Here is a 54,919-nt window from a genome sequence, read left to right as displayed (position 1 = left end):
GTGGCTTGGATGCGGACCCATTCACTTAAAGGGGTTGTCCGAGCTGAACCCGGACATCCCTCCATTTTCCCCCCGGCAGCCCCCCTGACTTGAGCATCAGAGCAGTTCATTTTTTGGAGATCCGGTGACGTACCGGGGCTCTCCATGGGGCTGACAGGAACCCTGGTCACGTCACCGGCACTGATGGCCGGGATTTAGCGCTGCTCTAGCCAGTAAAACGGCTAGGGCAGCGCTAAAGCCCGCCCATCAGAGCCGGTGCGTCACCGAACACACTGCCGGGCAGAAGTTTCCGCCCGGCAGTGTGTTATTGAAAACAAAAGAACCTGTGCCCTGCACGATCTAGCGCATTGGAGCATGAGATGCTAGCCTCAGGGGGGCTGCCTGGGTGAAAATAAGGGTTTGGGGCCGCAAAAGATGCGGACAGCACCCCGTGTGCTTTCCACATCCGTTGCTCCGTTCTGTGGTCTCTAAAAAAAAAAATATAACCTGCCCTATTCTTGTCCGTTTTGCTGACAAGAATAGGCAGTTATATCATTGGCTGTCCGCGCCATTCCGCAAATTGCGGAACGCACACGGACGCCATCCGTGTTTTGCGGATCTGCAATTTGCAGACCGCAAAACACACAACGGTCGTGTGCGTGAATCCTTAAAGGGTTTCTACCACCTGATTTTGACCTAATTAGCTCTCAGACACTAGCGATCTGCCTAACAATGCTATTCTCAGACCTTTGTGTGGATCCGTTTAACACAAAAACAAACTTTTATTGATATGCTAATGAGCCTCTAGGTGCTATGGGGGCGTCTTTTCAGCACCTAGAGGCTCGGTCTACTCACACTGTATGCCGCCCTGCTCGTCCGTCAAGCCTGCCCATCTCCTCTAGAATGCCATCCTCCGTCTTATTTATCGGCCGAATTATCGCACCTGCGCCGCGTGCGTCTGTATTTGGCGCAGGCGCAGTGACTGTCTGAACGCTCCCTGCGCAGGCATCTCCACTGCGCCTGCGCCATCTGTTCCTCGGAGCACTCTGACGTAATCGGCGCAGGCGCAGTGGAAATCTCTGTGCAGGGAGCGGTCAGACATTCACTGCGCCTGCGCCGAATACAGACACGCACGGCGCAGGCGCGAGAATTCGTCCGCTGGCTGAGATGGAGGATGGCATTCTAGAGGAGATGGGTGGGCTTGACGGACGAGCGGGGCGGAATACAGTGTGAGTAGACCGAGCCTCTAGGTGCTGAAAAGACACCCCCATAGCACCTAGAGGCTCATTAGCATATCAATAAATGTTTGTTTTTTAGTGAAACGGATCCACACAAAGGTCTGAAAATAGCATTGTTAGGTAGATCAGACACTAGCAGATCGCTAGTGTCTGAAAGCCAATTAGCTCAGAATCAGGTGGTAGAAACCCTTTAACCTGTGATATATATAAGTGATGCCAGCACCACCTAGGGGTGAATAGATGTAATGACCCTAAAACAGCCTGTTATAAGGAATTTACAGTTTACACAGCAATACATTGACATGACATATACAGAAGTTTGAAGTGCCCACGACCATCACTGAGTGGGACACTGCAAAAAATAAATACACAGATGACACTAGGTTAACCATAGGAGACAGTAGTGAGGTGCAGAAGTGGTAATGCCACTCTGGGGCGTTACACATGGAGTCACATTGGTCTTATATAATAGGTCTGTACTTTCTTACTGATGTCCTTTACGCGGTAAGTGTCTGCTGTGTAACCTCCGCAGCTGGTTTTATTATCCTGACTCTGTGAAAAATGATTGTCCTTTGCCCTGGTGAATATAAAACAGAATTCTATTAACTTTCTTAGCAGGGAGGTAAATGAGGGGAACATGCCAATGACTCCTGCATTTCTCGCTCCACATTCTGCTTTGGAAGATAAATAGTTCCTGCAATTACAGGAGTTAAAGGAAAACTCTGGCTTTTTTTTTCGCTCTTGTGTATATATTGCAAATGTCTGCTTTAGTTGATGTGCCATATATGATTAGTTCACCATCTTGCCTCCTTCCTCCTTACTGACAAGGCTTCTCCAACACAGCCTCACATACGGCCTTGCAGTTATACTTCCTATTATGCCTCTGGATTTAGAGACAAAGGAGGGCAGAGTCTCTACTGCACTAGCTCTGCCCTGAGTCCAGTCTACGTGCAGTAGGAGATTAGGCTTAGTGCCACAGAACTTTTGCCCCTTACTCTTTCTGAGAGTCTCAAGAGTATTTCTGTAAAATAGTGCTTCATACTTCAGAGTTTGCTGTGTATTCTTTGACATACAGCAGTGCTGTGTGCTGATAGTCCAGTGTATTCCTATGAAATACAGCAGTGCTATCTGCTGAGAGTTCAGTATGTTACAATGGGAAGCAGCAGTAGTGTGTGCTGAGAGTCCAGTATGTTACAATGGGAAGCAGGAGTGCTGTGTGCTGAGAGTCCAGTGTATTCATTTGGGAAGCAGCAGTACTGTGTGCTGACAGTCTAGTGCAGGGATGGCCAATCTGTGGCTCTCCAGCTGTTGCAAAACTACAACTCCCAGGATGCCCAGACTGCCTACAGTTATCAGCCTACAGCAGGGCATGGTGGGAATCATAGTTTTACAACAGCTGGAGAGCCGCAGGTTGACCATCCCTGGTCTAGTGTATTGCTATTAGATGCACTAGACTAGTGCTGTATGCTGAGAGTCCAGTGTGTTCTCATGAGAAGCATCAGTATTGTGTGCTGAGAGTCCAGTATTTTCATATGAGAAGCAACAGTGCTGTATGCTGAGTATCCAGTGTATTCTCATGAGAAGCAGCAGTACTGTGTGCCGAGAGACCAGTGTATTCCTATGGGAAGCAGCAGTACTCTGTGCTGAGAGCCCAGTGTATTCTCATGAGACGCAGCAGTGCTATATGCTGAAAGTCCAGTGTATTCCCAAGTGAAGCAGCAGTACTATGCGCTGAGAGTCCAGTGTATTACTATGGGAAGCAGCAGTGCTGTATTCTGAGAGTCTAGTGTATTGCTATGAGATGCACTAGTGCTGTATGCTGAGAGTCCAGTGTATTACTATGGGTAGCAGCAGTACTTTGTGCTGAGAGTCCAGTGTATTCCTATGGGAAGCAGCAGTACTCTGTGCTGAGAGTCCAGTGTATTCCTATGGGAAGCAGCAGTACTCTGTGCTGAGAGTCCAGTGTATTCTCATGAGACGCAGCAGTGCTGTATGCTGAGAGTCCAGTGTATTCTCAAGAGAAGCAGCAGTACTATGCGCTGAGAGTCCAGTGTATTACTATGGGAAGCAGCAGTGCTGTATGCTGAGAGTCTAGTGTATTGCTATGAGATGCACTAGTGCTGTATGCTGAGAGTCCAGTGTATTACTATGGGTAGCAGCAGTACTTTGTGCTGAGAGTCCAGTGTATTACTATGGGAAGCAACAGTACTGTGTGCTGAGAGTCCAGTGTATTACTATGGGAAGCAGCAGTGCTGTATACTGAGAGTCTAGTGTATTGCTATGAGATGCACCAGTACTGTATTCTGAGAGTCCAGTGTATTGCTATGGGAAGAAGCAGTACTTTGTGCTGAGAGTCCAGTGTATTAGTATGTGAAGCAACAGTACTGTGTGCTGAGAGTCTAGTGTATTGCTATGAGATGTACTAGTGCTGTATGCTGAGAGTCCAGTGTATTCCTATGGGAAGCAGCAGTACTGTGTGCAGAGAATCAGATATTCCTATGTGATAAAGCATTTCTGTCTGCTGAGGGTCCAAAAAACAATGTTATAAGTTGTATAACTGCAGTTAATAATTGAATGGACTCACTTACAATATCACTGCACTCCTGGCCTCTCTGTGTAGAAATAAAATTGTCAGCAGCAGGGACGTACAGAGGAACAAGGAGGATGGAGGTGGGTGGGGTGGATAAGTGATTGCTGCCATGAAGGATTTGATAGATGATGATATAACCATGTAGATCACAGAAAGTCATCCACACAGGGGAGACTGACACCATGTCTTCACAGGAGAGCATGACTTGGACCAGCAGTCAGGCAGGAATCTCCTAATACAGCTCAGCTTCCCATCATGGAAGGGTTCAAAATGAATGGATGTAAATGAGCTGGGATGAAACAAACTACATCGAATACTGCTGCTGGGTGACTAATACAGGTCCTTCTAAAAAAATTAGCATATTGTGATAAAGTTCATTATTTTCTGTAATGTACTGATAAACATTAGACTTTCATATATTTTAGATTCATTACACACAACTGAAGTAGTTCAAGCCTTTTATTGTTTTAATATTGATGATTTTGGCATACAGCTCATGAAAACCCAAAATTTCTATCTAAAAAAATTAGCATATCATGAAAAGGTTCTCTAAACGAGCTATTAACCTAATCATCTGAATCAACTAATTAACTCTAAACACCTGCAAAAGATTCCTGAGGCTTTTAAAAACTCCCAGCCTGGTTCATTACTCCAAACCGCAATCATGGGTAAGACTGCCGACCTGACTGCTGTCCAGAAGGCCATCATTGACACCCTCAAGCAAGAGGGTAAGACACAGAAAGAAATGTCTGAACGAATAGGCTGTTCCCAAAGTGCTGTATCAAGGCACCTCAGTGGGAAGTCTGTGGGAAGGAAAAAGTGTGGCAGAAAACGCTGCACAACGAGAAGAGGTGACCGGACCCTGAGGAAGATTGTGGAGAAGGACCGATTCCAGACCTTGGGGGACCTGCGGAAGCAGTGGACTGAGTCTGGAGTAGAAACATCCAGAGCCACCGTGTACAGGCGTGTGCAGGAAATGGGCTACAGGTGCCGCATTCCCCAGGTCAAGCCACTTTTGAACCAGAAACAGCGGCAGAAGCGCCAGACCTGGGCTACAGAGAAGCAGCACTGGACTGTTGCTCAGTGGTCCAAAGTACTTTTTTCGGATGAAAGCAAATTTTGCATGTCATTCGGAAATCAAGGTGCCAGAGTCTGGAGGAAGACTGGGGAGAGGGAAATGCCAAAATGCCTGAAGTCCAGTGTCAAGTACCCACAGTCAGTGATGGTCTGGGGTGCCATGTCAGCTGCTGGTGTTGGTCCACTGTGTTTTATCAAGGGCAGGGTCAATGCAGCTAGCTATCAGGAGATTTTGGAGCACTTCATGCTTCCATCTGCTGAAAAGCTTTATGGAGATGAAGATTTCATTTTTCAGCACGACCTGGCACCTGCTCACAGTGCCAAAACCACTGGTAAATGGTTTACTGACCATGGTATTACTGGGCTCAATTGGCCTGCCAACTCTCCTGACCTGAACCCCATAGAGAGTCTGTGGGATATTGGGAAGAGAAAGTTGAGAGACGCAAGACCCAACACTCTGGATGAGCTTAAGGCCGCTATCGAAGCCTCCTGGGCCTCCATAACACCTCAGCAGTGCCACAGGCTGATTGCCTCCATGCCACGCCGCATTGAAGCAGTCATTTCTGCAAAAGGATTCCCGACCAAGTATTGAGGGCATAACTGAACATAATTATTTGAAGGTTGACTTTTTTTGTATTAAAAACACTTTTCTTTTATTAGTCGGATGAAATATGCTAATTTTTTTAGATAGGAAATTTGGGTTTTCATGAGCTGTATGCCAAAATCATCAATATTAAAACAATAAAAGGCTTGAACTACTTCAGTTGTGTGTAATGAATCTAAAATATATGAAAGTCTAATGTTTATCAGTACATTACAGTAAATAATGAACTTTATCACAATATGCTAATTTTTTGAGAAGGACCTGTATAGTCCTTGCTTCCGCAATTTCACCAATTTTTATAGACTTACATTCTTTGAGCGAAGGGCCCCTATGCTGGAGTGCAAGACCCTTATCCAAAACCTCTGGAAAGGCGGAAGGGGCCATTAAAAAATATAGGGGGTCATTTACAAACAGATATACGCCACTTTTGCGGCCGGCAGGGGCTTATCAAGACTAGCGTATAAAATGCGGGTCTTAATAAATGTGCCCCATAATCTTTCTAGATGACACTTCTTGTTCTATAGACATCAGCAGTCACCTCCCCCTCCCTGCACAATGACCTCTGCAAAGATCACAGAGCATGCCTACAACATTCTAACATAGAAGTCAACGAGCCGACTCCAGACTACAGATTTGTATGTCTAGGTGGCTACTGTAAAGCATAATTTTGAATGTTGTTAACAGAAGCTCAGATAAAAACAGCCTATAAAAAATAATATCAGGAATATTATTATGTATCCACAACAGTATCCCAATATATCCCTTGCAAATCTGCTACACACAGCTTTAAGATGTCCTCGGGGACGCAGCTATAGGGGGTTGCAGAAGTAGCAGCCTCCCCTGTGCCCTAGTGCCACAAGCTCACTATTCACCTGATAGAGATTGAGAAGTGTCAATTTGACCCCCATCCGGCTTGTATATGTCACTATTCGTTTTTTTAGGAATAGCGTAATCTTTTGTGCTTGTATAATGTGCAGCCTATGGCGACGCATGACACTGTATGCCTAAACAATGACATACATCTTACTGCGAACAGACCCTAATCTGATACAACTGTCACAAAGGGCTCATGCACAAGACCATTGCCTGTTTTGCTGTGCGCAAATAGCGAATCCGCAAAACGCGGATACCAGCCGTGTACGCTCCGCATTTTTCGCCTATAATAGAACAGTCTTATCCTTGTCCGTAATGCAGACAAGAATAGGATATTTTCCATATTTTTGCGGGTGACGCGGAACGGACAAATGGATGCGGACAGCACACGGGTCCTGTCATTCGAAAAAGGGAAGGAGGGGCTAGGAGAGAGGAGGAGCAAGTGCAGTGAGCCCCTGAGGACCCAATGCCAAGGATGGGAGTGGTAGTGGCCCCGATGAGGTGTTTTGTCATGGTGTACTCCCTCAGGCCATTGCTCCCTGGAGTTTGATGCAGTGGAAAGGTGGTTTGATGAATCAGGCCAGAAGTAAAAGTATAAAAGTCTTTACTAAGTGCAAAATATAGCAGTAGTTTCTATCCCCAGATGAGGAGGTATGGTGGCTGGCAAAGTGGCAGTTAATGGCACCTTTCATGTTCTTTTTAGCAGGTAACTCTCTTTTGAACTTCTCGATAACAGTTGAGTACTGACACTTGTGGATGTAGGTGTCCACTGTGTAGTGCAGGCTGAGTCTGGACTAGATGTGATCTAGCTGATGGGTGTCTGAACTGTAGCCCCTCACCTGCAGCAGGGTCTGTATGAAGCTGATTGCTGGCGACTGCTGGTTATGGTCGCTTTTCTGATATCTGGAGTTTTGGTATCCTTGCAGTATTTCTGGAGTGGGGGTCTCACAGAAGAACTTGATCAAGGCAGGTCCCAATACCCTTCATGCAGGAGCAATTGGACACGCTTCCGTACTCCACACTGTCCTAGCTAGAACCTCTCTTCCTGGCATGACCAGCCCATTCCTTCCAAGAAGGGAGGAACAGGGTAGTTAACTCTATCCCAGCCAACCATACCATGTCATGCTGGGTGTACCTATATAACATAACAATAGCAACAAACCAAACATTTGCAGATGCCCCATGTCTGGGGTACTGCGCATGAGTGCACAGAATGGCTTGGGTCCACCCTCTGTGCACTTAAAGGGGATATCCCATAATTAACGTAAAAAAAAATGAAAATCAGACATCATACAGTGCATGACAATCTTTTTCTAACAAAGCCAGAACCAGCCCTGCACCTCACACGGATCCAGAGATCTCTCCAGTCATTGCTCCAATTGCTCTGCTAGATTTTTTTCAAGCTGGCAGCTCAGGGGCTGTGTCCTTTCTCAGGAGAGGTGTCCTTTTTCCTGCAGCTGGTGGCAGTTGAAGGATAGAACTGAGCATGTGCGACCACCTTGATGAGCGGGACAGAGAAATAAGGAAAAGAGAAAACTGCAAGTGGTGTTCTATAGATAGAATAGCTCCGTGGCTATACTCATTTTTTTTAGTTACATGCAATTACAAAACTATTCAGGTACTGGTGCAGGTGCAGAATATTTTTCGTGGGACGACCCCTTGAACTGCTCATTTGCATATGGATTAGAGGTCCGTTTCCTCCAGAATGAAGCAACAGATAGCTAAATAAAAGCTATCATTACGTTCAGCTGAGCTAGTCCTACAAGGCGGCGGTCCTGGTTTAACCAGTGAATTTCCTGGTGACGGTTCCCTTTAAACATCTGGACTTTTGGTAGTAAATAGAGCTTTGTGATTGTATAAGACTGGTTATTTCTATACTTTTCTCTATATGGGTGAGAATGAGTGAGGAACTTTGACCTGGTGGCCAGCCAGGCATACACAGGAGAAGGGAGGGTTCAGCATTAATTAGCTGACGTTCTTCTGGAAGCTGTTAACTTCTCAAGGTCTAGCAGGAGTTCAGTATTCAACGGCTCCCTCCCTGCTCCGGGGCCTCCATGTGTCAACATCGTCCACCCCACCAGAGAAAATGCTGAGACTGCTGAGCACAGATGACTATGAGGTGGGCACCAGGATCAAAGGTGTCAGCGCCCGTGCCATCTTCACCTTGGCCTTGGGGGCTGTTGGATTTCTTCTCTTGGGATTCATCATAGGTAAAGTAGAGGAGAGCGACAAAGTCCTACAAAACTGAGGGTAGAATAATAATACGTATGTGCGCACTCACATGTAGGAGAGCTGAGTTTGTTAGTTGTTGCAGAGCAGAGTTTGCAATATCTACTCTCGTTGATCCAGGGACTTATTCTCATTGTCTGATTGGAGTCGGGAAGGAATTTTTTATTCCCCTAAAGTGGGGAAATTTGGCTTTTTTTGCTTTCCTCTGGATCAACTTGCAGGAGGACAGGTTGAACAGGATGGAGAGATGTCATTTGTTGGCCTTATGTACTATGTTACAGAATGGGTCAAAAGCTAGGAATCGCCTTAGGCATCTGCCAGTAACGCCGTTTAGATATGGCATCAGTTTTGGGACCTTCAAACTCTTGCAAAACTGTAACTCCCAGTATGCCTTGACACCGCAGGGTGGGAGTTATAGTTTTGACAGCTGGAGAGCCGTAGCCTAGTTACTAAACCACGTTGAGGCCTCTTTCACACGGGCGTGTGCGCCCCGTTGCCATATTGCGGACCGCATTTGAGGATCCGCAATACACAGGTGCCGTTCCGTGGGCATTCTGCATCACTGATGCGGACCCATTCACTTCAATAGGTCCGGAGATGCGGAACGGAACCCTACGGAAGCACTACAGAGTGCTTCCGTGGGGTTTCGTCCCATACTTCCGTTCCGCAAAAACATAGAACATGTCCTATCTTTTTGCGATCCGCTGCGGCTGCCCCACGGACTGTGCTCATGCATTGCATTTTGCGGACCGCAGCACGACCACGGGGCGCACACGCCCGTGGGAAAGAGACCTAACCCTTCACCATCTTGAATCCAGCTTTACAAATTTCAACGCCAAGGGTACATGCACACGTTCAGGATTCATGTGCGGAGAATCCGCAAGTGTTCGCAGGCAAATCTGTGCGGTCAATCCGCATCAATTAGTGCAGATTTCCATGCGGATTTGGCGCGGATTTTCCGCATGCGGATCTTACTAAGTGAATGAAGAAAATCCGGTCAGGAAAAATAAAATAAATTGACATGCTGCGGGTCAAAATCCGTGCGGAAAAAAAATCTGCATCGCGTGCATTTAGAATTTTCAAATGCTCATAGAATACAGTGTACATGACCTACGGTGCGGATTTTCCGCACGCAATCCTGATCGCGTGCATTTAGCCTAAGGCTAGAAGTTTTCGAAGCCAAGTTGAGATGTGGAAGGGATATTTATGGCATCACAATAGAATATACTGTAAGTAGGGATGAGCAAACTTCTGTTTTCAAGTTTGGCGTACAAGGTTCGGGTTATCTAAGAATTCCGTTGTGGAATCCATAACCCGAACCTTGCACACCGAACTTGAAAACAGAAGTTCACACAACACTGACCGTAAGTATAGAATAAGCGAAGGTCTCGCCTCTAGGACCTGCTCCTATCTCAAGAACGGGGCCCCATTGTGAACGGAGAGCGCACCAAGCATGTGTAGCGTCCTCTCCGCTCACTGCTATGTGGCTTCCGAAAATAGCCAAGCCAGGGCTCTGCTATTTTTGGAAGTCCCACAGCGGTGGGCGATTTGCTCTGTATTCACATTGGGGCCCGTCCTTGAGATAGGAGCAGGTCCTAGAGGTGGGACCGTCATCTTTCGGATAATTAATATGCCATAACCCTCTAAGCACAGGTACTGCTCCCCTATTTATCAAATCCTCTCTCAGATTTGGCTTAAAAAAACGCATAAAAAAAACAAAAAACCTTCTAAAAACCTGGACGTGTGAATATAGCCTTAGGCCCTTTCACACAAGCGATACCAGCGTGTCCGGATCTGTTCATGAAAAAACGGATAGTTTTGCACGTAAGTTCAGTCAGTTTTGTCTCCGATTGCGTTCAGTGGTTCAGTTTTTTTTTCACATGGAGGCTATCGGTTGTGAAGAAAGAAAAAAAAAACGGAAGAAAAACCATCGACATCTTCTAGCAACCATCTGTGACAAACGCTTTGCGTCCGGATGCAATCCATTTTTCATGGGAGCCCCATTCACTTCTAGGGAGCCAGGGCTGCGTGAATATAGAACATGCTGCGATTTTTCACGTAACGCAGAGACGATTCGTGAAAAACAACGCTCATGTGCACAGACCCATAGAAATGAATGGGTCAGGATTCAGTGCCGGGGCAATGCGTTCACTTCACACATCGCGCCGGCGCGGAAAACTGGCTTGTGTGAAAGGGGCCTTAGGGCTCACACGTCCGTTTGGCATCCACAGAGGTCTGAGCTCAGGACATGACTAAGTATATTTTTTTTTTCGCTGCGTTTAGGCCTCATACGCACAAACGTATCCATTTTGCGGTCCGCAAATCGTGTGCCGTCCACGTTATTTTTGCAGACCCATTGACTTCAACGGCTGCGTGGTCCGCGTTTTTGCCAACATGTTCTATCTTTCTGCGGAACGGACATACGGATACGGATGCAGAAAGATGATCCGTGTGCTCTCAGCAGCCATACATCCGTTTTTGCGGAAAGATGGAACATGTCCTATGCTTGGCTGCAAACTACAGACCACAGGCCCATTGAAGTTAATGACTGGTTTCACACGAGCGGGTGTCACGCTCCGGACTCGCAGCGCAGCTCCCGTTCTGAACTTCCAGCACTGCCGGGTTTCGCATGTAACCCGTAGAGGTCTGGAATATACTGCATAGGGGCTCATGCACATGAACGTACTTTATTTCCGCGTCCGTTCCGTTTCCATATGTCCGTATTTCCGTTCCGTTCAAAGATAGAACATGTCCTATTATTGTCCGCATAACGGACAAGGATAGTACTGTTCTATTAGGGGCCAGATGTTCCGTTCCGCAAAAAACGGAATGCACACGGATGTCATTTGTATTTTTTGCGGGTCCATTTTTTGCGGACCGCAAAACACTGAAAAAGCCATACGGTCCTGTGCAATTGGCCTAATAGAACAATACTATCCTTGTCCGTAATGCGGACAATAATAGGACATGTTCGTTTTTTTTGCTTGTTTTTTGCGGAACGGAAATACGGACATATGGGAAAGGACACGGAAAGAAAATACGTTCATGTGCATGAGCCCCTATGCAGTATATTCCAGACCTCTACGGGTTACATGTGAGCCCGGCAGTGCTGGAAGTTCAGAACGGGAGCTGCGCTGCGAGTCCGGAGCGTGACACTCGCTCGTGTGAAACCAGCCATTGGGTCCATAAAAAATGCCGATGCAACATGTATGGTATCGTATGCGGCCCACAAAACGGATACGGTCGTGTGCATGAGGCCTCATTGTGTCCACCCAAAAAAAAAATACAATATATATTTTTTTTTAACAAACTTTAAAATGGATCAGTAAAAAATGTACAACACTTACCCTGGGTTCACACCTGAGCGTTTTACAGCGCGTTCAAACGCGCTGTAAAACGCTCAAGACATGAAAACCAATGCTTCCCTATGGGAATGGTTCACACCTGGGCGTTTTACAGCGCGTACGAACGCGCTGTAAAAGGCCCGACGCTCAAACAAGTACTTGAGCTTCTTTGGGGCGTTTTGACGCGCGTTTGTGGCCATAGGACACTGCAGTCAATGACACAAACGCGCGTCAAACGCGCGTTTACTATTACAAAAACGCGCGTCAGAAACGCGCGTTAAAAACGCGCGTTTAACGCGCGTTTGGGAAACGCTCAGGTGTGAACCCAGCGATATGGCAACCCATGGTTTTCCAGGACCCAGTGATTAAAATTGGTGTGTTCGGTCCACGAAACGGCCCACGGGGAAAAAAAGAACGTCTGAAAAAAAACATTGAATTAAGTGGATCCATGTGCTGTCCATGAATGTGAATCACGGACGTGTGAATAAGCCCTTAGTATGCTGTGATAGGGGCTGAGGTGCAATACCACACCCATGGACAACGGGGGCGCTGTCTCTGAAAAAATGATGGCACTGTGTTACTAATTTGCATTCCTATATGTGGAAATCCCCATTTTCATCTCCACACCTGCTGAATTAAAGGGGCCGCCCTGTGGCAACCAATTTTTCTATTGCTGCTATGCTATAAGAAATAAAAAAAATCTGCAAATACTCTTGATTAGCAATACTCAGTCGTTTAGTGTATGCAGCTCCTATGCAGACCTATGCGTCTCTATGGTTCAATGCCCCCTCTTTCAGTACCTGTAGGTTACCAAGCAGAGATGGCGGAAGGAAAGGCCTCTGCGTCATGTCACACCGGGTTTACGTGTAGTTTGTAACCATAAAGACACAGGTCTGCATAAGAGCTGTATACACAGAACGGTGGGAGAGATGTACGTTAAACTATTTGCGAAGTTGCTCCATGTTACATTTTAGATGCACTGGAGCAACATGAAAACAGATTGCCGAAATATTCATACCCTTTGGTTAGGAGCTCGGCATCTGGGGATGAAAGGGTTAAATCTGACCTTCGGTAATTGGAGGGGGCAGAATAACATTGTGCTGATTTTCACTGCTGATACCATTAGGTTATGCCTTTCCTCCTGCACTGGTGTGAAGGATTCCAGGATAGAATGGGGGAGGGGTGCTGGGCATCACGGGGGCGCACCAACAAGTCTCCCTGTCTTGGCCATAGAATGTGTATATATAGGTGTAAGGCCTCATGCACACGACCGTTGTTCTGGTCCGCACCTGACCCGCAGTTCTTGCGGCTCGGGTGCGGACCCATTCACTTCAACGGGGCCACAAAAGATGCGGACAGCACTCCGTGTGCTGTCCTCATCCGTTGCTCCGTTCCGTGGCCCCGCGGAGCCGTAAAAAACGGAACGGTCGTGTGCATGAGACCTTAGGCAGTAAACTAAATCCTGCATGGTCTACAGATGGCTGGCAATGAAAGTATTTCCCAATACTATGCACACTGTTGAGTCAAAATTATGCAGGTGGAGGAGACGAGTTGTGCTGCCCAAATACTATATACCGTCAGTTGAGTCGAACATGCGCAGAGGGGGTAGGAGAGCTGAACCGCCCCATTTCCATGCACTCTCAGTTGAATTGGAGGAGGGTATTTGTGCTGTCCTATTAGGCCTTATGTACACGACCGTTCCGTTTTTTGCGGTCCGCAAACTGCGGATACGCAAAACACGGAAGCCACCCGTGTGCCTTCCGCAATTTGCGTAACGGAATAGGCGGCCCATTGTAGAAATGCCTATTCTTGTCCGCAAAACGGACAAGAATAGGACATGTTGTTTTTTTTTGTTTTTTTTTTTGCGGGGCCACGGAACGGAGCAACATCTTTTGCAAAAACTGCGGCTCGGATGCGGACCTGAACAACGGTCGTGTACATGAGGTCTTATGCGTTCTCAGTTGACTCGAGCATATGGAGGGGAGTTGGACCGCTCCATTACTATGCACTCTGTTAAGTCATCAAAATGATGCAGGTGGAGGAGACGAGTTGTGCCGCCCCATTACTGTATACTCCACCAAACCAAGTAGACGACAGCATAACCTCCAAGGATTCTTTATTCAAAATGGGTCCATGAAAATGTACAAAACACAAAAAAAGTGCCAAAAATAGTGCAACGTTTCGACTACAACATAGTCTTTTTCAAGGCATTCCACATTGGTGTTGCTTTTATATTTGCGCACTCAGTTGAATCGCGCATACACAGGTGAGGGAGGGGATTTGTGCTATCCCATTACTATACATTCTCAGTTAAGTCAAGTATACCAAGATGATGATGGAGGGGAGTTGTACCTCCCCATTACTATGCACTCAGTTGAGTCCAGCATACGCAAGTGGGGGTAGGGGAGTTGTGCCACTTCTGATGAAAAAATAAAACCATATTAGATCCATCTCGCCCTGTCTGTCTCTTATGTAAGACCTGGGGTATCTCTTTAAACATGAAATTATGGATCCTGATAACATTAGTGACCATTTGACCAATTTTTGGATGACATGTGATTTAAAATTTCGAGGTGTCTGATGGGTGAAGGTCATAAACCCCAGTCCTTGACGAAAATGAAGAGCGTCTGGTCCCATCAGCTGCACCCGCGCATCTGGTATTGTAGAACCACCTCATTCAAGTAGGGCTGTGTTGAATCTAGGGGTCCTAAACGTCGGAACTCTACCAATCAGACATTAATAGCAGTGCCTCGAGCACCATGGGTAGTGGCCATGAATGGTAGTGCAATGCCGCTTTCATAAACCTGGCAGGAAGTGTTCAATTTCCCTGTGGCGCCACCACAGGGAAAGTGAAGCCGTACACAGCGTCCATTCACATCAGTGGGTTGTCTCTGTGAAACAGGACAGAACAGGTCCTCCAGAGAGAGAGATCCTTCACTCTGGCCAAAAGGTGAGGATCCTGTACTGAGGACCACCCAATAGGGAATATTAAAATGATTTTTCTAAACTAGACACACAAGAGGGGGAATTCAGACTGTGCAGCCCATAACCTCCATTTTGGTAGTCACTCTACCTTGTTTCCAATAGTTTTGTAACGGGATTTGCTCTACTGGAGGATTTATGGATATGTTTTCCTTCATTATATGTTACCTTTTAGGATGGTTTGCAAAATCCAGTGGAAACTCAAGTCCTTCTCAAGAGCCTCAAAGCATGAGAAAAGCATTTTGGGATGAGATGAAAGCAGAAAATATCAAACAGTATCTCCAGTAAGTGTTGTGTTTGTTGTTTTGCCCGAAAGCAGCATATTAATCTGATCGTTCCATCTCACCTATTAATGGTGTTCCCCAAATAGATTTTGAAGGGGTTTTCCTCTTTTTACAAATAATGGAATATTGATAGGATATTTCAAAGAAAATTAAAACCACTCAGTTTTTTTTTAAAGGGAATCTGTCAGAAGTTTTGACCATGCTAAACTTCTGATAGCACCTAGGTAGGGGGTGGGAAGAGCAGGACAAATATTCCTTTTAAGGAGCTTTTCTGTTTAGGACTAGTGGACAGAGGAGAGGGGCTATGAAGCAGCTCAGTGCACAGAGCACCTCACAGTGAAGAGCAGCCTCCAGGGCTCTTGAGAGAGCAGAATCTGGCAGTATAAAACTTCATAGTCCTACTAATCCTAATGAGAAAAGTTCCACGAAAGGTATGTTTCTCCTGCTCTCCCCATCCCCTACCTAGTACTCTAAAATAAAATAACCTTAGGCACTCCTTCGGTTTCCTCAGGAGATCATATGGTGACAATCCACCTTTCTCAAACTACAAAATACTCTTCTTTTCTTCCAAATGGCAACTAGTGTTTGAAAAAGGTCTGGATAGGACCGAAACGTTACATGTACACGACAAGTTGCCTTGCATATGAAAACCAAATAAAAATCAACACAATATTTGAAACGAAACCGAAGGAGTGCCTAAGTTTATTTTATTGTCTAACGGGGTTGGGACCCCACAACTAGAGCACCCGAACATGTACACGAGTGCCACATTCTACCCTCATTACTACCTAGTACTCTGCCACCAGTTTACATGAGAGAAGTCTCTGATGAGTGCCAACCTCTTTTACAAGTAATGGAAGATAATGTACTTGCTATATTCATTCCCCTAGCACCACCAGTTGCAGGTAGAATTCCAGTGAGGGCGATGCAATGTATATGTCAACAAGGTAAAAGAGGAGAGAATATTTAAAAGAAGAAAAACTGCTACAAGAGGACATAGTTTTAAATTAGAGGGGCAAAGGTTTAAAAGTAATATCAGGAAGTATTACTTTACTGAGAGAGTAGTGGATGCACGGAATAGCCTTCCTGCAGAAGTGGCAGCTGCAAATACAGTGGAGGAGTTTAAGCATGCATGGGATAGGCATAAGGCCATCCTTCATATAAGATAGGGCCAGGGGCTATCCATAGTATTCAGTATATTGGGCAGACTAGATGGGCCAAACGGTTCTTATCTGCCGACACATTCTATGTTTCTATGTCCTTAGGTAATTTATTGAATGTACCTTGAGAAATGATGATAGAGGTCAAAGGAAAATCCTCTCCCCAGCTCTGTGACGCAAGTCTCACACAGGCCACAGAATGTAAGTTCACAGAAGAGAAGGAGTTGCAAGATAAATGACATAATGAAATACAACCATAGATAACTTGCATAAACCAAATATAATAAATGGCCACTAGATGTCAGCAACTCACACTAAATATAGAGGATAACATATATAAGATGAAATACAATTAAATGAATTCTAGTTTAGAAGCCATAACTGGAACAGCACTCCTTGTGCTGATTTTACTGTGGTTTTGTTGGCAATTTGCAGAGAATCCACCGAAATAACAGATTTTTCCAGGTACTTTTTATATCCTGTGTGTATTTAACCTCAATGTTTTGCATAGGCACTGCTATAATACGACATTCAACGCAATGGAAGAGACACTGGACATTGCTGTACTTGGGGATCCAGTATCCAGACCCCAATCGATACCCTGCTTAGAGGCATTTCCAGTTGCCCACTGTTCAGGGAACTACAGCACAGCGGCATTCATTATAATGGAGCTGTGTTGCGATTCCCTGCGTTAGCTGGGAGCACTGTGCAGAAAAAGAAATGGGACTGCCTCAGTGATCTCTGTGTTCTAGGCATATATTAGCCTAGAATGGTTTATAGATGATCGGATTGCAAGTCTGAGGCCACAGCCAGATGAAGTTTATGTGTAGACAACTGGGCAAAAACTTTGTGTGGGGACTCCTTCATTTTCTTAAATGAAAGTTAAGTGACACTACAGTACCCCAGACCTCTTTGTATTGCATCATACCGTTATGTATTTTATGTTGAATGGATGGCAATGGTTGGCAGGAACATGGCTAATCACCTTGATAGAAGTGGGCTGGTACTGCTTTCTGCCATGAGGGGGAGTTCCTGTCTAGCTATAGAGAGGAGAAGAAGCACATGGTAGAGCTCCTGCCCCTAGGAAAATTATTCTTCATCTGTGAGACCAACACTCCAGAGAGATCAGCAAATTCTGCTTCCAGAAAGCATTAGAGAGATGAGACAGCAGAGTGGTCAGGGAAATACAGCTTTGGAGACACTGCTGCGACTGAGGGACTACAGGGTAGACACCCATCACCTAGAACTACCGCTATGCCAGATAAAGCTCAAGTCTGAATCTTACACTAGACACCTGATTCCCAAGTGTCTGTTATAGCCATCCAACCTGCCACCATATCTTCCTATCTGGTGCCAGAAACCTCACTTTGTACTTAAAACTGCTGGATGTGCCACAAGTTATATATTGCACTCAATAAAAAGATATTGTTATACTTTTACTTCTGGCCTTATTCTTCAAACCACCTTATCACTGCACCGATCACCAGGGAGCAACGGCCTGAGAGAGTACACCGGGACATAACGCCTCATCAGAGCCACTACCACTCCCATCCTCTGCACCAGCTTCTCAGGGGCTCGCTGCAACACTGAAACAAACAGCCTCGATGAAAGATATACAGTTGAAATTTATTAGAATATTGCAATAACAAAAATACTCTTTAAAAAAATAGTAAGTAAATAAAGCTGGACATACACTTTAGACCAGGCATGCTCATCCTGCGGCCCTCCAGCTGTTGCAAAACTACAACTCCCATCATTCCCTGACAGCCTACAGCTATCATCCTACAGAAAGGCATCATGGGAGTTGTAGTTTTACAACAGCTGGAGGGCCGCAGGTTGAGCATCCCTGCATTAGACTTATGTTTGTCAAACCCACCAGAGTCTGGCTGGATCAGGCTCCCATCTAATGTGTGTGGAGGCCTCCAGACTCTTCCCCTGATGTCGGGAGTGAGAAAGCTTGCAAAGTTGGATTTCAACATGTACATTCCTTTAGTTCTTGGGGAGTTAAGCCACCTGCCAGAGATGTCACACTCAACTAAAATGATCATTTATGTGTATGGAAGGGTCAGGAGAGATAGTTGTCATCCAACACACATTTGACCTGAGGAGGATGGTCAGGCTCATGGGTAGTGTAAAAAAAATGGTTCCCATTGGCCGGTGTAAACATGCAGCGATTGTTTGAAAATGTTTGTAAAATTTGCTATTTTGTGGCCGACTGTGACGGCTGATGCCTGTTACCCCATAGAGATATGAGACAGACAAGGGGTAATTGTAAAAGATTTGATCAGCCACAAATGAGCAAATTTTCCCAAAAATGTAAAGCTATCTCTTATGTTCAACCAGCTGATAGGCGGGAGTCAGACCCCCCTCTTCCACCGATCTGATATTGATGACCCATCATAAGGACAGGTCATCGATATTAAAGTCCCGGAAAATGCCTTTAAGGCTTTATTTTATTTTTATTTTTTTATTGCTTTTGTGACCTTTTGGACGCCAGCTGCAATCCGAGGAGCGGAGTAAAAATAAGATCTAGCAATGATCAGTAACAATCCCATTTAACTTGTCTCGAACCACCCCAGCTTGTAATTATTAACCTCCAGATTGTTGATGACTAAGTGAACGGAGCTCGCAATTAATTATGTGCCCTGTGTTAAATAAAGGACATTCTTTTTTCTTACCAATGCAGTTGTCTCAGGTCAAACTATACTTTGGGTGATGGGGTGGGTTACATTTTGAGAAATTTGGTGTCTTCTGCTATAATGATGGCCGAGGACATTGCTGCAGTATGAGGTGTATTCTATTCATGATATGGTAAGCTAGGCCTGTGCCTGTGGCAGCAAAGTTTAGGAAACCACTTATGGCAGTGCTGGTGATTGCAATAGGGCCGGCAATGAATGGCTTGCCATCAAAGCAGCTAATTGTCACTATCTTGACCTGAGCTTCATGAATATATATAAATTGAGGGTCACTGCCTCTTCCTAGGCCACTGGCATCACGTTTATTAGTCATGTGGCCTAGGCGCAGCTCAGTCTCATTCAAATGTATAGAGGTGGGCTGCGATACCAAGCACAGCCACTATCCAATGTATGGCGCTGTGTTCGGTAAGCTGTAGGGAGGCCGCAATGCTCACCGGAGGGTCAGGGCCTCCTCAAACAGCTGATCGGCAGGGACCTCCCCTAATCTGATAAGGGGTCCGACTCCCCTCACCCCCAACAATCCGTGTATAAGGGGTCCGACTCCCCTCACCCCCAACAATCCGTGTAGCCCCAGATCTGTGACGCAACGCTTCAGTAATCACTACACAATGGACGGAGCCATGTAGTTCTGACACTAACTTTTGGTGTCAGAGTTACTCTGAACCAGCTGATCATCGGAGGTGCGAGACGTTGGTCCCTGCTAATCAGTGCATTAGTAGCAAAATCCTGGAATACCTATTTAAAAGGATTGTCCAGTTTCAGAGCTGAACCTGGACATATCCCCTTATTCACCCAGGCAGTCCCTCTGAGATGATCATCAGAGCATTTCCTTGCCCGGAGATGAATCGCACAGGGCAAGGGCTCCTTCAGCAGATCCGGTGATGTACTGGGTCTCTTCTAGACGAAGGCTTCCACCTAACAGTGTTCCCGGTGACGTCACCGTCACTAATGGGTGGGCTTTAGCTCTGAACTTCTTTAGTTTTAGATGTTTGACTGTGAAAATACTCTAAAAATGTTCTACACTTAAGGCCCCAAAATAGTATTGGTATTATGGGGTTAATATTGTAATGCTACGCTTCGGTGGGTCATCTTGTCTATAGTTAGAAGTGGTGTGTAATTACTGTGTATTGAAGACCCAGAACAAGGAACTTTTTGTGTTCTATTGTTTCTTCCATAGAACAAAGAACATTTGTACATTTATGTTTGTGTCACAATAAGTCAAGTGAGGATCAGTGACCAAAAATTTGATCGTCATTATTAACAAGAGAAATTCTGACTTTAACTCATCCCATTCATTTTCTCTTTGTGCCTTGTAAGGGATCGTCTCTTTTCAGGGGGTCACACTCACAGGTATCTCACCAGACAACGGATTTTCATGTCCAAACTGTGCATTTATTTATCACACTCTTCTTATAAAGGATAGTCAAGTTATACATCACTGGGTGGGGTGAGGTTCCCGCACCGCCAACACTTAAAACACAAATAAACTCCTGCCCGTCTAGGCGCTACCTAAACACAATACGTCCCTATCTCACTCATAGAGCTTAGTTCACACATGGACAACATATGCGGCTTTCCTCAGCCAACATCAATACTGCAGCCTCCAGGCTGTGGCAACTCCAGTACCTTTTGGGGGAGTGTGGCCCAGTAGTCTTCCAGACGCTGGGCGTGCAACCCTCGTTCTCTAGGTGTCGCTAGATCCTCCAAACCTCAGGCTAGTCAAAGCCTTGTGGCCCCTCAGTCCTCTTGACTGAGACCACACACAGAGCCTCTGCTTCACGAAAAAGTCTCGCTCTCCCTCCTCAGACTGACCTACTCTGAGGCGCTTTATGCAAGCCTGATTACAGCAGGCCTCACCTGCGATCACCTCGGGTAGAAAGAAAAACCCATACTGGAAGGGTGTGGACTGGGAACTCCCTTTACCAAGCCTAGCCACCAGTCCAAATTAAAATCCAGCCCAGAAAATGTATACAAAAATGTCTCAGCAAACTATGCTTTGCTGAGACTACTGCCACTGTCTCGCATATCTGAGATACCTGAAGTGGGACAACACACCTTCCAGCACTGTTCACATTACCACAGCCTGTAAAACCAGACACAACCAAGGGACAAGCAGACATGTTTTTTTTTCTAATGGTGAATGGGTAATGGGAAAATTGACCAATTGTTCAAATTCACGAAAGACCCATAGACTAAAGAGATCATGCGATATGACATACAAATAAACATTCATGACATGTAAGAGGGTGTGGTCATTGACCCCGACCCAGTACCCCAATACTGGTTGGTTCAGTAATGGAGGAAGACACGGCAGAGTATACAGGAACAAATCTTTACTCCATTGGGGCATCAAGCATATTGGTTACAGTGGCACTTACTGTAGCTTGGTGGTTACTACAGATAAGCGAATTTCATATTTTGAAATTTGTTCACGCTTCGTTTGGTGGTAAAAGCAGAATTGCGTTATGGATTCTGTTACCACGGACCATAACGCAATTCTATGACGGAATGCCTTTAGAGGCATTCTGTAATTCATTCCGTCATATTAGAAGTCTATCGGCTGCATAACGGATCCGTCCCGTTTCCGTTATGCATTCCGTCATAGAATTGCGTTATGGTCCGTGGTAACAGAATCCATAACACAATTCTGCTTTTACCACTAAACGAAGAGTGAACGGATTTCATAACACGGAATTCGCTCATCTCTAGTGGTTACAGTCACAGTTGGGCACTGATGACTCTGTTGGGCACACTGCTTTGCGGTTGCTGACTATGGGGCACACTGCTTTGCGGTTGCTGACTCTGTTGGGCACACTGCTTTGCGGTTGCTGACTCTGTTGGGCACACTGCTTTGCGGTTGCTGACTCTGTTGGGCACACTGCTTTGCGGTTGCTGACTCTGTTGGGCACACTGCTTGGCGGTTGCTGACTCTGTTGGGCACACTGCTTGGCGGTTGCTGTCTCTGTTGGGCACACTGCTTGGCGGTTGCTGTCTCTGTTGGGCACACTGCTTGGCGGTTGCTGTCTCTGTTGGGCACACTGCTTGGCGGTTGCTGTCTCTGTTGGGCACACTGCTTGGCGGTTGCTGTCTCTGTTGGGCACACTGCTTGGCGGTTGCTGACTCTGTTGGGCACACTGCTTGGCGGTTGCTGTCTCTGTTGGGCACACTGCTTGGCGGTTGCTGACTCTGTTGGGCACACTGCATTTTTGTATTTTGGTGGTGTTCCTTTTTAAATATGGGTGCAGAAAATTGCTGATCTCAAAGGATTTTTGGGGGAAATATACATGTAATGGTCTATCCTCAGGGCGGACCAACCTCCAAGTGCCACACAAATCGGCAGAATGATGGAACCATGACACTCACTGAAACACTGTGGCCTCTTCGGTGGTCTTTAAGGCAGCACATCTGTACATGATGCGGTGTCTGGTACTGTTGCTGGGACACGTTCACTTTCACTTTTGTAGAATAAGTGGGGGGTTTAATCAACATCATTTAAATAAGACTGAGCTGCCATTCCAGACTGAGCCCAGGGTGGTACTGTTTCTGGAAGTTGTGGTTTGTAGCACTTGTAGGTAAAAATGCTTTCTTTTTTTGCTTTCAGCAATTTTACTCAGGTCCCTCATTTAGCTGGCACCGAGGCAAATTTTCTTCTTGCCAAACAAATCCAATGCCAGTGGAAGGAATATGGATTGGATAATGTGGAACTGGCTCATTATGACATTCTACTGTCGTATCCAAATGAATCAAATCCCAACTACATCTCTATTATAGATGAGCAAGGACAAGAGGTGAGACGGGGAATTCAGAATTGTATGAGGTGTTACTTTCCAGAAAAAATGTCTTAAATGATATTGAAACTGTAATATTTTTAACTATAAATGTCCAACTATTGGTACAACTATACATTTGGTGCTCAGTAATGACGGTGGCACATGCTGGTATCCCAGGCACACAACTGTCCTTGGTTCATGAGTTTGGAGTCCTACTCTTGCACTTTCACTGTCCAGAGCACTTTAATAGTCCTTGGAGGTGGCAGAGGTTCCTCAAGTCATCGCCCAGTGCACGTTATCCTCTATTTCTAGGCGTTCATACTCTATGGCGGCTCTATATGCATCTTTGTTTTCACTCCTAAATAGGAAATATAGTCTCATTGCACCACTGCAAAGCCAGAGATAATGCTAAAAGATAACATTTCTGTATGCCTGGACTTTTTGGGTCACCCGTTAGGACACATGGAAGTGTATAATGAAAGCCACCTTCATAGTCCTCCCAGGGGTATAGCTAAAATATTGCTGGAGTGCTACACATGTGTTGGGTACTGGGGTGATGACTTTCCGGCTTGCCAAAATGTAAAATATTATATACTGCATTTCTTAATTTGCAATGCATGGCTGGCACACCGAATGTGAGATAACATGCTACGTTAATTAAATGGGTTGTGCCACCAAAAATAGATTACATTTTTCAAACCAGCACCTGGCTCTGAAAACTTTTGGCATTTCATGTACCGGTAATTAAAAATTTTGTTTAGCCACTGAATTATTCAATAAAATATATCTGTATAGCGTCACCTGCTGTTTTTGTTCTTTTCTTTCTCTAACTACTAAAACCTTCTGATTGTCCTTGGATTTGTATTTTTTTAAGATTTTTGTCTTGTTTCTTATCAGTTCTTAGACTCTGTAGGTGCAGATCATGTAAATTATAGCACCTACCAACCTAGCTAATGTCCTATTGCAGTCATTAAAAAATATTTATACCTTGTGGTACCTCTGGGACCAAAATTTCTGCCCAATTTTTTGAATACCCACTGTTTTGTCTAGAGGAGACTTTGCTAAAGTTGGCCATACTTGTTAGATAAATGGCAGAAGGTCCACCAATTTCACCAAGCCCAGTGTGCACTGTGATCTAATGGATTTGGCTGACCTACTAAACATGTCAAGCATCTTAGAGGGGTTTGCATTCCCCACCCACCTTTTGCTGCTGCCATTTTCTAGGCAAGGGGCCCAGGCGGGTAGCTATGGAGCCTTTTTAACTGTGGAATCAGATTCCTCAATGGTCTAATCTTCTTTGCTATTGGGTGGCAAGGTCCTGTACAGAGCTCCCCTCCCCCAAGGAACTTTGCAAAATAGGACTTGTTGATTGGTCCAAGGAACACCAGGCCCATTATGTCCTAGGTGGCAAACCTTCCATCATAATTCAGGCACAATTTGATCTTTGCTATGTAGCCCCCCTTTCATCTGTGTTGACCATCGCTTCTAAAGAACCCCTGGATCAAAGGAACATTCGAGAATCATCGTTTGCCTTCATTTGGGGCACCCCACACTGAAGGCCCTCATGGTCCTCACATTCTTGTACCCGAGTCCGAGTTATTGAAGATAATCTGCATCTTTCATGGCCACTTATTTATCAGTCATAGGGGTGTGAAGAGTTAACAATTCTATGTTAATTTCTACATCTGATGTCATTTTTTTCCCCTTGACCTTCTAAATGTGACTTTTACAATTAATCACCCGAGAGAAGATGAATGCTTTCTGGCCATGATCTAAAACGCTTTATTTATTTTTTTTGCCCCTAACCGATTCCATTAAAGAAGTGCAGAGCGCGGCTTTGTCTCTCATTAAGATTCCTGTTATAAAGGAGCTATATACAACGCTGGACAATGACTGTAACCGTCGTGCATGTCAATTGGTTCTGTGCTTTCAAGAAATGTGGGAGACTGTCTAAAGTCTTAAAGTGACCCCTCGGCACAAAAATGAATTGAGCTTTGGCCCATGCAGAACATAAAAGTAGACCATGCAGATGCCATGGGGACCTTGATAACAGGAGGCTTATCCCTGGTTGATTCCACCTCCTTTGCTACCAGGTGGCAAGAATCGGTGTAAGACTCTCCTCCCCAGAGGAACGGCAAAGGGGTTTAGAAACTGGCCAATGAGTAAGGAGTAGGAAGTAAACCTCAAGATCTTTTGTTGGATGGAAAACTCATCGTCACTATAATGGGGGCCCAGTTTGATCTACGCTATGGGCCCCCTTTCTTCTATGTGCATCACTATACCCACACTCAAAGTTATCTGGGATACATCAATCCAGAATTCAGTGTGGCTCCCTATGCAGATGGCCCTGTCAGCATATATGTACTTTTAGTGGACACATGTACAGTACCCTAGAACAGGATCACTGTAAAGGGTAAATTGGCGTAATGTTATATTGTTAAATGAAATATTGTGATTTATTGTATTTGTATACCTAATGACACTGTATGGACAGTTTAGGGTTAAAACCTTGGCTCATCCTCTTAGGTTGCCTGGGGATGGACCTGAGTCCACCCATTGGTGAGTAGTGAGAGTCTTGCTGATGAAGGGAGGAACTACTTGTGCAGGCTCCTCAGACCTAGGCCCAAGCTCAGAGAACATTTATCTCTAAGACAATCTACAGCCAAGAAAAGCTACTTTATCAAGAGTGCTGAAGAGAGAAGAGTCAGGCAGCAAGGTATTATGCACATTTATGGCAAAGAGAGACTTTGCTGCTGTGAGAGGGAACATTGCTAGTGCACCCTTCCACACTTTGAGACTTTGTCTTAAATCTGCAATCTTTAGACTGGGAACTTCAGAAACATATACATGGAACTTCACTGTACACCTAAGGTTCCGCAGAGAGACTTTAGAGAAACAGAGAAGAGGGGTACTACAATCTTCATCATTGCTGTTGTCCATATGTTGCTATTTTGGGAAAAATTGCACTGTGGTCAACTTGGAACTGTGCGTTGTTATTATTGAATGTACTACTACTCCTATTCTGCACTTTAGTAAAGAGAGACTTATTTATTGATATCAACTGGCCTGGTTACTGACTCCTCCATCATCTAACAGCCACTTCATCTACACTTCTGCCTTACACCTTGCCAAAACACTTAACATCAAAGGAACGCCAATTAACACCAGGTGGTAGCCCCGAGACCGGGGTGTGCCCCTACAGAAAAAAGGGTGTGCCCTCCAGTCACTACACAACCCCTGGGAAAGCAAGAGGGGGGAATCGCCACTGTATTACTACCATCTACAGACCAAAACTATCACTCCTATCCTCCCCTCCCTGAGCTGTCTGCTCCTGGGGTAATCGCATAATACTACTCCTCTTCTCACAGACGGTGCAAAATGGTCAGTAAAGTCAAAACCATGCTCCTGAAGCATGTGGAGATAAATTGGCTTTACTACTTAAAAAAAAAAAAAAAAAAAGAGAGAGAGAAAATAAAAGGGAAATTGTGCATTCCTATTGGGTGACCACTGGGCATCAAGATGAGAATATACAGGTGAGGTTGAGCCCCTTTTGAACTGGGCCCCTGACAACAGTGCCACCTATGCTGCCCTGATGAGCTGTGGTCGGTCTTGGATATTCAGCTATCAAACAGACCCTTTTTTCTCGGACAGAATATGGTCACCTGGGGGCAGGCTTTACTTATGGACTGAGCCAGACAACCAGCCCCTTTATCAGGTCCCCAACATACAGGGAAAAGAAGCTGTTAGCCTGTGAGAGGAACGTGCAGTACCCCAGAACAGAGTACTAGCAAACTGTTATATAGTGTATGCAATGCTATTTAATATGTTAATGCATTGTAATACACCAACATGTCTCTGTATGGATCTGTCAGGGTTAACAATCCTGACTCAGTCCCTGCAGGAAGTTAGGAGTAGGCTTAGGTTCATCCCTAGCTCAGTCTAATGAGTTAGCTGAGGAAGTTAGAGAAGCCACATGTGCTCACGCCTCAAGAAATTAGGCCTAAGTTCCAGAGAATCGCTGGACACACTCTGGTCCCCCACATCTTCCCTCAGCTGGGAATTACAGCCTCCATTGCAACAGTAATATTGCCAGCCAGAGATTCAGAGAGAGACTTTGGAGAGACAGAGGGAAGGAGTACTACAATCACCATCCTTGATCAAATCCATGCTTTGCTAACTGGGAAGATTCGCACTGTGATTTGTTTAGAACTGTGTTTTGATACCGTTGGATGTACTACAATTCCCATTCTACGTTTAGGAAAGAGAACCGTTTATTGTCTTCAACTGGCCTGGTTACTGATTTCCAGCACCATTTGCAGACCACGGGACCTACATCTCCTGCCTTGCACCAGCACTGGACCCGCAACACCAAGGGCACCTCAAATACCATCGGGCAAGAGCCCCAAAATCAGTGTGTTCCCCAAGGAAAGAAAGGGTGCGCCCACCTACCACTGCCCTGGCACTAGGGAGCATTGGTAAATAATTATTGCATCCAGAGTCACTCCCATCCTCTGCTCCTCTAAGGCTGGTTGGCACAATTAGAGTGTACTCTCAGAAGCTCAACTTCCAGGGCCACAAGAATGACACTGAAATCAGAACATCCATAAAGGTTTCAGAATTTAAAGGGTATTCCCATCCCAGACAATGGGGGCATATCGCTAGGATTTGCCCCCATTGACTGATAGGTGGGGGGCCTTTGGGACCTCCACCTACACCGAGAATGGAGCGGGGAAGGGTTTTCCGGGGTCCAGCACCACCAAGCATTCTCCCCATAAAGGTGAATGGGAGCGCTTACGCGGGCACCGCTACCATTGATTTCTATAGGGCCAATGGAAACAGCCGAGCCAGTGCTCGGCTATTTTCGGCGGCCCCATAGAAATGAATGGAGGCCGGCTGCGCATGCGCAGTGTGCCCTCCACAACTTTCAGGTATCCCTTCTTGATGTAGGTGTGGGTCCCACCTCTGAAACAATCCGAGGTATATGCCCTTATTGATATGGGAATACCCCTTTTAAGGTAGATCAGTAAGCACTCTAGAACATTTTTGCCTTATTGGACAACCCCTTGAATAGCCAGCAAAGAATATTTGTGTGGTGAATATGCATTTGTAAGAGATCTTCTTGCCTCTTTTCTAGTTATTCAAAACATCTTTATTTGAGCCCATTCCACCGGGATATGAAAATATTACAGATGTTGTCCCACCATACAATGCATACTCTGCATCGGGGACACCTGAGGTGAGCAACAGTGTAAAAAAGAAATAAAATTAATGAGTACCTATCTTATTTAAAAAATGTTGGACATGTCACCTGTTCGGATCAATGGGGGTCCAGGTGCTGACACCTCCACCGATTATGCCGGAAATTAGTGGTGGTGGGGTTGACCGAATAACCTTCTCCACTTTATTTGTGTAAAAGAGAGTACAATATTGTGAAGTGAGTAATTTTTGTCAACTTTGTGCTGTTCCTGTAGCTTAGCCACCAGATGGCATTGCCCTATGAAAGAAATGTGCCACCTAAAGGCCAAAGATAGTCAAAGGGGGTATTCAAATATGAACAGTATTTAATATCATAAATGAGTATTGGACTGTAGTAGAAGCCTAGTCTTAAAGGTGTTGTCTCATCTGAGAGTTCGGTGGCATATCACCAATGTCGTATAGCTGCAAGTCTGGCCTCTGAGACCAGCACCTATCTCCAGAACAGGGCCCAGAACGTGAAGGAGAGTTCCCTGTACATGCACTGCATGATCTGCATTAATTTCTACGGCAGTTATTTTCAAAAGCCCCGTAGAAATGAATTGAGAGCGCATGCCGCAAGCACAGCCACCCCTCCATTCACTTCTATGGGACAGCTGGAGATAACTGAGCCAGCACTTAACTATTTTCAGCAGTCCCATAGAAATTTATGGACGGTACCTCGTGCGGCTATTCTCTGCTTACCTCAGGGGTCCCGTTCTGGAGACAAGTGTGGGTCCCAGCGGTGCTATTAATGTGTAAGATGAGAATACCTCTTTAATCTAGTTTTGCATCTTATACCTGAGCCTCATGACTTATATATATGTTCCAGGGAGAACTTATTTATGTAAATTATGCACGTACAGAAGACTTTCACTATCTTGACCGGGTTTTGAACATTAGTGTCCAAGGGAAGATTGCGATCGCGAGATATGGAAAAATATTTAGAGGTAATAAGGTAAGTGTGAAAGTCGTCCAATTTTCCAAATACCCTTTGATTTGAAGGTGTATTACCATCTCTAGTGTATGGCATCACTATATATGATTGGTTGATGGTTTGACCACCTGGACCCCACCAGTCCTAAGAATGAAGCAGCTTCAGCACTGTGGCCGCCTCGCTTTTTATATTTTTATTTTTTTCCCACTACATGGAGGTGCATCGGCCACCTGGCTGTGACTCTATTCACTATGGTGGTACATTTTTACTTGCATACATCAAATGAAGCTCAAAAGTTAATCATTAATGACTTTTGGTTTTCAAGGTTCGCAATGCAGAGCAAGCAGGAGCTAAGGGGATTATCCTGTATTCAGATCCGGCTGATTATTGTGCTCCGGGAGTTGAACCTTATCCTAATGGCTGGAATCTGCCGGGCGGTGGTGCCCAACGTGGTAATGTCCTTAATCTTAATGGAGCTGGAGATCCTCTAACACCTGGCTATCCTGCAAAAGGTACACTCCAAATTCTGTTAAACTGCTAAACTGTTCTTGAGTTTACAGTAGGTAACTTCTTTCTGTAGAGGTTATCAACCAAGAAGGAACCTGAGGCAGACGTCCATATGTCTTCAGTAGCTGTTGGTCAAATGCTTGTTTAGGAAACCTCTATTACATCTGAATACACACAAGTGTGCATGTATTGTCAATCGGCCCATGGGAAAAAGCTGCGGCCAGCACTCTCCTGAGGCTTGTTGAAATCTAACCCACCTGAGCTTGCTTTCCTCCAACATTTGACGTGGGAGAAAGTTGGGACACTGCCATGTACATAAGATGGTTGGCCAGTCCTGCCAAAAGTGGTGGGTTTAGCTGACCCGGTATTTCACTGCTAAGGAGATCAAATGGTTCAATGCTAAAGTTATCAAGCGGTTTACTGCTAAAAGTGTTAATAATATGGTCCCATGTCCCCTGGCTAGAGAGTTCTTGGTAAGCAAGAGAGAGGATGTGTACGCTGGTGTGTAAGCCAGACAAGCTAAAGCAGGAAAAAAATTATTCTTCTCCAAGGAAACACCATCCCTGGTAGTAAAAGTCTGCCAGAAAAGCAGCTGTGCTAAGAATCAAATTCTGAGGGAGAAAATAACAGACTATTTACAGATGGTTGAGGACCATTAAAAAGGACATTGCTTAAACAAAGACAGTAAAAGTAACGTACATTTACGGCTTTAAACTTTACTGCACGTGGCTTGGGATATATTGCTTCTGGCGCCTGCCACACTACTAAGATGAACTGGCCACCCGATCTAGTACTGCACCCTGCATCTGGGCATTGCAGAGAAACATTCAGTGTTTGCACAATTTTTAGTCAATTGGGAAGATTGCATGTATCTACAGAAAAAGACTCGGAAAAGCTCACTGTACTTTGCGATCTACGTAACAACCATAAAAGAGAGAGAGACTATATTTTACTGTAACCAAGCTGGCCTGTCTCCATGTCCGATCTGGGCCCTGCTCTCCTTCCTTGCACCAGCTACCCTTTTATCTAACACTAAGGACGCCCCAGCCTTCACCAGACAGGAAACCCCAAAATCAAGGCTGTGCCCTTAGGGGAAGAAGAGTTTTGCCCCTATAAACACTACACGCCTGGCCTGGGATAGCAGTGAAGCAGGGTTAGCCACCATGAGGACTACAACTACTCTCATTCACTCACTCCCCATATCTCTCCTGCGGGTGAGCGCACTGCATATTCCTCTAATGGCCACTTTAAAGGGGTTGCCCAGCAAGTAAAAAATATTTTAAACCAGCTCACAATTGGCTACAAAAAAAAAAAAAAAGCTTACTGATCTCACCAATCCCCCATCATTTCTTTGCTGCCCAGGTCCCCGGGTGCTTTTTGCTTTCTGATTCCTCTCAACATAGAAGAGATGGCTGCTCATAAATCACTGGCTGAGGTGGGTTACCTCTATGACCAGTAGTTGGCTAAGGGGCATTTATTTTTGTGGAAAAAGACCAGGAAGCAGAGAGCAGAAGAGATTATGGCAGCTTTGGAGTGAGAGCAATGGGCATTGGTGAATATGGTGTGTGTTTTTTTTTTTTTTTTCCCCTTTGTGATTTGGACATTTTTCTATAGTGGACAAGTCCTTTATAGACCGAGAGTTCATTTTTAATATCCCAGGCAGGCCTACTAGTAATCCCATAGGCTAAAGGTTGTTCTACAAGACTTTTGAGGTATGATTCTCGGAGAACAGACCTTGGAGATGAGCTGAGTAAGATATGGTTGTATTTCTTTGTTTAGCTGTGTCTATGTACAGTATGCAGCAGATGTTTTCACCAGTTCTTAACTCTTTACCCAGGCCATGTCTTGAGATAGTTGGACAAATTATTAAATGGGTATTCCCATCTAAGACACCAATAGCCTATTGCTAGGAGGTGCGTATCATGATGCGCTCTCCATTCACCGCTACGGGACTTCGGAAAATAGCCGAGCACACTCGCATGGCTATTTTTGGAACTCTCATAGTAGGGAATGGAGAGCACCTGGGTATGCACAGTGTGCTCCCCTTACTTTGGGAGCCCCATTCTGGATATAGAAATGGCTACCATCTTATAGATAAGCCATCAAAGTCTGAGATGGGCCAATTCATTTAACTTCAGTAGGTGCCATGTAATATTTGATGTTCTCTACAATGACTGGGTCATCAGGACCTTTTAATCAGATAATTCCATACACAGATATAGCCAGAGTTATCTTAACTTCGAGTTTGCCTGTAATGTGATTCTGTTGCAATCAAGATAACGTTGGCTACATCTGTAAGTACCCAATGTTACAGTAGTTTGATTATACCATATTACTGTATGTACTGGTGTCCAATGTAACATTAATGAAGCCAATGTTTTGACAGAATACACTTACAGGTCAGATGTAAAGGATGGTGTAGGACTTCCTAAAATCCCAGTACACCCTATTGGTTATAATGATGCTGAAAAGTTACTACGGTAAGTAGCTCTGACTACTAGGGCAGGTAACTTTTAAAAACTTTAATTCAATGAGACAGGAACTTAATGTTGTCATCACATCATCTGCCATTAATAGGGCATTTCTGTCTTTGTGTCTGTTTTGGTCTCTACAAGTTCATAGAAATGTTATGTGGTCACCTCTGTTGAGGACTGTTGCTAGGTAGTCGCCCATGTTTATGTTGGCACCATCAAGTTTAGTACAGGGTATTTAAAACTGATGGGCTTAAGATCAAGTGCCTAATTTTTTTGCTCTATAAGACACACTGGACCATAAGACGCACCTAGGATATATAGGGGGAAAAAAATTTCATCAGACCCCCATCAGCCCTGCAAGCTCCAGCATACTTCAGATCAGACTTCCATCAAGCCTCTATATCAGACCCCCATTCCTTCTCAGATAGGACCCCCAACCTCCAGCAGACCTCGTATCAGACCCCCATTCCTTCTTAGACCTCAGATCAGACCCCCAAGCTCAATCAGATAAATAATTAATAAATTAACTCTCCTCTCCTGCTCCAGACCATGCTGACACTCACCTCTCCCTGGTCTTCTTCCGGCCCATGCTGCACAGCATCAGGTCATAGTTTGCCCCTATATACTGTACGCAGTCAGGACACATGCGGTGCAGCCCCTGGAAGAAGACAAGTACAGTACAGCCAGCAGAGCTCTTCACTCACCACCTTCCTAAAATGCCAGGATGAAAGCGGAATTGGTCACTATCATTCACACCATAAGAAACACTGCTTTTTGGGGGGAAAAGTACATCTATACAGTCTAGAAAAAATACAGTAACTAGCACCGAAAACTTTTTAAAGTAAATTTCTACATTTTAATATAATTTCATTTTTAGGTTTAAAGCTCTGCTGCAATGATTCATTTCTTTATGCCTGGCGGAGCTACATTTTTCCAATGAAGATCTCTAAATACTCTAAATTAGTTAAATTAAGGCTACCTCCAACCACCACCAGGGGAAGCTTAGCAGCTTATACAATACTACTAACAAACTGACCCTGTCATTTTAGGGCATCTATTAGCCGCCAACTATAATAGGTTGCATTTACTTCTATTAAATAATCCTCTCCTCCATCCCAAGAGTCTTCTTGGCCAACCATGAGCATCAAGATGACTCCTATATTGCCTTCTATCTATGTACTGTTATTGTACTGTTATTTGGGGTTAACTACAGTTACAATAAAAAGTATGTGAACCTTTTGGAATGAGATGGATTTCTGCACAAATTGGTCATACAATGTGATCTGATCTTCATCTAAGTCACAACAATAGACAATCACAGTCTGCTTAAACTAATAACACACAAAGAATTAAATGTTACCATGTTTTTATTGAACACACCATGTAAACATTCACAGTGCAGGTGGAAAAAGTATGTGACCCCCCTAAACTAATGACATCTCCAAGAGCTAATTGGAGTGAGGTGTCAGCCAACTGGAGTCCAATCAATGAGATGAGATTGGAGGTGTTGGTTACAGCTGCCCTAAAAAAAAACACACACCAGTTCTGGGTTTGCTTTTCACAAGAAGCATTGCCTGATGTGAATGATGCCTCACACAAAAGAGCTCTCGGAAGACCTACGATTAAGAACTGTTGACTTGCATGAAGCTGGAAAGGGTTATAAAAGTATCTCCAAAAGCCTTGCTGTTCATCAGTCCACGGTAAGACAAATTGTCTATAAATGGAGAAAGTTCAGCACTGCTGCTACTCTCCCTAGGAGTGGCCGTCCTGTAAAGATGACTGCAAGAGCACAGCACAGACTGCTCAATGAGGTGAAGAAGAATCCTAGAGTGTCAGCTAAAGACTTACAAAAGTCTCTGGCATATGCTAACATCCCTGTTTGCACAAGAGCACCTGGATGTTCCACAGCAGTACTGGCAAAATATTCTGTGGACAGGGGAAACCAAAGAAACACACAACACTATGTGTGGAGAAAAAGAGGCACAGCACACCAACATCAAAACCTCATCCCAACTGTGAAGTATGGTGGTGGGGGCATCATGGTTTGGGGTTGCTTTGCTGCGTCAGGGCCTGGACTGATTGCTATCATCGAAGGAAAAATAAATTCCCAAGTTTATCAAGACATTTTGCAGGAGAACTTGAGGCCATCTGTCTACCAGCTGAAGCTCAACAGAAGATGGGTGTTGCAACAGGACAACGACCCAAAGCATAGAAGTAAATCAACAACAGAATGGCTTAAACAGAAGAAAATACGCCTTCTGGAGTGGCCCAGTCAGAGTCCTGACCTCAACCTGATGGAGATGCTGTGGCATGACCTCAAGAAAGTGATTCACACCAGACATCCCAAGAATATTGCTGAACTGAAACAGTTCTGTAAAGAGGAATGGTCAAGAATTACTCCCAACCATTGTGCACGTCTGATCTGCAACTACAGGAAATGTTTGGTTGAAGTTATTGCTGCCAAAGGAGGTTCGACCAGTTATTAAATCCAAGGGTTCACATACTTTTTCCACCTGCACTGTGAATGTTTACATGGTGTGTTCAATAAAAACATGATAACATTTAATTATTTGTGTGTTATTAGTTAAGCAGACTGTGAGTGTCTATTGTTGTGACTTAGATGAAGATCAGATCACATTTTATGAACAATTTGATCCATATCATTCCAAAGGGTTCACATACTTTTTCTTGCAACTGTATTACTTTTTGTAACTAACCACCAGATACATGGGGAGAGATTTATCACACCCTGCACCCCAAAATTTTGGCTTCAAAATGTTGCAACACTCATTTGCAACTTTTTCTCATCTTACTCCCGTTTTGAAAAGGGGGAAGGAAAATCGGCGTGGTTCACTATGTTAATTAGTATCACTCCAGATTTTTCACTGCACATTGTTTTTTAAACAGTTGCAAACTCACTCCGGTACGTGGTTGGCATAAAAAAAAACACTAGAGTAGTATTTCTAAACAAAGGTGTTAGGTTGAAAGATGCACCAAATCTAACAATGTGCAAATTCGATAAAATTGGTACAAAGTACATCAATACAGACTCAAGCAAAACTGACTTCAAATATTCCTCCCATGATCATTTCTCTCCGTGGTGTGCAACTTGTATTATTACCATGTATTAATTTGCAGTAACATGGGAGGTGCTTCAGCTCCGAACAGCACTTGGAAAGGAAATCTGAATGTGTCTTATAACATCGGACCTGGCTTCTCAGAAAGTTATGTGACCCAGTAAGTGACTATCTGTGTGGAGGGGGGGTGGGCCAGTCTGTGTGGATGGGGGGGGGGGCAGTCTGTGTGGAGGGGGGTGGGCCAGTCTGTGTGGATGGGGGGGGGGGCAGTCTGTGTGGAGGGGGGTGGGCCAGTCTGTGTGGAGGGGGGTGGGCCAGTCTGTGTGGAGGGGGGTCGGCAGTCTGTGTGGAGTGGAGGGGGGGTGAGCAGTCTGTGTGGAGGGGGGGAGTGAGCAGTCTGTGTGGAGGGGGGTGGGCCAGTCTGTGTGGAGGGGGGAGCAGTCTGTGTGGAGGGGAGGGGAGCAGTCTGTGTGGAGGGGAGGGGAGCAGTCTGTGTGGAGGGGGGGGGCAAGTCTGTGTGGAGGGGGGGGCCAGTCTGTGTGGAGGGGGGGTGGGCCAGTCTGTGTGGAGGAGGGGTGGGCCAGTCTGTGTGGAGGGGGGGTGGGCCAGTCTGTGTGTAGGGGGGGTGGGCCAGTCTGTGTGGAGGGGGGGGTGGGCCAGTCTGTGTGGAGGGGGGTGAGCAGTCTGTGTGGAGGGGGGGTGAGCAGTCTGTGTGGAGGGGGGGTGAGCAGTCTGTGTGGAGCAGTCTGGATGGAGGGAGAGAGCAGTCTGTGTAGAGGGGGTGAGCTCTCTGAAGTGAGGAGCATTCTGTGTGCAGGGGTATGAGAAATCTGCATTGAGAGGTGAGCAGTTTGTGTTGAGAGGGGCAAAGGGAGAAGTCTGTGAGAAAGGGTAATGGGCAGCCAGAATGAGGGTGGGGAGCAGTCTGTGTGGAGGGTGATGGGCAGTCAGAATGAGGGTGGGGAGCAGTCTGTGTGGAAAGGGGCAAAAAAGCATTTATTTTTTAATTGTCCTATTTTAGGACTATGATGCAATGAGGCAAAACATATCAAAGTATGGGAGGAACATATCCAGGGCTTATAGATTAGCTGTTCCCCTTTACTGGGGTGGGGATAGGGAAGGGACAACTTCGAGCGCTACAAAACTGATGGTGTGTTTTTTGTTTGCTTTTTTTTTTTTTTCAGGAAGGTCAAAATGCACATCCACTCCTACAACGAGATAAGGAGAGTATATAATGTTCTAGGAACCATCAAAGGAGCAGTGGAGCCAGGTGACGTATCGTATAAATGACAAAGTTAGTTAGCACATCCTGTAAAGTGAGATAAATGCGCAGATGGGAGTCACCATGGCTGAAAGTACAAAAGTAAAAGCAAACACAATGTAATAGCGCTCTGCAAACATAGACTATATGGACTAATGCTATATTCACTATATCATTAAATGTGAGGAACTTAGAAAATTTCTTTTGCTCAAAATTAGTTGTGCCAATCTGCCACAGCAGCAGGTTGACCTCTTTCTGGATGGGAACCTTCTCTACATGATCCCTTGTCTGCAGGTGGTTTGGATTGGTGCGACCACCTCAGCGATGATACTGAGGTGGAAAAAGAAATAAGGAAAAGGACAAACAGCAGGTGGCGCTGTTTATCGAATAACTCAGTGACCATACTACATTTTTAATTACATGCAGTTACTAAAGTATTCAGATCCAGGTGCTGGTTTGACAAATTTAGAATCATTTTTGTGGTACAACTTCTGCACTGGCCAATGTGATATTATTAAACAAGCCAATGTCCTTCTCAGACAGATATGTCATCCTTGGGGGCCACAGGGATTCATGGGTGTTTGGAGGGCTTGACCCACAAACTGGAGCAGCGGTAGTGAATGAAATTGTCAGAAGTGCTGGGAGATTGAAAAGGCAAGGTAAGATCTGTGTGACTATTTCTTGCTTTCTCTGTGTCTCTCCGTCATGGCCGTTTCTTTGCGGTGAGTTCTCGATGCAGGAGGCCTTAAGATGTTCAATTCTATTCAGTGGCATCAAACCAAATACAGTCCAATTGTAGTGTCCCACTAGGTAGGAGTGGGCACTTCACAAGGGTTAATTGGGTAGCGTGTACTTCTACTCACAAGGGACAGTGATGTTACAGTTTACTGTGCACTTTAATGCATTTTCAATGTGTTTTTACATGTATGATTTTCCCTGTTATATGCTTTGCAGGCCTAGTGGGGTGTAATTTAGCCTCCCAGACACTAGAGGAAGATAGGGAGCCCCTAGTATAAATGTCCAGGCCCAGACAGGGAGGGGTTAGGTCATAGTCAGGAGTCTGTGGAGACAGAAGTGAGAAGGCACCAGCCCAAGATATGCTGAGGGCCTCCTCCTGACATGCAGCTGGACAGTCCTGGTTTCTAGCTGCACTAGGAGGCTGGAAGGAGTACAGCCTGCTTGGAGACCGAGTGTATTCCAGGGGACTAGAGGAGTTGCCTCGTCAGCCTGAAGCTCCTGAGGCTAAGGATAGCTCAGTTGGGACACCCCAGTAGAAGGACAGGACCTCCTGGGAGAAACCTGCAGTCATTCTCAAGTCAAGTAAGGATATTTACAGCCAAGATAAGTACACTAATAGGCAGAGGGACTATAAAGCAAAGCAAGGATTAATACGGGAGGAAGATATATATTTACCAAGGATTTAAGCCAGCATTCAGGCATCCGGGCCTTGGGATTGAAACCAGACAGGAGTTCTAAAAGAACAGTGTACGCTATTTCTGCGGAAAGGTACAACCTGATTCTAAGTGTATTGTGGATTTACCCTCTGAGTATCTTGCACCGAATTATACCTGCCAGTATTTGTATTGAGGCCTGCTTGTAAAGTACTTTATATAAAGAACTGCACTACTCACTTGATGTATAAAGTTTGACTGTTAAGTAAAGCAACGTTTGGTTCACTATACCACCTGTGTACCTCACTTATTCCAACTATAAACCGGTGTGCCACCGTCACAGGCACTGGCGTCACAAACCTTAAAGGGACTTTGCCCCAGGCACTCAAAATACCCGTAACATCCAGGGCACCTCATCCACCATCAGGCCTGGTCCCTACATACAGAGTGTGCCCCAGAGGAACCGTGTCTACCTCTCCTTCACTGCTACATGCCTGCCCAGGGTTCTCCAATACAGTGAGTAACCCTCGATTGCCCATAACCGTGACCTCACTTCGCTATACCCTGCAGGTCTGGCGTGTTGCACAATCTATCTAAAAGACCACCTCTTATCCAAACCAGATTTCCTATAACAGATTTTGAGTTTGCACCATTTTTTTTATTATATTTTTTTAGAAGACCACCACCCTAGAAGACCACTTTTCAATGCAGTTTTTTTAGGTGGTCTTCTCATGGATAATAATAAACTGCTGTAGTATTGCCCACTGTAGGTAACGGGTAGACCTGATTGCTCTACCTACTGTAGATTTGCTAATTACCAGTTGAAACCAGATACAGACTCATTTTTGTTTCAAATATTTTTATTCTGTAATTGTTTTGTTTTTTATTTTCTGTATATTATTATGGCAGTTGTATTTCCTGAGGTGCTGTTCTAGTCTCCTAACATTATCCAGAGATATGTTTAAAAGCAGCAACTTGGACCATCGGAACCGGTAATCTAGAAACGATTCATTGACCTAATTGGGAGAGTGTTGCAGTTCTCTGTGACCTGTACAGAGGTCATTGTGCAGGGAAGGGGCAAGGATGAGCTGTGACCATCACCTATTATAAATGGTGGATTCTCTGTTATCTATACATTGGGGTTTCCTGCCATTGTAATCCTGCCTGTGTTGATAACTAATAGATGACTACTGAGAAGTACTAATATAGTATATAAGGCTGAAAAAATACATTTGTCCATCCAGTTTGGCCTGTTATCCTGCAAGTTGATCCAGAGGAAGGCAAAAAAAAAACTGTGAGGTAGAAGCCAATTTTCCTCATTTTTGTGGAAAAAAAATTCCTTCCCGACTCCAATCAGGCAATCAGAATAACTCCCTGGATCAACGACCCCTCTCTAGTAGCTATAGCCTGTAATATTATTACACTCCAGAAATACATCCAGGCCCCTCTTGAATTCCTTTATTGTACTCACCATCACCACCTCCTCAGGCAGAGAGCTCCATAGTCTCACTGCTCTTACCGTAAAGAATCCTCTTCTATGTTTGTGTACAAACCTTCTTTCCTCCAGACGCAGAGGATGTCCCCTCGTCATAGTCACAGTCCTGGGGATAAATAGATGATAGGAGAGATCTCTCTACTGACCCCCGATATATTGATACAGCTCCCCTTAGATCTCCTCTCAGTCATATTTTTTTCTAAACAAAATTTTAGAAATGTTGATAATGTTTCTGGGTACTGTAGACCAGTGTTTCCCAACCAGTGTGCCTCCAGCTGTTGCAAAACTACAACTTCCAGCATGCCTAGACAGCCAAAGGCTGTGTGGGCATGCTGGGAGTTGTAGTTTTGCAACAGCTGGAGGCACACTGGTTGGGAAACACTGCTGTAGACCACCCATTCCAATTATTACTTTTGTGGTCTCTACAGAACAGGAAGTGTCAGCCTATTGTGAGGTTCAGTGTGAAAACTGCAAGATTTTAGGAATTTTTAAAATAAACATAAAGACATTGAAACTTTGAAAAGAAAAACTACCAACCATTTAAAAACTTTATTTTAACAATATTTTGGTTTTATAGGCACATATTCTATTACAGTCATAGAGGACAACACTCAATCTCTTTGTACCAATTGTTTCTTTTAGGTTGGAGGCCAAGGAGGACAATGATTTTTGCCAGTTGGGATGCAGAAGAGTTTGGCCTTTTGGGTTCTACAGAGTGGGCTGAGGTAATGGCTCTGTAATGTCCTTGTCTATGTATTAGTTTGTCAGATTAAATTGAGGAAGTAAATTTTAACTTCAAATGTCACTTAAAGGGAGTCTGTCACCTCCATATGGCCATATACAGTGCTTACATGGCTCTGTAGCACACCTATACAGGATTGTAACGGTACCCTTGTTCTTTTCTTTAGACTTGCACCAGCAGGAAAAACTAAGTTTAATTCATATGCAAATGAGCACCCGCAAGTGCCCAGGGCGGCGTTCAGTGTGTAGGTGCCCAGGCTGCTCTGCCCTCTTTTCACTTTACTCCTCCCCAGCCTCTGCCTTTGCCCGCCCTCCAAGTCCGGACCTATCGATGAAGCAAGAGACTTGGAGGGCGGGCAAAGGCTGGGAAGGAGTAAAGTGAAAAGAAGGCAGAGCAGCCTGGGCACCTACACACTGAACGCCGCCCTGGGCACTTGCGAGTGTTTATTTGCATATAAATTAAACTTTGTTTTTCCTGCTGGTGCAAGTCTAAAGAAAAGAACAAGGTACCGTTACAATCCTGTATAGGTGTGCTACAGAGACATGTAAGCACTGTATATGGCCATATGGAGGTGACAGACTCCCTTTAAGATGTAAAATGCATTTCCACCCACATCTACTGTATATACAGAATTCCTGCATTTGAGGGCATTTACACCATGAAAGAAAACCATGAGACTCTTATGTGATCACTGGAGAGAGGAGGCCTATTCTTGAATAATCCTATAAGCTTTTCTTTGGTTTCTTTTTCATTGTTAGCAATCAAGGGTGGGGAATGAGCCCAGAGATTATGGTGGCAGTGTATTTTAAGCATCATATCAGAAAAAAATACTAGCTGCTTGAAGCTGCCACTAGAAGGAGCTTAAAGAGGACCTTTCACTACTCTACAAACGAAAAACTAACTATACCTGTGGGCAGAGCGGCGCCCAGGGGTCCCCCTGCACTTACTAGTAAGTCTGGGCGCCGCTCCGTTCGCCCGGTATAGGCTCCGGTGTCTGCTATAGCCTGGCTATGAGCTGTGCGCTGCGATTGGCCAGCAGTGCAGCAAGGGACACGCCTCCTACAAGAAATCAGTCAGAGGGAGCGCAGACACCGGAGCCTATACTGGGCGAACGGAGCGGTGGCACTGGAACTACAGAGCGGTGGCACTTGAGCTACAGAAAATTAATATTTTTTTAATTTCTTTATTTTTTTTATCCTAGACAAATCCTTTAACCAGTTAAATGTATAGAATATGCAGTAAGCTCCTAAGCTCCCCCTAGTGGTGACTTAAAGTAGCCAGATTTTTTAACACTCGAATTTGATGTCGAGCTTCCTCCCCCGCACTGATGGCTGATGTTTCTCTCCCTATGTTTCCTATTTTGTGCCTGTAGGAAAATGTAAAACTACTGGAAAAAAGGGCAGTGGCTTATATCAATGCAGATTCCTCTGTGGAAGGTAGGTACTCTTTTAAAGGTATGAAAATATATATGCAATCCAGCTGTTTCTTTTTAATTTCTAATAGCTTTAACCCTATCTATACGTCCCTTATTTTACATAGTGTGTAAAAATTGTAATCAATATTTTTTCCAGGGAACTATACTTTAAGAATTGACTGCACCCCGCTACTATATCAGCTGGTTTACGGTTTAGCAAAGGAGGTAACTATCAATTTAACTTTGTAGTGTAAAAAATGGATTATTCTGGTATAAAATGTATATAAATCCTATATAGTGTGGGGTCATTATTTACAGGGGATGGAAACATCATCTGTGGTGGGAAAAGGCCCCAGATACAGTACTTCCCAACTTTTAAAAAGCCTGTAGAATGTAGCGCATCATGGCAATTTTTTTTTTACACTAACTCATGCCAATGCCTACACACCAAATCCCACCCAGTCGTTTTGGGCTCCCACACAGTAGTTTTCTCCTTTTACAATAGTGTTACCCCTTTAGTACCCCTTACATTCGGTTTCCTCTTTAGTACCCCTCTTACAATAGTGCTGCCCCCTAGTGCTCCCTGACAACTTTGCTGTCCCCTTAGTGCCCCCTCACAGTGCAGCTGTCCTGTTAGTGTCCACTCACAACAGACCTGCTCCCTTAGTACCTCCCTTACAATAGTGCTGCCCCCTTAGTAGCCCCCTTACAATAGTGCTGCCCCCTTAGTAGCCCCCTTACAATAGTGCTGCCCCCTTAGTAGCCCCCTTACAATAGTGCTGCCCCCTTAGTAGCCCCCTTACAATAGTGCTGCCCTTTCAGTAACCCCTCATAATACTGCTTTCCCTTAGTGTCTCCTAAGAGTAGTGCTGCCCCCTTAGTGCCTCCTCACAATAGTGCTGCCCACTTAACAATAGTGCTGCACCCTTATTGCTCCCTCACAATAGTGCTGCCCTCTTAGTGTCCTCCTCACAATAATGAAGCCCTTGTAGTTTTATTAAAATAAAATAAAAAAAATACTCACCTACCACTGATTCCCTGATGAACAGACCATATCATCACCCGGCTTGCACTCTCTACTGCTCATTAGGCGTGATGCCTGTCCGAGAGAACACAGGCCGGGGAATGGAGGAGCAGGGAACTGATGGCTCTCCGCATAACCATTGTATTTAACAGTATCTGTGTCCTAAAGGCTCAGATACAGTTAAAATCTGGACACGCCAATATCCAGGAAATTTGAGGATGGTTGGGAGGTTATGCCATTAACACAAGTAGGCATAGTGGGACATTTGAACTCCTTGCACCCATACTATTGGACCATACCACTTTATTTGTCTTAGGGAATTCTCTATACATTCAAGATCTAGAACTATGCATCAAACATGATATTTCAGGAGTCTATAGGCTTAATCTCCTCCTGGTCTCCTTCTTAGCCTACAAGCTTGTTTGACACATGATCAGTATGTTCTCCTCTTCATACGATTGTCTGTGCTACAGATGAGTGAACCTGGCAAGATACGGTTTGTTTTAAGTTCGCCAAATGAGAGAGAAAGAGAGAGAAGCTGTTCTCATCTGCTTTACTCAGATAAAGGGGTTTTGACCTGAAAGAGCTAGTTGCAGATGTGAGGCTGGCTTAGCTATTTTCCTAGCTTTGCAACATAAGCATGTTTAGACGGCAAGAAAACATCTCTGCCAGTCGGCTGTGTGAAAATAACGCCGTGCTCATACTACTGCTGTGTCCTTCTTACTGGGCAGTAGCAAGTAATTATACTTACAACTTCTGCTGTCCCAATTCACCTCACTGTGACAGCTCCTTCCTATTCACCTGAGGACATATCATCAATATAGCAAAAACAGACAACATCTTTATCAACTGTATTTCACTATTTTTAATTAACTTTAGACGAACCAGAGAGACGTCCAGTGTAACATTCAACTGAAAATGAGACAAGAGAATTAAACACCCCACAATGCTTATACCTCTTAATAAAACATGCAAGCTAGTTCTTTTTTTAGAATGTCAACAAAAAAAATATATGTCCCATGAGAAACATGAGACTAGGCTAGTTTCATACTAGTGTTTTTGCTGGAATCGGCAGGGTTCATCAAAAACGCTTCCGTTATTGATAATACAATCATCTGCATCCGTTATGAACGGATCCAATTGTATTATCTTTAACATAGCCAAGACTGATCCGTCATGAACTCTATTGAAAGTCAATGGGGGACGGATCAGTTTTCTATAGTCAGATTGTGATAAAACTGATCCATCCCCATTGACTTGCATTGTGGGTCATGACAAATCCGTCTTGCTCCGCATCCCAGGACGGAAAGCAAACCACAGCGTGCTGCTCTCTGGTATGAGAACAGAACGGAATGCATTTTGGAGCATTCCATTCTGTTCAGTTTCTTTCCCCATGGACAATGAATGGAGACAAAACTGAAGACCCTATGACGGATCTCAATACCGGAAGATATTAACGCTAGTGTGAAAGTAGCCCTACTTGGTTAACTGGCCTTGTGGGTACTTTTTGGGGTGCTCTTTATTATTAGAGAGACCAAAAAATATGCATGAGTTCTGTATGCCAGACAACACTTCTCTTGGTTTCTAGGAAGAGTATAGGCAAATGACATATTTTAATTCAGCTGGAATGAGAAAAGACTTGCATTCTTTTCTGTTTTGGAAGAAAAGATAATTTGAATATCTTTCCCAGAAAGCCAAAATATGCAAATTAGCTTGCCTGACAAAAAGAAAAGAGGCGATATAACTAATGCCAGCCAGAAGGATTAAGATATGCGATTTGCATATACTCTTCCTAGAAACCAAGAATAGTGTCGCCTGGCATACAATACTCATGTCTATTTTATTTTTGTCTCCCTAAGGATAAAGAGCACCCCAAAGAGTTTGCCAGTCAACCAAGTAAGGCAAATTTCTGTTGAGACATTCTGGTTCTCTTGTCCTTCTAGAAACTAAATTAGCTTGCATGTTTTGTTGAGTGAGGTGTAAGCTTTGTGGTGTTTTGTAATTCTCTAGTCTCATTTTTAGGGCTCATTCAGATGGCCGTATGTTATCTGCAAAAATGCGGATCTGTTTTTTTGTGGATTAGATGCTGACCTATTCACTTCTATGGGGCCCTTTTCTGTTCCGCAAAACAAATGAAACATGTCCTATACTTGTCCGTGAAAATCAGGACATGGCCCCATTGAAGTCTATGGGTCCGCAAAAATACTGAATGCTATCCTTTTTTTGGCAGTTTTTTTGGCGGATCTGCAAAAAAACGGATGGCATTCAGTATTTTTGCGGACAGCATACGGCCGTCTGAATGAGCCCTTAGTTGAATGTTACTTTGAGGTCTCTCTGATTCATATGAAGTTGATCCAAATAGTCAAATAACATTGTTTGTTTTTACTATACTGATGATATATCCTCTGGTGAATGTCCACAACCCCAAACTAAGGAGACAGGGACATTGTAGTCCTGTGATGTCATTGTGGAGGAATGTACTGGCAGGGCAGTACTTGGACATCTCAAAACCAAAACACTTTAAACTATTAAGGTTTTTATCTTCAGAGTAAAAGAGTTCTCCAAAGGTTGCCACTTCCACCTCATTGTCCATGCACCTTAGATAGCTGTTGGCAGACTATTATCCTTCCTGACTTCCCCCATAGAGATGTGTTATCAATAGGGCAAGAGAAATAGGCCGCTGGCAGACACCTTTGGCATCTGCTCAGCTCCCCAGGAGCAAAGGATCGGGCATGTTAAAATCCAAAATCTGTCATTGAAGGAGAGTTTGGACAACCCCATGCATATTAGATAGTCCTCTACTCCAACCAGAAACGCCAAGCTCTACCTTAAATCAATGAATGAGATCTTCTTGAATTCCTGGTCAATAAGCTACTTTCCATTTTTATTCCCAATTTCCTTAGATTCCTAGCCCAGATGAAGGATTTGAAGGTAAATCCCTCTATGAAAGCTGGCACCAAAAAAATAACTGGACAGACTATAAGGACGCACCAAGGTAATGTGATTCACAATTCAGACCTAGAGTGTTATTATATATGCCTGATCTACTGTATGCACCACAAATCTTTTAGAGCAGGACATTTTTATGATGTGCTATGAAAGTTATATGTGGCGAGGACTAGCTCAGCTGAATGTAATGATAACTTTCACTTAGTGATCCATTTCATCATTCTGGAGAAAAAAATACTTTTTATTCCACATGCAAATAAGCAGTTAAGTGCACTGAGGGTGGGCCCAAGCTACTCTGTGCACCCTTGCTCCTCCTGCCTTATTTGCTTGCCTCTCCCTTTCCTTCCTAATTGACAGGGCCAGGCTCCTGCATAGTTATTTTTTGTATGGCTCTATCAATGTCATGCTCGTGTGAGGGAGGAAAACACCACACCGGGCATAGGAGGGAAAAGGGGATATTGGAATAAGGCCTGGAAACTAGGGAACCTCCTAGAGAAAACTCCAACTCCAGTCCTGATAGACTACTAGTATGAACAGGCCCGAAAGGAAGGCAAGTTCATACACCGGATACCTAGAATCCTATATCACCCTATAGGACCCTGGAACTAATGTAAGGACTGAGTCTACCTGTTCCTCCAAAGGGAAGAACGAACAGGAGTCTCCCTCAGGCCAAATGACAAACTACACGAAAAGGCAACATACACACACACACATATATATAAAACAAAATACAAAAGGGAAAGGAAACACTTATCTTCAATAAAGCTTTGGTAGCAGCAGGAACTCAGCCGAGAACCAAACACAAGCTAACCCCAAGTCCAACAGAAGCTATAAACCGAATAGCATAGTGGGAGAAACAACAATAAATAGAGAAGGTAAAAAGACCACAATAGCCACACCTGGGGAAAGAAGGTGCAGCAAGCACCAGAAACAACACAGACTTCATTTTATCCAAAAGGAAAACATGTCAGATCAAATCACGTCTTGCCAGTCTCACAGATCTCGTGCCACCTGTCGCGGGAACGTCCATATGTCTCGGTACGTCTGTGACAATCAATCAGGAAGGAGAGAGACAGATTAAACATCCCTCTCCTCCTCCTTGCAGCATGGACTCTTCCCTAGCTCCAAAGGTGGAAAAGTCATAGCTGGAGAATAGTCTGGGGAATGGTGGTGGCTTTTTATCCAAAGAACTTGTGAAGACGATTGTGCAGGATAGATAACTTGTGCATTTCAACAATACATTCCAGTGCACACAAACCAGGTGTTATGGGCTGGGGGTATGGAACCACTGTGTCAACCAACAGGTTATATTTTAGGCTAAAACTAAGGGCGTTATTCTCGAGGTCCCCTGGTATTCACCCTTTTAACCCCTCTACAGGGATCTTGACTTCACTGAAATTGAGCCACCAGGCTGCTACCTCTGGGAGTAGTGGTTGACAGCTGACCCACAGGGTCAGAGACACTGGTGTAGAGCACCAAGGGATCAGGCAAAACTTGTAGTCAGTAACAGGCCGAAGTCAGGGTGGGCAGAGTATGTGGAAATCCGAGAAACAGGTCCAAGGTCAGGGCAGGCAGCAAAGGTTCAACACAATAACCAGGCAGAGGTCAAGTCAGTACACAGGCAGACAAACGGTAGAGTATACGTTACGCAGAGACAAGCAAGCTATATCGATCTATTGCTCAGGCACTTTTTTACAGGGGAAGGTGCCTAAACTACCATAGTGTAGCCATAGGCTGGGGAAGAATAATGGTATGCATACTGGCCCGTTAAGAGCCGGGAAGCACTCGTAGGTCGGGCTGAGGAGCCTGCAGCTAAAGTTGGAGGTCAGGATTCTGGCGGTCTGGCCCGCTGGGTGAGGGTAGAGGAGTGGCAGCGGGTCCGGACCACCAGCACAGGAATAACCATAGGAAGGTGAGTGGAGCAGTGCCCATGCCAGCCCAGGAGACAGTGGGATAGCGGCAGGCACAGGCCTCTGTAATAACACAAAGTCCAGCTTCACTAGTTCATTGTGCCAATCACACAGACATTGTGGGCCCTTATACTGATGCATGTGCCGTTATATAATGATTTCTATTTCTCATGTTTTTTTCCCACTAAGGATAAACAAGCTGGGGTCAGGAAATGATTTTGAAGTATTTTTTCAGCGTCTTGGCATCGTCTCTGGAAGAGCTCGCTACACAAAAAATTCGGTGAGTGCTTTATTCTCCAGCACCTGGTAAGTGGGAGGAAGGGTTCGTATGTATAATCGCATTGAGTCACCCTGCAGTTCTATCGAGTGACAAGTAAAATATCTGTTCCTGAAGCGAAATGCCACCCTGACGACTTAAATGCTGTAATTATAAAAGTCTGAAACTGGCAACAGCAACAAAATAAAAACAGGTCCAAGAACAAGTAAGTTAAAAACTGCTTCATGAGACGTCACCTGCTTTATCTCAGCTCAAAGCTGGTAAAAATTGGAAAAAAGTTAATTTTTTTTTATAGCTTTTGTCCACTTTGCATAATCCCATTTTGTTAAACAGATGATAACAGGCTCTTCTGCTGTTGGCTACCCCGAGGGATCAACTCTGATCTGTGCAATAGTTGTTTAGTTTCGCAACAGCTCCCCTGCAGGAGAAATAAAGTATTACACCATGCTCACATACTCAAGGGACTGTGCACCAGAGCAAGAAAAAATGTGTTTTATAAAAGTAGAATTTAATAAATGTTTGGTAAAAGGGGTTATCTGGTTCTTTTTAAAAAAACATGTTCTATTCCTAAGATAGGTCATCAACGTCAAATTGCTGGGGTTGGTCTGTCTCTTGGTACTCCTACAGATCAGCTGATTGACGTTGCCATGACCACATCGCCTCATTTGTTTACCAGAACAACTCGGCACAATTAGCTTGGCACACAGCAACCCTGACCCATTCAAGTAAATGGGACTGATCTGCAATACCAAGTATGGCCACTATGAAAAGTACAGAGCAAGGGCGTGTATTCAGCAGAAGTGGGGGCAACCGAGAGTAGGACCACCACTGATCTAAGGATAACCCATGAATTTTGGAATGCTGGAGAACCCCTTTAAATACTGGCAGCATAATATATTATGCACTCAGCTCCCCCTAGTGGAGGCTACAGGCAGCTGGCATTTTATCAAGTCTGTGAATGTGTGAATGGAAGCAGGGAATTTGGAGGTTGAGATGCAACCCCTACACAAAATATTTTATGACATCATGGCAGGCATTTATTAAAGGTGGAGTTCTGGAGTTTTTAAAAAGTATTTGTGGCAACTGAGATCACAGTGATAATTTTATCTTTCTTGCTAATTTATTTGTATATTTTTTGTTTAGAAAGAGGAAAGGTACAGCGGCTACCCCGTTTACCACAGTGTCTATGAGACCTTTGAGATTGTGGATAAATTCTATGACCCCAGTTATAAAAATCACCTGACAGTGGCGAAAGTGCGAGGTGGGCTCGTCTTTGACCTGGCTAATGAGGTGGTTATCCCCTTCAACGCCCAAGACTATGCAGGCGCACTGAATAATTACGCCAACGTCGTACACAACATAGCACAGAAACATGAGCTGCAATTAGCGACCTATAATGTCTCCTTTGGTAAGTTAATATAAAAGTAAGTGTTGCTTGGTGTCATTTCCCATTAAAATGTAGGTCATTCCAAAGTTACTGCTTTTCAGAGTTGTTGGATTAGCATTTTTAATTGGGGGCGCTGTTGTATTGTACCTTGTAAGCAATTGCTGATGTTTGTGGTGAAAAAGTGGTACTGCACCTTTCAGTCCATCAATGATTTATTTTTTTTTTTATATATTTATCAATTACTTATTATCTTTTATCTTTTTATTTTTTATCCAGAGGCACTTTTTTCTGCTATTGAAAATTTCACAAAGTCTGCTGCATCATTTCACACGAGGTTGAAAGAACTTGATGTTAGAAAGTGAGTAAAAGATTTTCGCATGGTTTATACTGCACCATGGGAGGTGTATGCTATGAATCCTCGGATAAATGCTTGGTAGAGGGTTTTTTATTTTTTGGATAGACCTGTTTTTCCAAAACCAGTCATAAGAAAGTCGCAAACACATTGTGTAAAACAGACCTGAAATACAGAATTTATAAAACTGTGTAGACGTTCAGGGTCCATTAGATGCAATTTTTGGGGTCACTGAGAAATGATTAGAAATGAGGCATGATTACACCACCTAAAGAGGTAACCAATCCAGTAATGTAGCAATCGGACAGATAAGAGTGGGCACCAAACCCTTGGACACCAGGGCAAATGGCACTAAACTATTAGACACCATACACTGGATTGTCATGAACAGTGACAAGGACACTGAACTTCTGGACCCCATGGGTCTGAGCCTAAGGCTTAAAGTTCAACACAGACATGGAGCAACAACCACGGGGCACCAGGAAAAACGGCACTAAGCTATTAGACCTCATGGACTGGGCTTTCACGGACACCAGGGATGGGTTCAGTGCTAGGAATTATTTGTACAGATGTGTCCTTTTTTACCTTTCGCTCTTGGTTTGACTTTTCCTGAGATGAGTGGTAGGAAATAAGCAACTTTTCAAAATAACAATCTGATCCTATCTATTTTATAAATTTTTGTCTATCTACCTACCCTATGAAGACTACTTTACCATTGGCGACAGCGATTCCGGTAGGCTGTTCTGGCAGAGAACAGCCTGCCATATTTCTCTGGATCCGGCACTGCTGGATGCAAACCGAATACCTGCTGGCCCCACTAAGTATAATGGGGCCCAGTGAAGATCCAGCCGCATTTTGGCAAAAATGCAGAGAATCGGTCAGACACAAACCTCTGCATTTTTGGCGGATCTCCGGGCTCCAGATATAAAAATAGCCTTATCCATTTAATCTGATATCTCTTCATTTCAGTTACATTTAGTATATCTTTATTACAGTCCTCTAGAAGTTCGGTCTGTGAATGATCAGCTAATGTACTTGGAGAGAGCATTTATTGACCCTTTGGGTTTACCTGGACGTCCCTTCTACAGGTAAGAAGGTCAAAGGTCCCATTGCCACCATGATTATAAGCAGCACATGGTAGATGGGGACCTTATTACAGACTGTACAGATATTACTTTAAGGCCAGAAACTAATTAAGCCTCCTATTATACATTGTGCTCTCAGTATTTCTTGTTCTTATATTTCTGAGGCTCTCTAATTTCTTCTGCAATCTTCTTGCGCTTCCTGAGTATGAGAAACGTGAATCCTGTCTGTGTAGCTTCCTATGACCAGTTCAGAGTGCATAGCTACATGTACTCACATGGTAGTCACTACGAGAGTCGAGGCATTGCTAGGAAACCTGAAGTAGCAAAATGTGCCTGACCGAAGAGAAGCTCCAGTAAGAGGAATAGAGGTTTTCTTCACCTGCTAATATACTGTACAGTCATGGCCAAAAGTCTTGACACAATTTTTTTCATTTTACACAGTTTGCTGCTTCGGTGTTTTTGGATCTTTTGTTGGATATTTCTGTGCTATACTGAGGTACAGTTATAAGCATGTCATAGGTTTTTTCATTTTTATTGACAAATCCATCAAGTTTATGCAAAAACACAATATTTTGAGCGTTGACCTTTCTTTTTTAAGACGTCTGCACGTCGCCCTATCATGCTGAATATCAGCTTCTGGGCCAAATCTTGACTGATGACAACCCATTCTAGCCTAATCAGTGCTTGCAGTTTATCACAATTTCTGTGTTTTTGTTCAGCCACCTGCTTTTTGAGGACTGACCATAGGTTCTCAATGAGATAGAGATCTATGGAGTTTCCTGGCCATGGACTCAAAATGTCAATGTTTTGTTCACTGACCTACTTTTGCCTTGAGACATTGTGCTCCATCATGCATTGCTGATCACCAAATTGCTCCAGAATTGTTGGGAGAAGTTTCTCTTGGAGGACGTTTGGATCCAATTCTTTATTCATGGCAGTTTTCTTAGGCAAAATTGTGAGTGAACACACTATCCTACATCAGAAGCAACCCCACACATGAATGGTCTCAGGATGCTTTAATGTTGACATGACACGGCATTGATGGAGGTGCTCAACTTTCCTTCTCCGGACAATCATGTTTCCAGATGTCCTAAACAGTCTGAAGAGCATTGATCATAGTAAGTAACTTTACCCCAGTCCTCTGCAGTCCAATCCCTGTACTTCCTACAGAATGTCAGCCTTTCCTTGATGTTTTTCTTGGAGAACAGTGGCTTCTTTTCTGCCCTTCTTGCCACCACACCAAGTTCCAAGAGCCTTCACCTCACTGTGTGTGCCAACAGTAAAGCATCCTGAGACTATTTGTGTGTGGGGATGCATCTCATCCAAGGGAGTGGGTTCTATTACATTGCTTCCACCTGCCAGCCTTAAGAATTGGATCAAAACATCCTCCAAGAGCAACTTCTCCCAACCATCCAGGAACAATATGATGATGAGCAATGCTTTTTCCGGCATCATGTCACAATAACTAAGTGGCTCAGTGAACAAAACATGAAATTTTGAGTCCATAGCTAAAAAAAACTTCCCAGTCACATTGAGAACATTTGGTCAATCCTTAAAAAGTGGGTGGACAAACAAAAACTCAGAAATTGTGATAAACTACAAACACTGATTAGGGAAGAATAGGTTGTCATCAGTCAGGATTTGGCTTAGAAGCTGATATCTAGCATGTCAAGGTGAACTAAAACAGTATAGAAAAAGAAGTGTCAAGACTAGAAATATTGAGTCTTTGCATAGACTAGACAAACAGATTTGTCAATAAAAGTAAAAAAAATAAAAAAAACATATAAAATGCTAATATGTGTACTAAAAATTTGACATAAAAATCCAAAAACACTGAAACGGCAAGCTGTGGGAAAACCAAAATTTGTGTTAGTCTCAAAACTTTTGGCCACGACATTATATTTGGTAGGGGGCAGATAGAAAACAATAGAACTACAGGATCAGACTACTCAAGTTTGATTGTAGTCTGTAACCATGGAGACAGACAGATCTGCATTGGAACTGTATATACAAAATGATGGATTTTTTTATTAAGACTATCTGCAGAGCTGCAAATGCATTCAAGCAATAAAAAGAAGACAGCCTTTAAGTATAAATTCTGCAAAAGAATATAATATTAGGTATAATCTTTCTTCCTTAAAGGCACAGCCCCTGAAATGTTTTTCTTTGGTTTGCTCTCTCCAGGCACATCGTCTACGCTCCAAGTAGTCATAATAAGTATATGGGGGAATCTTTCCCTGGGATCTATGACGCACTCTTCGACATTAAGAACAAAAGTGACCAACGCTTGGCATGGGAAGAAGTCAAGAGACAAATTTCTATAGCCGCCTTCACGGTCCAGGCTGCGGGGCAGACGCTGGAGGATGTCTTATAATTATGATGTATATAGCATATTTATATTCTAAGTTAATGACTCAAATTAACAAGGTCCTGATTATTTACCCTCTATTAAGTTCCTTTACTTAATATTTAGCCTTATACCCTTCACCTAAGAAGGGGCTTAACCCCTTAAGGACACGGCCCTATTTCACCTTAAGGACCAGGCCATTTTTTGCAAATCTGACCAGTGTCACTTTAAGTGCTGATAACTTTAAAACACTTTGACTTATCCAGGCCATTCTGAGATTGTTTTTTCGTCACATATTGTACTTCATGACACTGGTAAAATAAAGTCCAAAAAATTAATTTTTTTGCATAATAAAATACCTAATTTACCCAAAATGTGGAAAAATTTGCAAATTTCAAAGTTTCAGTTTCTCTACTTCTGTAATACATAGTAATACCCCAAAAAATTGTGATGACTTAACATTCCCCATATGTCTACTTCATGTTTGATTTATTTTGGGAATGATATTTTATTTTTTGGGGATGTTACAAGGCTTAGAAGTTTAGAAGCAAATCTTGAAATTTTTCCGGAATTTACAAAAACCCAATTTTTAGGGACCACTACAGCTCTGAAGTCACTTTGCGAGGCTTACATAATAGAAACCGCCCAAAAATGACCCCATTCTGTAAACTACACCCCTCAAGGTATTCAAAACTGATTTTACAAACTTCGTTAACCCTTTAGGTGTTGCACAAGAGTTATTGGCAAATGGGGATGAAATTTGAGAATTTCATTTTTTTGCCAAATTTTCCATTTTAACCCATTTTTTCCACTAACAAAGCAAGGGCTAACAGCTAAACAAGACTGTATCTTTATTGCCCTGACTCTGCTGTTTACAGAAACACCCCATATGTGGCCGTAAACTACTGTACGGCCACACAGCAGGGCGTAGAGTGAAAGGTGCGCCGTATGGTTTTTGGAAGCCAGATTTTGCTGGACTGTTTTTTTGACACCATGTCCCATTTGAAGCCCCCCTGATGCACCCCTAGAGTAGAAACTCCAAAAAAGTGACGCCATTTTAGAAAATACGGAATAGGGTGGAAGTATTGTTGGTACTAGTTTAGGGTACATATGATTTTTGGTTGCTCTATATTACACTTTTTGTGCGGCAAGGTAACAAGAAATAGCTTTTTTGGCACGTTTATTTTTTTTGTTATTTACAACATTCATCTGACAGGTTAGATCATGTGGTAATTTTATAGAGCAGGTTGTCACGGACGCGGCGATACCTAATATGTATACAATTTTTTTTATTTATGTAAGTTTTATACAATAACTTCATTTTTAAAACCAAAACATTGTTTAGTGTCTCCATAGTCTAAGAGCCATAGTTTTTTCAGTTTTTGGGCGATTATCTTGAGTAGGGTCTAATTTTTTGCGGGATGAGATGACGGTTTGATTGGCACTATTTTGGGGTGCATATGACTTTTTGATTGCTTGCTATTACACTTTTTGTGACGTAAGATGGCAAAAAATGGCTTTTTTTACACCGTTTAAATTTTTTATTTTTTACGGTGGTCACCTGAGGGGTTAGGTCATGTGATATTTTTATAGAGCCGGTCGATACGGACACGGCGATACCTAATATGTATACTTTAATTTTATTTATGTAAGTTTTACACAATGATTTTATTTTTGAAACAAAAAAAAATCATGTTTTAGTGTTTCCATAGTCTAAGAGCCATAGTTTTTTCATTTTTTGGGCGATTATCTTGAGTAGGGTCTCATTTTTTGCGGGATGAGTTGACTGTTTGATTGGTACTATTTTGGCGTAAATTCGACTTTTTTGATCACTTTTATTACCTTTTTTGGGAAGTAAGGTGGGCAAAATTTCAATTTTCTCATAGTTTTTATTTTTATTTTTTTATCGCGTTCACCGTGCGGGGAAAGTAACATGACCGTTTTATAGATCAGGTCGTTACGGACGCGGCGATACCTAATATGTGTAGTGTATTTTATTTTTATAATTTTTATTCAGTGATAAATGTTTTTTTTTTTAATCTTAACTTTTTTCACTTTTTTTTTACATTTTTTTTTTGACCCAGACCCACTTGGTTCTTGAAGATCCAGTGGGTCTGATGTCTGCATAATACAGTACAGAACCTATATAGGGTTCTGTACTGTATTTTACTTACACTGAACAGATCTATGCTTTTAGGCATAGATCTGTTCAGCACCATGGACAGCAGGACG

General features: G+C 43.9%; 1 protein-coding gene across 2 annotated transcripts; it reads left to right on the top strand.

Annotated features, from left to right (window-relative positions):
- The first annotated feature begins 8,351 nt into the window (after nucleotides 1–8,351).
- FOLH1B (folate hydrolase 1B) lies at nucleotides 8,352–52,964 on the top strand. 2 transcript variants are annotated; one of them, XM_044287550.1, is made up of 19 exons: nucleotides 8,352–8,571; nucleotides 15,092–15,200; nucleotides 22,658–22,844; nucleotides 27,961–28,062; nucleotides 28,891–29,016; nucleotides 29,321–29,507; nucleotides 31,889–31,982; nucleotides 35,115–35,213; nucleotides 36,238–36,323; nucleotides 36,854–36,973; nucleotides 39,843–39,925; nucleotides 41,315–41,378; nucleotides 41,514–41,581; nucleotides 45,284–45,375; nucleotides 47,429–47,519; nucleotides 48,660–48,924; nucleotides 49,180–49,261; nucleotides 50,251–50,343; nucleotides 52,525–52,964. In XM_044287550.1, exons 1-19 carry the CDS (start codon nucleotides 8,448–8,450, stop codon nucleotides 52,712–52,714), a joined length of 2,262 nt encoding a protein of 753 aa, XP_044143485.1. In that variant the 5' UTR covers nucleotides 8,352–8,447; the 3' UTR covers nucleotides 52,715–52,964. The 2 variants fall into 2 exon arrangements, with proteins under 2 accessions (XP_044143485.1, XP_044143486.1); XM_044287551.1 differs by lacking the exon at nucleotides 8,352–8,571 and adding an exon at nucleotides 14,502–14,591.
- Nucleotides 52,965–54,919: the final 1,955 nt, after the last annotated feature.

The sequence above is a fragment of the Bufo gargarizans genome, chromosome 3 (genome assembly GCF_014858855.1).
Source record: "Bufo gargarizans isolate SCDJY-AF-19 chromosome 3, ASM1485885v1, whole genome shotgun sequence".
NCBI classification, from domain to species: domain Eukaryota; kingdom Metazoa; phylum Chordata; class Amphibia; order Anura; family Bufonidae; genus Bufo; species Bufo gargarizans.
Note: the sequence above shows the minus strand (reverse complement) of the source record. Positions and strands in the feature narration are given on the sequence as shown.

Excerpts from the sequence above, each read along its gene's own strand:
- FOLH1B (XM_044287550.1), top strand. The coding sequence starts at position 8,448 with ATGCTGAGACTGCTGAGCACAGATGACTATGAGGTGGGCACCAGGATC. Across the intron at positions 31,983-35,114 it reads GATGCTGAAAAGTTACTACG|TAACATGGGAGGTGCTTCAG; the intron begins GTAAGTAGCTCT and ends ATTAATTTGCAG. Across the intron at positions 47,520-48,659 it reads CTCGCTACACAAAAAATTCG|AAAGAGGAAAGGTACAGCGG; the intron begins GTGAGTGCTTTA and ends TTTTTTGTTTAG.